Source organism: Trachypithecus francoisi, unplaced genomic scaffold (genome assembly GCF_009764315.1).
Source record: "Trachypithecus francoisi isolate TF-2019V2 unplaced genomic scaffold, Tfra_2.0 Lachesis_group4, whole genome shotgun sequence".
Taxonomy (NCBI): Eukaryota; Metazoa; Chordata; class Mammalia; order Primates; family Cercopithecidae; genus Trachypithecus; species Trachypithecus francoisi.
The window spans coordinates 109,080,700-109,141,295 of record NW_022681469.1 but is presented as its reverse complement, the minus strand read 5'-3'; the positions used below and the strand labels follow the sequence as shown (position 1 = coordinate 109,141,295).

Below are 60,596 nucleotides of genomic sequence, written 5' to 3'. Positions count from 1 at the left end.
AGCCAACTTGCCCAGCCAGAACTTAACATTTTTTATAAAAGGAACTACTAAATGATGAACAGTTTCTGGAGATGGATGGTGGCCATGTTTGTACAACAACGTGAATGTACTTAACGCCCCCGAACTGTACACTTAAAATGGTTAAATTGGCCTCGTGTGGTGGCCACCGTGCCCAGCCTAATCACCGAATCACACCTGTGATCCTAGCACTTTGGGAGGCTGAGGCAGGAGGATTGCTTGAGGCCAGGATTTTAAGACCAGCCTGATCAACATAGCAAGACCCTATCTCTGAAAAAAGATTTTTTTCAAGTTAGAAAAAAAATGGTTAAAATGGTAAATTCTACATGATGTATACTTTACCACAATAAAAAGTAAACTTTGGGCTGGGCACAGTGGCTCATGCGTGTAATCCCAACACTTTGAGAGGATGAGGTGGGAGGATCACTTGAGCCCAGGAGTTCAAGGCCAGCCTAGGCAACAGGGTAATACTCTCTCTCTACAAAAAAAACAAGGGAAATTAGCTGGGTGTGGTAGCACCAGCCCTTGGTCCCAGCTACTCAGGAGGCTGAGGTGGGAGGATCACTTGAGCCTGGGAGGTGAAGGCTGCAGTTGAACTGTGATTGCACCAGTGAACTCCAGTCTGGGTGACAGAGTGAGATGCTATCTCATAAAACAAACAAATAAATAATTCAAAATTTTAAAAATTAGGCTGGGCGTGGTGGCTCATGCCTGTAATCCCAGCACTTTGGGAAGCCGAGGTGGGCAGATCACCTAAGGTCAGGGGTTCGAAACCAGCCTGGCCAAAATGGTGAAACCGTCTCTACTAAAAATACAAAAATTAGCTGGTGCGGTGGCTCACGCCTGTAATCCCAGCACTTTGGGAGGCTGAGGCAGGTGGATCATTTGAGGCCAGCAGTTCAAGACCAGCCCAGTCAACATGGCAAAACCCCGTCTCTATTAAAAATACAAAAGTTGGCTGTGTACGGTGGCTCATGCCTGTAATCCCAGCACTTTGGGAGGCCGAGAAAGGCGGATCATGAGGTCAGGAGATCGAGACCATCCTGGCTAACACAGTGAAACACCATCTCCATTAAAAATACAATAAAAAAAAAAAAATAGCCGGGCGTGACGGCAGGCACCTGTAGTCCCAGCTACTCAGGAGGCTGAGGCAGGAGAATTGTTTGAACCTGGGAGGCAGAGCTTGCAGGGAGCCAAGATTGCACCACTGCACTCCAGCCTGGCAACAGAGTGAGATTCCATCTCAAAACAACAACAACAACAACAACAAAAACTAACCATACGTGGTGGTGGGCACCTGTGATCCCAGCTACTTGGGGGGCTAAAGCAGGAACTTGAACCTGGGAGGCGGAGGCTGCAGTGAGCTGAGATGGTGCCACTGCACTCCAGCCTGGACGACAGAGTGAGACTCCGTCTCAAAAATAAATACGGCCGGACGCAGTGACTCACGCCTATAATCCCAGCACTTTGGGAGGCCAAGGCGGGTAGATCACGAGGTCAGGAGATCAAGACCATCCTGGCTAACACGGCGAAATCCCGTCTCTATTTAAAAAAATACAAAAAAATTAGCTGGGCATGGCGGTGGGCACCTGCAGTCCCAGCTACTGGGGAGGCTGAGGCAGAAGAATGGCGTGAACCCGGGAGGCGGAGCTTGCAGTGAGCTGAGATCGTGCCACTGCACTCCAGCCTGGGCGACAGAGCGAGACTCTGTATCAAAATAAAAAAATACATAAATACAAATTAAAAAATTAAAAAGATAATAAAAGTGTGTGATTAGTAACAAAAACCTACTATGGAAAGAATGCAGTTGGGTTAGAGCAGCGACACCATGAGTAACGTAAAGCGTCCTGCGGAGACACCCACAGCTTCTCTGGAGGCTCCCAGTGCATCCCAGAACCCCAAGTACAGAATGTGGGCTGGGACAAGGGAAGCACCTTTCCCATCCCCGGGGGGAGTCTTTCTGCAAACATCCTGGGGACATGGGACATTGTCTCTACTGCTGCTATTTCTTGGCACCTGTTTCTGCAGCCAGGTTGCAGGCATCACTGTGTCTGGCCACCCCAGATGGCCGCGTGGGCCTCAGCAAGGAGGGGCCTCCCCGGTGGTCAGTGCGGGACCCAGAAGTGGGGGTGAGAGATGGTCCGGGAAGCTGCCCCCTCGCTCCACAGCAAGAGGCCACTGGGCGGCTGCCTAAATCCCCAGGCACGCGGTGGTAAGGATGACACCCAGAAGATGCACAGACCTCCCTGCCCTTGCTCCCGAGTCCCACCTGAGCCGAGAAAACACCTGAGCCGAGAAAACAGGCTTCCCAGAACCCTGGGCAGATGCCATAGGTGCCCTGGTTGGCCAGGCCTGAGACTCCTTTGCCTGCAGCGCTCAGAGGAAGGCGGGACTGGGGGCCCAGAAGCGTGGTAAGGGGCTTGCCGTCCCCTCCGAGGGACTCTGGTTGGGTCCCCACTCCAGCCTGTCCTCCACCTGCGACAGGAAGCAGAGGCAGCTCCCTCAGGGACGGGCTCCCACCTGAGGATCCCTCACAGGACTCCTTGGGCCAGTGGTGCCCTAACCCCATCCTGGGCCTGCTGTGGCCCCCTGGCAACCACCAGCTGGGGCTTTAGAAGGGGGCTGGCCCCACCCACAGAGGCTGTGATCAGTAGCCGCTTATCCCTATTTTTACATTGCTGGTTTGCTTGTTTTGTTTTGTTTTTCGAGACAGGGTCTCATCTTGTCACCCAAGCTAGAGTGCAGTGATGAAATCATGGCTCACTGCAGCCTCCACCTTCCAGGTTCAAGCCATCCTCCTGCCTCAGCCTCCTGAGTAACTGAGACTACAGGCACATACCACCACGACCGACTACTTTTTGTAATTTTTTGTAGAGATGGGGGTCTCACTATGTTGTCCAGGCTGGTCTGGAACTCCTGGGCTCAAGCGATCCTCCTGCTTTGATCTCCCAATGTGCTGGGATTACAGGCATGAGCCACTGTGCCCAGCGGGCCTTAATGTTTTTTATGTTTGTAGAGACGGGGAATGGGGGAAGGGAGGTTTCGCTACGTTGCCCAGACTGGTCCTGAACTCCTGGCCCACAGAGATCCTCCCGCCGGGCCTCCCAAAGCGCGGGGATTGCAGGTGCGGACGGGGCCAGCGGACCCCCGGGCGGGAGAGGAGGGCGTGCCCGCGGGGGAGGGAGGGGGTGTGGCCCCAGGGGGGCGGGGCGGCGTGACGCGCGCGCCGCGGATCCCGGAAGCGGTGTCAGATGCTGGTGAGCCGGGCGGGCGGGCGCGGTGGCGGCGGGCGGCGGGGGGGACTTGTTGTTCTTCGTGAAGTCGGAGCCTGAGCGCCAGGCGGCGGCGGCCGAGGGGAGCGCGAGAGTGAGCGCCGGCGCGAGGACAGCGCGTGCCCGCGAGGAGCCGCCGCGCGCCCGCGCCCCCCGCGCGACGCCAGGTGAGAGGCGGTGGAGCAGCGGGGACCGGGCCGCGGCGGGGACGGTGACCAGGACGCGGGGCCGGGACCTCTTGGCCGCTGAGTCACGGCCGCCCGGGGGCGCGGGCCAAGGGTGGCGGGGTTGGGTGCGCAGGGCCCGAGACCCCCATGCGGTCCCCGACGCGGCCCGCGCACCTGCCCAGGTGGGCCCCGCCGCGCAGGCCCAGGGGGCTTCCCGGGGACGCGAGGCTCTCTGCCCTGCACGTGCCGCCTGGGCCATGCTTGCTGAGCCGGGGGCCCCGGGGCGTGGACCCCAGACCTGGGGGCACGGGGGTGCACGCGGGTCGGCGGCGCGCATTGTGCCCCCGCCTTCACACCTGCGGGGGGCGGGGCGGGCGCCACGTGCGGGCGGCGCGGGGAGGGCACGGGCGCGTGGACTCCCCTTCCGCCCCAGCGTGGCTTCCGCGTGCGGCCCCGGCCTGCCCCCCTCGCTTCCTCCCAGTGACGGGCGGCACTGCGGCCCAATGGTGGGGCCCACGCGTGCCCATGGACGGGGTGGGGGTAACCGGGTCTCCCCACAGGCAGGATCCTGGGACTGGTGTTGCTCTCAGCCGCCCACCTGCCAGGGTTGCTGGAAGGAAGGCCGTGGGGAGGCAGAAGGGGAGCAGGTGACAGGGGCCCCAGGGCGCGTCCCTTTGCTCACATGTGGGGCAGGGGCTCAGGCCTCTTCCCGCTCCCACTGCGTGGGTTCTTCTGTGCCTCTGTCAAGTTCAGGAAACTGGGTTATGTGCCCGTGACTATGTGTCTGTGTGTGACTGTGTGTGTGACTGTGTGTGTGTGTGTGTGTGTGTCTCTGTCTATGTGTCTGTGTTTGTACAGCCTCAAGATCCTGGGGTGGTGGGACGAGGCACCGCGGAGAAACCCAGAAAGCCAGGACCCCGCCTGGCCTTGGTCCTTGACCTGGGTCCCCCTGGGGCACAGCAGTGGCCCTGTGCTGCATTCTCACCCTCACTCGTGTGTGTCCATGTTCGCGGAGCCTCCCGTGTCCCTCTCCCCGTGTCCCGCGTCCCTGAGCATGCTGTTTCTTGCTTCTTAAGCGGCTCTTGTAGCTGAGGCAAAAACCAGATCCACTCACCATTCATTCACCAGGTGACCCACAGGCAGCCAGCCACTCTCTGGCCAGGTGCCTGGCCTTGGGAAGATCCTGGGACTCAAAACCCGCCCCCACCGCCGGACACCGTGGGCTAGGGGGTATCTCTGTGGTTCGGCTCCAGCACTGCCCTTCCCACCCCTCTGATTCTCCAGGGTGGGCTGCCAGGTCTCTACTGGCACTGAGGTTTCACTGTCACAGTGTGTTGTTGTCAGGGGGTCTCCAACACGGAGTGGGGTGCCCTGTGCAGCTTCTCCAAGCCCAGTGTCTTCAGGGACGTGGAGTATTGAAAGAGCTGTAGGCGGGGTCCGGAGAACATAGGTGGGCTGTGCAGGTGTCTGGGACACACCTATACCCTATTTGGGCGTCCAGTGCCATTTATGAGAACATCTCCCCTTCTTAGGTAACCCAGTAGGAATGTCTGAGTTTGACCTTGGGAGAGGGAGTCTGCTTTTTAAAACTAGACCTCTCATTATTCCAAAATAAGACATTTACTAAAGCAGAAAAACAAACCAGGCTTCTCCTGCCTTTTATCCTTGAACTGAGCCAGGGCTTTGAGGAGCTGGTTCCCTGCAGCGTTGATTCCCCAGGTGCTGGTAAACCCGGGAGCCAGCGTTTACCAAGGGTTGGGGCTGTCGGGGCGCCAGCCTCTGTATGCACCCGGGAGGCCGCTGTTAAGTGAGACCGTCTTCTGGGCCACTCCGCTGTCTACAAGGTGTGCGCTTTCACCCACGGGGCTCTGCGATGGCTGCGTTTGTTTACAGTCTCCGGCAAAGCTGTTTGCCACCCAGACTGAGAAGAAGTTGTGCCTGTTCCTGTCCCAGCTGTTTCTGAGTCTAAAGGTTTCTGGAGTGGACTTTCTGGGTTTCGGGTCCAGTCCACACGGGAAATGGAAATCTAGCCAGCTGGGAGAAGGCTCCGTGTGGCTGCCTCTCAACAGTAAACAGTGACTCACCGCTCCGTCCCCACCCTCCCTGCTCTCCGTGAATGGAAGATGCCTTTCCCCGCTATTTATTTTTGCTTTTTATAAGTCACAGACTCGTCATGTTTCCGCTTTCCTACAGTTTCAGGAAACTGGGAGTGTCGTCTTAAAATCATAGAGTTTTAGAGCAGGTACAAATGAACCTGAGCAGTCACACGCCCCGCCCCGACCCGACCGGCCGCTGTGGATGAGGAAACCCAGGCCGTGACGTCTGCTGGCCTGTCCTGAGGGCTGGTGGGGTCTGGTGTAGAACCTGCCTGCTTCTGCGCACTGCGCGTCGGGCATCCTGGGGAAGGTATTGGGGTGGAGACTGCCCTCTCCCTGCCCTCCTGTGCGGGGCCGGTTCATCGTGTACAGCGGGGGGCTTGTGTGGGGTGTAGGGAAGACATGCTCCCTGCTTGCAAGGAGCTCACCACACCACAGGGAGGTCCCCTGTCCCCAGAAGGATCTAGAACCAGGCCTTGGTAGAGGGTGCTTGCCTACATGAGGAGGAGGGCAGTGGGGACTGTTTCTGGAAGAAGCAGGGCTTGAGGGGGACAGGGGGCCACCTGCTCTCTGCAGATGGGGGTGGTCAGAAACCTGAAACGGCATTGGGGTGAGGGGGTCGGGGTTTGGGAGGAACCCCAAGACTTTTGACTGCCTGTGGGTTTGCGTGGAGGGCACCAGGATCAGGGTGAGGGCATTCCATTTGGCAAAGCTGTGGTCCACACAGGAGAAGCTGGAGGCCAGAGCCTGGGCAGATGCTGTGGGTTCGGGCGGGAGATACTTAAGGGCTGGGATCAAGTCTGGTTGGAGCGTGGACGAGGAAAAGAGAGAGAGGTGGGGGCAACTCCGATGAGTGATGCGGTTGGGGGCTGGGGGGCATCTGGGCCCCCCAGAATGCCCCTGGTTGGACTTGGAGGCTGGGAGCAGATTAAAGCCCCAGGGTGGCCGGGGAGAACAGGATGCTGACGGGGAGCTGGAATCCAAGGACAGGAGGATGGCGTGGTGGGAGCCAGGGCAGGGACTGGAGGGGGTGTGGTGTGTTCTGCAGTTTGCTCTGCTGCTGCAGCTGCCTGAGTCACCTCTGGATGTAGCGGAATGACACAGCTTCCTCAGGCTGCAAATGCAAGGTGACCAGACGTCCTCCAAGGCAGGCTGACAGTCGTGGCTTGCTGGAGGGCAGCCAGCCAGGGCCAGGCTGCCGGCTGGTGCGGGCTGGGCTGGGGGGTGCCAAGTGGGGTGCCTTCCGCATTTCCCGTGTCCGGGACAGCCGGACAGTGGGGGCCCTCATCCTCAGTAGGAAGGGTGTCTGGCTGGTCTCTGGGACCAGCCGGGCTGCAATTAGTCGGTTGACACCTGTTTGACAGGTGCCCACTAGGTACCAGTGCCACAGTGGCCCCACCTACCCTTGTGGCCCACTGTGGAGGGTGCCTGGCTTGGGGTCTCTGGCAGAAAGGCTCCTGGGAGAGGCAGGTACACCCTGCGCGGCCTCTGGTTTTGTGGATTGCACCTGTCGTGGGAGTCACTGGTGAGGGAGGGCGGGAGGGCGCTTGCTGCTATGCTGCTGGATCTCTAAACCTGAGTCTCGCACAGAACTCCCGTCCTCCGTTCCTGGTCTTCCCCCCACCCCTCCTCCCTCTCCCGCATCCCACATCCTCGGAGACCCGTGGAGAATAGAAGTGGAAAGGCCACTCCGTCTCGGTCAGACTGGCTGGGTGGCCGAGGGGGTAGGGCGTGGAGTCTGCGTTGTCATTCACCCCTTGGGAAGGAACAAGTGACCCATCCAGGGCCCCCATGCTGGCCTCGGAGAGCAAGCAGTGGCCCTGATGCGTCCTCTCATCTGGGAAGAATCAGAGCCCTGAAGCTGAAATCCCTGTTTCTCCACGGGCATCCACAGCCGGGACTGTTCAGAGGGGTCATCCAGCCATCAGCTGTTCAACTCACTTTTGTACTCTCTCTCTCTCTTTTTTTTTTTTTTTTTTTTTTTTTGAGATGGAGTCTTGCTCTGTCTCCCGGGCTGGAGTGCAATGGCCGGATCTCAGCTCACTGCAAGCTCCGCCTCCCAGGTTCACGCCATTCTCCTGCCTCAGCCTCCCGAGTAGCTGGGACTACAGGCGCCCGCCACCTCGCCTGGCTAGTTTTTTGTATTTTTTTAGTAGAGACGGAGTTTCACCGTGTTAGCCAGGATGGTCTCGATCTCCTGACCTCGTGATCCACCCGTCTCGGCCTCCCAAAGTGCTGGGATTACAGGCTTGAGCCACCGCGCCCGGCCTTTTTTTTTTTTTTTTTTTTTAAGAGACAGGGTCTTGCTCTGTCACTCAGGCTGTGGAGTGCAGTGGTGTGATCACAGCTCACTTCGCGGCTCAAGCAATCTTCCCACCTCAGCCTCCCGAGTAGTGGGGACCATAGGCATGTGCCATCACACCTGGCTATTTAAAAATTATGGTTTTTTTTTTTTTTTTTTTAGAGGTGGGGTCTTGCTATGTTGTCCAGGCTGGTCTAAAGCTACTGGGCTCAAGCATTCGGCCTCCGAAGGTGTTGAGATTACAGGCAAGAGCCACCGTGCCCAGTCACAACTTTAGAGAAACTGTTCCCTCTTGGACCCCAAAGCAGGTCCTTCTCAGCTTGTGCCAGCATAGCAAGAGATGCCAGGGCTGCCAACCTCCCACTGAGCAGGGCCAGACCCATGGGTGACCAGTGAGTATTGGCTGGGACTTCAAAAGTTAAAAATGGCTGGGCATGGTGGCCATGCCTGTAATCCCAGCACTTTGGGAGACTGAGGCAGGAGGATCCCTTGAGTCCAGGAGCTCGAGACCAGCCTGGGCAACAGGGTGAGACCCCCGTCTCTACAAAAAAGTTTAAAAGGCCAGGTGCGGTGGCTCAAGCCTGTAATCCCAGCACTTTGGGAGGCCGAGACAGGCGGATCACGAGATCAGGAGATTGAGACCATCCTGGCTAACAAGGTGAAACCCCATCTCTACTAAAAAATACAAAAAAAAAAAAAAACTAGCCGGGCGAGGTGGTGGGCGCCTGTAGTCCCAGCTACTCGGGAGGCTGAGGCAGGAGAATGGCGTGAACCCAGGAGGCGGAGCTTGCAGTGAGCTGAGATCCAGACACTGCACTCCAGCCTGGGCGACAGAGCGAGACTCCGTCTCAACAAGAAAAAAAAAAAAAAGTTTAAAATTCTCTGGGTGTAGTGGTGCCCACCTGTAGTCCAGCTGCTCGGGAAGCTGAGGCAGGAGGGTCGCTTGAGCTTAGGAGGCCTACAGTCAGCCAGGATGGCACCACTGCACTCCAGCCTGGGTGACATAGTGGGACCTTGTCTCTAAAATGAAAATTAAAAGGGAAAACATGATCCTCCAGAAGCTGAGATCGCTGCCTGGGGCTCAGCTGCTCCCGAAAGCACAGTTCTGGGCGGCTGACCCCGGCCTGCCTGCCCTGCCACCGGGAGCCCCAGGCTCTGGATCCTCACCCTCTGCAAGGTGCCTCCCTGGGCGGAGCTGCCCTGCCCTGCACTTTATGGAGCCCAGGCCCTCGGTCTGGATCCTGGAAGGGGGCGCCCGGCGTCCCGGCTTCGTCACTTATCCCCAGCTGCAGCCACAGGAGTTGCCTCCATCTGAGGCTGCTGGTGGTTCCTTTTCCTTGAGAGGAAATGATTCCCCCGCTGAGCCTTGTTTAGTTGTGCGTCACGTTGAGGTGTCTGGCCTTGGGTTGGAAACGCTACCTCTTCCATCAGAAAACCGGTCACCTAACAGCTGTTCCAAGTTACAGGTGGTGCCAGAGAACTTTGCTGCCCGGCGCTACTCCAGGGACAGTGGGGCGTGAACGCTGCAGCCTTACCTAGGTCGGCAGTTGGGGCCTCACAGCGGAAACTCAGACCAGACCTGGCCACCCAGGCCCCCCGCTGTGGTGCGGAACACTGCACTTCTCTGGCGACTCCACCAAAACTTGGAGGAGCTCAGGGGCGCCAGGTGCTTGTGCGTGGCGATGCTGGCATTTTGTTAGCTAGTGGGTGTGAGACAGAATGTGAGGGCGTCGTTCCTGGGGGGCTGCTGGAGGGGAGCTTGGCTGCAGTGCTGACCAGGTGCTGATGCGGTAGCCCCTGCCTTGGGTCTGGGGTAGCGGGAAGCCGGCGTCACGGGCGTCTCTGGGACCCCAGGCACGCTCTCCCCCCGGATGACACCCTAAGGCTGCGTCTCTGGTCCTGGGGAGGGAGCCATTTCTAAGTGTGCTCTGGGGTGGCCCTCGAGGCCGTGTGAGGTCGGACAGTTCACAGAACCCCGTTTAGGGCAGTTGTCATTTTTAGATCAGTTGCTTTACAAACTTTTTTTGCACATACAAAACTCTTCTCTGAATCTCCTTCCAAAAGCAAGCTGTCATCCTTCTTGCCTCTGATGTTTAGAGCGACTTTAGGTTAATGCTGCTTGGATTTATTTTGTGCATGGTAGGGAGAGGTAGGTGCCAGCACCATCCCATCCCATGCTGGGTACCTGAGAGAAGCTTTGCCACTTGGCTGGGCTGCTGTTTCGCCTCTCGGGGGGCACATGGATGGTCCAGGCTTCCTTGGCAGAGCAGAGTCGTGACCTGCCCAAGGAAGTAGGGGGCACACTTGTGAGCGTGGGGGCCGCCCGGGACCCCAGCTTCCCCCAGGTCTCTGGTTCCTCGGAGGGCCCCAGTGCAGGTGTCCCTGGAAGGACTGGGGTTTTGAGATGGGCACAGGCGTGCTCCAGCAGCCCTGGCGACCTTGACCTTGTGGAATTAGTCAGCTGCCCTCCTGGGTCGCCCCCGGCTACCGTACGCCTCCATGACATCACAAGGCATCGCGGGAGGCATCTTTTTAGTGGAAAGATCCCCACGCTGAACTCTGCCCCTGGCACCCCGCACGTCACCGTGGCTCCGGCCAGACAGCCCTGTCCCCCGGACCTTCCTTTTCTGCCCAGCTGTGCTGCCATGGTGGGCAGTGGGCCTGGGGGCCGGGGAGCGGGTCCTTGCTGGGTGGGAGGCCCGGGTGTGTGGGAATGCGCGCGCGGCTCTGTAAACATCTGGTGACTCACCGCATAGCTATGTCGTGGCCGGCCTGTGCACTGACGTGCTCACGGTGGAGCTGGAAGCAGTGCCCGCGGCCCCTCCCTCTGACATGGAAAAGTTTCTCATGGTGCTTCCAGCCGCCGGCATTTGCAGGTCCCCACGGTGGCGGAGGCAGCTGGGCCCCGGCCTCTCCACTGTCACCCTTGCTCCAGGGCGGGGTGCAGAGGAGCCTGGAACCCACCTGGCCTTCCCCGGGACCGGCTGGTGCCATCCTGTGCCGTCTACATTAGCGCCCTGAGAGCAGCCGGCCTTGGCAGGGGCAGCGGACCCGGCAGCCTGGCGCAGGACCCTGTCTCACCTGTGCGGCCCTCTGGTTGTGGGGGTGGGTGGGTTGTGGGGGGGGTGCCCCCCTCGGAGGCAGGGCTGGAGGGTGGAGGGATTTGGGCCGAGGGCTCCCTGGCCCAGGGTGTGGGGAGGGTCCTGGGCCGGCAGGGAGGGCGGGATGGGGTCACCCGCCCCGTGGTGCCCATGTCCAGTGGAGGTGCTGACCAAGGACACCCCCACCGCCTTGGGCTGCTCTGATGTTCCTGCGGGAACCCGTGTCTGGTATTTGGGGCATGGGAGTGGGTTGCTGTGGACCGGTCCTGCGAGCTTCCTGGCGCCTTCCGCCCGCCCATCCCGGCCGCTGGGTACAAATGGGTTTGTTGACTGCCTGCCGGTCTCGTGATGTCTGCGCAGACTGACCTGAAGTCAGGATCGCGTTTGGGCTTCTCGGTTTCCATGACGACCGTGGGGGCTGGCTCGGTCCCAAGGTCGCCATGGCAACTATCGGAGGGCTCATGCCGGGGATGCTTTGGCTGGGTTTTTCATGAATGATTAGAATGTGTGACACAATGCAGACGTGAGGACGGCGGGGGCGGCGGCGGGGACGACTCCCGCCAGACGGTCGAACGCTCGGCAGGGCGGCGGCTCCCCCACCTCCCTGGTCTCTGACTGCGGCCCCCGGACCTGCCGCCCCTCAGGAACCCCACACCCCCTTGGGCTGCAGGGTCCTCACTCAGGGGCAGCTGAGTTGGAGGTGGTGATGTCACAGCTGCAGCGGCCCGGGCTGTGGTAGGTGTCCCGTGGCCTGTGGGGAGGGCGGGGTGGGAGGGCGGCTGGGGCTCCACCCAGGCCCACCATGGGGGAAGCTGGTGATGGCAGGGGCTCCCCAGAGGCCCCCTCTCGGGGATCCAGGCTGGGTCCAGAGCACTGGAGCCTTTGCAAGGGTAGGGTCGCTGTCCAGCGGGGCCCCACACTCCTCGGGGCCAACGCAGCTGCCTTGTGGGAGGGCGGTTTCGCTACCAATCGGTTTGGTCCTTGGGACGGAGCACCTTGTGCTGTGCAGGTGCAGACGTCTTCTCTGACCTCAGGGAGAGTCAGAACAGGAAGCAGCCGCTGCTGGTGCCTGCTGGTCACCCTATAGCGCCGGCAGCTGCAGCCCAGGTCTTCAGGGCAGCAGGGGGCTGCACCTGGCTGCCAGGCCCTGGGGTGGGGGTCCCAGCTGCTCTGTGGACTGTGCTAGAGTGTGAGGTGCAGCCAGACCTCCCCCTGGACCCTCGGGCAGAGGCAGAGCCCGGGCCAGGATGCCCCACCCCTTGGGAAGCCCCCCAGGACGGGCTGGGCCGGGACAGTGCCCCATCTTGTTTTCAGGGTGCTGTGACCATCCACCCCAGGCTGAGGAACGTCCCTGCATGGGAGGTGGCCGTCCCTTACGGCGCTGCTGGCCCTGACCTGCGCCGGCTTCTCTGCTTGCCCGTGTTTTCCAGCTACGAGTTCCAGGGAGCTCTGTCCTGGTGACTGTGCCCAGGTTATGACGACTAATCCCAAACCGAACAAGACATTAAAGGTAAGGCTGGCTCCAGGCTGGCCCCGTCTCAAGCACAGGTGTGGGAAAGGCGCCCCCAGCCCAATAGCCTCTGCTTTCCCAGGGCCGTCCTGAGCCTGTGATGGGGGCCTCCCTGTTGGCAGGAGGAGGGGGCTGCTGTGGCCGGGGCATGTTCACAGGAGAGATGGGGCCAGGATCAGGGACTGTGGTTCTAGGAGATGACTCCCAGGCTCAGGGTGTGGCAGGGTCTGTCTGCCTGGGCTGTGTGTCCGCCGGGCGCTACTGCATGAGCTCATCCCCTGACTCCAGGCGTGGGCAGAGTGGCCTCTGGTGAATGGGATGCTCCAGCTCCTAGGGCCTGGGCCCACCTGTGCCTGGCGCTTGCTGCCTCTGCCATGGGGCATGCCTGTGGGCCGGCTCAGTCCCAGCAGCAGGACCCATGTGCTCCAGGTCCTCGTGGGCTCTGAGGCTGTCGATAACCAGGAGTGACCGATGTCACTGCTGGCTTCTTCTGTTCAGAAAGGGTCCTGTGGGGCCACAGCCGTCACGTGGGCTGCCTGCGTGCATGGTGTCCTGCTGGTGTCCTGCGGTCCCTGGTGCGGACGGCAAAGGCCAGCCCTGAGAGAGCACGGGCATGCAGGGGCACTGCTGGGTCCCTGTCCACCCCCGTGCTGGTCCCAGGCAGATACCCCACGTTCTCCTGCTGCTGACCCTGTGCTGTGGCCCCCCAGGTCAAGAAGGAGGCGGGCGAGAACGCTCCGGTGCTCAGCGACGATGAGCTGGTGTCCATGTCGGTGCGGGAGCTGAACCAGCACCTGCGGGGTCTCACCAAGGAGGAGGTCACCCGCCTGAAGCAGCGTCGGCGCACGCTCAAGAACCGTGGCTACGCGGCCAGCTGCCGCATCAAGCGGGTGACGCAGAAGGAGGAGCTGGAGCGGCAGCGCGTGGAGCTGCAGCAGGAGGTGGAGAAGCTGGCGCGCGAGAACAGCAGCATGCGGCTGGAGCTGGACGCCCTGCGCTCCAAGTACGAGGCGCTGCAGACCTTCGCGCGCACCGTGGCCCGGGGACCCGTGGCACCCTCCAAGGTGGCCACCACCAGCGTCATCACCATCGTCAAGTCCGCTGAGCTCTCCTCCACCTCCGTGCCCTTCTCGGCCACATCCTAGTGCCGGCTGGGGGCGGGGAGCGGCGGGCAGGCAGGCGGGGGCGCGCCCCTCGTACCTGTCACTGGGACGCAGACTCTCGACATCTGAGTCCAAGTGCAGGCCCCTCGGGCGCAAGCAACTCACACCAGGATGAGACTGTGGTGCAGGGTGAAGAGTGGGCTCCCGTGGGCGCAGAGCTGCATGCCGGTCCACACACACACTCACGCCCGCCCCCTGCTCCCCGCAGGATGCGTCTGTGTGTGGGAATTGGCATCTTGCACCCGTGGGAGTCGGGACGTATAACGGAAAGGCCATCGGGAAGTTCCGCCATCCCCTGCGGGGGCTGCCAGAAGACACGGCCCCAGGAGTCAGGCCCCTGTGGTCAGGTCAGCGTGGGGCTTGTTTTCCACTCCAGCTGGGAGCAGCCTTCGACACCTGTCCCGTTGTGTCCTCCCAGCTGGTGCGGGAGCCCCTCGCTGCCCTGACGGACTCCGCAGACCCCGGGGAGGAGCATGGATGGTGCGTCGGCAGCTCCGTCCTTCCAGCTGTCCTGTTGCAGTTGCCCGTGACCCACGTCTGCCTTAGCAGGGGCTTGTGCAAGTGGGCAGGGTGTGGGAGGCCGCTTGCGTGGGGTGGTCTGTGTGCACGCGTGTGTGTGCAGGCCCGCCTGCCATCGCAGCACCAGGGCTGAGGGGGCAGGTGTTCACTGGGGGTGGGCCTGTGGGCATGCGTAGCTGAGAGAGTGGCTCATATGTCATGAGGTCTCCCCTGTGCTCTGCTGACCCGAGGAGGTCATGCAGCACAGCACAGAAGCCCCACCCACGGGAGCCGGCCCCTGAGACACCGACCCCGCAGGCTATCCTGGACCTCAGCGGACACGGACAGGAGCATCCCATCATTTGATGGTGAGCAGGACTCAGGCTGTGTCCTGGAGCTGCTTCTCGCCAGCTGTGGTCAGTGCAGGGGAAACGAGGAGGTCTTTTGGGGGCCTAGAGGGGAAGGGCCGCTGCAGTCTAGGGAGAGGGTTTGCAGCCTGGGGGACGTTGGTAGATGTGGATGTGGAGGTGGGAGGGAGAGGACGTTGCGTTGGGTGGCGGGAGGAGGCGGGAGCCGTGTGTGAGAGCTGGTGGAAAGGCTTGAGGGGCAGGACCAGGATGCAGCTGGCTTATACAAGAGCTCAGGAGTGAGGCTGGTACTCCGGAGGGCGTGGTGGGCGGGGAGGCGGCAGGCACCAGGCCAGGAGAGCCTCGTGGAGGTGGCTCTCACGTGCACACCCCCAGGAGCACAGCCACGGGCTGCAGGTGTGGCCTTGGCACTCAGTCCTCACCCGGAGCCTTCACCTGTTCCTCCTTTCCCGAGCACCAAGGCACTGGTGGGCTTGGCACTCCACCTTGGGCTTCCTTTTCCTGGAGTGCCACCTTGAGGGTCCCTGCTGTGACTGGGGTATCTGCAGCGGGGGTCACAGAGCACCTGCCTGGGGGAGTTGGCGGAATGTGAGCCGCTGGCCGGGGGCCGCCACCTAGGACATGCAAGGTGGTGCCTGGGGCCCCAGCTCCCTCTCGGCTGCCCCTGCCCACCCAGTAACACTCCCACTGGCTGCAGAGCCCAGGCCGATGCCAGCCACGCTGGGAGGGCGGAGGACAGACAGCCCCGGGGCGGCGACTTGGTTCTGTGTCTACTGTTAGAAGTGAGTGGGAAGCTGCAGGCCCGCCAGGACCACTGGGTCCCTGTGGAGCATAGGCCTGCGTGTTCCCAAACAGCCGTTGCCCCCGTGGCCGTGGTAGGTAATCCATATTGGATGTCATAAGGACCAGGGGGATATTTAAAGAGAGAAACAGAAACTATATAGAGATATAAAATTATATTCACAGTTTATCTACAGATTTTTCGTAACAATCTTTCTTTTCCAGTTTGATACTGTAAATCTATCAGAGCAGAGCTTGGGGGCACGGGCACAGGTGGGAGTTGGGAGCAAACCAGAGGCCCGGGCTGCCCACCGTCCCCCTCACCACGGACTGCACCAGGCCGCTGGGCCCCCACAGGACAGGCCACAGCGGGTGGCCGGTTCTGTCCCATCTTGGGGTTCTTGGTGTCCACGTCTTGTGGGCCGTGGGCGACCACCTGCCCTCGGCCTGTGGTGCTTTGCTGGAGAGGGGACTCCCCGGCCCCCAGGGTGGACGGAGCCGCTGTCACCGCCCAGAGCCGGGCCGGGGAAGCATGGTGCGTTCTGCTTTTCCTTTCGGATCGTTGAAATTTCATTGTCATGATTTAATATATGGATTTTTTTATTTAAAAAAAGACGAAGGCCTCTTTGCCGCGTGGGTTTGTTTTCTGTCTCCGTGCCTCCGGCTTCCCAAAGAGATCCAGGTCTTTGCGTTTCCAGGGCGTGGGGACCCCTGCCCCCCACGCCCCCACACCGCCTCACCCTGGCCTCTGTGCTACTTGGCAGTTCTATTTCAATATTTATTTTTGTGCTGCTTTTTATCATGATATAAATTATTGAGAACAGATCACATGTGGGCCCGTGTCTGGCCGCCGCCACCCTGCCCCGTCCCTGCGGCCACCACCTAATTTATTGCCGTGCGTCCTGCTGCTGTGACCGCTTTTGTACCTTTGCAATAAAGAATTTTCTGGTTTCAGACCCTTTCGTTGTGCAGTTGGTGCTTTCGGCTGGGGCTTTTTTGGGCCAAGAACCACACACCTCCCCCATCCCAGGGGACCCCGCCTGTCCCTCACCAGGGTCAGGATCTGGGCACCACGTGTAAGTGGCTTTCCTAGACTGCCGGCCCGTGACGGTGATGCTGGGACAGCCGCGGGGGAGGTGCTGGTCAGGTGGCCACGTCCCGGGCTCAGTCTCCGAGGGTCAGGCCGCAGTCCTGAGTGTCGCCATCTGCCCCACCCACAGCCCCCTGTTGACGCAGCCTCTCCCAGTGGAAGGAGCAGAGAGCACCATGGCTGTCAGCGTCCCCCTTTCCCGGGAGATCCCTCACCCAGCTTTGCTGGACTCTCAAGAGGAGCCTGCAGGAAGCCGTGAGCAAGACAGGGTCTGCCTGGGAGCAGAGAGTAAAGCGCCCCTGCACAGTGGCTGGAAGCCTGTGGACTCCTCCAAAAAGCCAAGGGCCTGCCCACATGCCGTCCCCATTCCGCCTGGCCTTCTGGGAGAGCAGCCCTGGCCCACCCGGCCCCATTTTTGGGACTGAGCTGACCGAGGTGTGAACGCCGTTCAGTGCTGGACCACGCAGGGTGAAATCCCAGCTGGATTTTTTCGAGATAGGATCTTGCTCTGTCACCCAGGCTGGAGTGCAAGGGCATGATCACAGCTCACTGCAGCCTCGACCTCCCAGGCTCAAGCAATCCTCCCATCTCAGCCTCCTGAGCAGCTGGGACCGCCGGCACGCACCACCACGCCCAGCTAATTTTTGTATTTTTTTTGGAGAGAGGGTGTTTTACCATGTTGCCCAGGCTGGTCTCGGACTCCTGGGCTCAAGCAATCCACTCACCTTGGCCTCCCCAAGTGCTGGAATTACAGGCATGAGCCACTACACATGATCATAATCCCACCTCTCAGCATCTGTATGGCCTGGGGCCAGTTCCCTCCTTCCCAGCCTTGCTTCCTGTGAGGTGGGCGTGGAGGTGACTGCAGCAGCTGGCGCGTGCTGCAGTGAGGGTTGAATCTGTTCTGGGGGTGCGGCAGCCTGAGCTTGTCACTAGCAATGGCAGGGATGGCACTTTCCCCAGCTAACTCAGACCTCCCCTGTGGCCCACCCTGCGGCTCTGGGCCCAGCCTGCTCCTCCTGGAGGAGCTGGTGGGTGTGAGTTGGGGGCACAGAGCCCCAGCCCCGTGTGGGGCTCCTGGAGGCCATGGACAGACAGGGAAGCTGTGAAAGGAGAGCCGCCCTGCCCAGCCTGCACCCGGGCCAGGCCAGGGCCACCAGGGCTTCCACCCTTTCTTGTGGATGCTGGGGATTTTCAGCTGGACCATCTCCCAGACGAAGACACTGAGGCAGGAGAGGTTAGAGAGGTTGGCGGGGGCACTGGGCCAAGACACGCAGCTCCTGCCTGCCTCAAGGCCCACTCCTCTGTCGGGGCCTGTCACCGGGAAACCCCTTTTTCTGCAGCGATGGTGACACTGGAACCACGCTGATCTCTGTCCTTCCCCGTCTCATGAGCCCACACTCCCTGTCGAGGCAGGTTGAGCCCCGGCCTGGACCGCCCCATGCTGCCTTCCGTTCACGCAAAGCGGGCTCAGCCCTCAGGGCTTTACTTCGAGTTGTGTTGGAAAGAAGCAGAGCAGCCTCACCCGCGGGCAGAGGCGTCTGTGAGGCTCAGGAGGCAGCGGGGAGAGAGGGCCTCTGTGGAGTCGGCTCCTGGTGTCCGAGTCCCTGCTCTGTGACCCCAGCCTCACCCACAGGCAGAGGCGTCTGTGAGGCTCAGGAGGCAGGGGGCAGAGAGGGCCTCCGTGGAGCCGGCTGCTGGTGTCCAAGTCCCTGCTCTGTGACCCCTGACAACTTGCTCCATCTCTCTGGGCTCGGTCGCCGTCCCAGCTGGTATGAGCGCTGATCGTGTCAGTTTCCTGGCACAGTCCTTGGCTGGTCTGAGTGGGAATTTGGCGGAAACTGACTTCTCCCCTGTCCTAAAGCGCAGGCCTGACGGGCTGCTGACATAGGAACTCAGCCCCCAACACCTCAGCCTCTGCTGCCCGGAGCCCACATGGTGTCTGGGTCTCCAGAAGGGGAGCCCTGGACCACGCACCCTCCCAACACAGATTTCAGCAACTCGATCTCTAATGAGGTGGCCTTCCCCAGGGCAAGGGCAGAGCAAGCCTACCGTCTGGCCAGTGCCCCCAGCCTCCAGAAACTGCCCCTCGGCAATAGGTCCCCGGGGAGCACCGCGCCCCCACCTGCTGACAGGGGGCTGCCTGGTGGGTCTCTCCCTGTGGGGGTCCAATAAGGCAGGTGGGCGTCTTTGCAGCCATGCAGGGAGGAGCTCGGCCTATCAGGCAGCCCGGCTGGGCCCTGCAGACCCACTGACCTTGGATCCCCATGTCCCCAGCCCAGGAAGCAAGAGGCTGGGAGGGAGCCGGCCCTCTGTTACCTGGACCCCACTGGTCCATGCCCACCTTGCTGAGTCTCTCAGAGACTACAGGTCCTGCTGTTCCCGGTGGCCGTGGCCATGGGTGGGGGCAGCACAGGTGGGAGCCGCGGTCCCCGGGTGGTGCCCACTGGGCCTTCCTGTCTGCTCTCCATGTCCAGTGCCTGAGCCCCCCAGGCCTTGCCCACTTCTGCTGCCCCTGCCCCAGCCCCCACCCAACCTGTGCTGCGGGCCCCAGACACACAGAACTGACTGCCACCTGCAAGCCAGGTCACTGCACTGTCCCCTGAGGGGCCCTGGGCCTGGGGGGTGCCCTGCAGTGACACCCCTCGCCCTGGACCAGCTGTGTGTCCTTCCAGAAGCCCCCTTAGTTCCTGGGCGGCTGTTGTTCTCGCCGCCGGGATTTCCAAGGCCTCTCGGTCACCTCCAGCTTCCTGAGGGCAGGACACGTGTCTGAACTTGGCTCCTCAAACCCAGGGCCCCACCTGGCACGTGGAGGAAGAAGAGAAGGGGAGGAGGCAGGTGCCCAGGCGGGAGCCCCCTCTGTGCCCCCCGGGAGTGCCCCCCCAGGTACTCAGGGCCCTGCTCTCACGGCCTTGTCCCCTCGCCATGAGTGGGGCTGGCACAAGGCCCGTTCTGGAGGAAACAGAGGCTCCCAGGAGAAAGGTGGCGGCTGTGATCTCACAGCCCAGGCTCTGCCCTGCACTGCCCTGGGCCATGGGTCTGCCCACCCCAGACAGGTGGGACCCCTTTCCCGCATGCAGACTCGGTGACCCCCACCGCGTCCCGCTCCTCAGGCTCAGGCCCTGTGGGAACAGAAGCCAAGACGCAGTAGAAAATCCAAGGTGTTTAGGCCGGGCGCGGTGGCTCACGCCTGTAATCCCAGCACTTCGGGAGGCCGAGGCAGGCGGATCACGAGGTCAGGAGATCGAGACCATCCTGGCTAACACGGTGAAACCCCGTCTCTACTAAAAAATACAAAAACCTAGCCGGACGAGGTGGCGGGTGCCTGTAATCCCAGCTACTCGGGAGGCTGAGGCAGGAGAATGGCGTGAACCCGGGAGGCGGAGCTTGCCATGAGCCGAGATCGCGCCACTGCACTCCAGCCTGGGCCACAGAGCAAGACTCTGTCTCAAAAAAAAAAAAAAGAAAGAAAGAAAATCCAAGGTGTTTAAATATAAATAAGAGCAATTTTCACAGCCCCGCGGTGCTGGCCAGCCTCAAAGGCACCCGGTGGTTCCACGACCCATCCCAGGCACACGCTCCCCTGGGTGGGCGCCTGGCCAGGGCTCCCCTGTGGCTGGCGTGTGGAGACACGTGGGCCCTTCTCCACGTGCCCACGATGGCCACAGTAGGCTCCGAGGAGGCCCAGCCCCGGCCAGCCTGTGTGGACCTCACCAGTCTGCGGCACCCGGAGCTGCTGCCTGTGTCAGAGCCCGGCTGCCCATCACCCTGGCGCCCCTCCCTCCCAGCTGCCCAGCCTGGGATCCGTGCGCTGTCTGTCTCCTGAGTCAGGGAGTCTGGCCCACTCATAGCTCCTGTGGGGCCCGTGCAGCCAAGGCCCGGCAGCCACACTCACTCCCCGCCCCACAGTGGCCCCTGGGGCTGATGGCCAGGTGATCCCGGGGTCCCCAGGCTCTTCCGATTGGTTCAGGTGCCCTCTCCTTGGGTGGTGGGCCCACCTGGGTGCCTGGCAGGGCCATCAGGTGCCCTGACCCCCGGGCTGGAGAGAGGATGGGAAATGGGCTCCGAGGGCCTCGCAGGAGGGCTCTCAGGAGAGGCCCCCACCTTTGGCAGGGTTGATGGGTGGGGGGCCCTGTTCTTCCCCAGAGGCCTGGGCAACCTGGGTCCCTAAAGCACCGGTGGCCCAGACCCCTCTACAGGTCCTCCGAGGGGATGAGCATCCGCTTCTCCAGGCTCCGGCTCTTCCTGCCCCCGCCAGAGCTGCCGCCGGGGTGGGTGCCAGGCCTGGGCGCCTCCTGCGTGGCCTGCTGCGTGTAGTGCTGGTAGGCGGGGGAGAAGTTGTGGATGGCGTCCTGCACGATGTCCTGGGGGCTCACTGTCTCCCTGAGGCCACTGGAGATGCTCTGCATGGGTGCCGGGGGTGCTGGGGGAGGGCAGCGTATGAGCCCCACCATCCCCCACTGTGCTCCAGCCCCCACCGGACAAGCCCCCTCAGCCCCGCCTCCCAGGATGCCCAGGGCTGTGGCTCCTGCATGTCCAGGTCTGGCCTCGGCCAGCGGAGGGTGGCCCCAGACCCCTGGACCCCAGCCCAGCTTGCTCCACCCAGCACCAGGCCTGTTCCCGGCCAGACCCCTGCCAAGGACCACGTCCCCTAGAGTTTCCAAGGGGCTCCAAGCAGTGGAGTATACCTTTGGCTGGCCTGGGGTGGGCACCCTGGTATCTCTACAATGACTGATGAGAAGCCAGGCAGGCCACAGCCTGTCCCCACCCTAATGGGGGGCATGCCTGGCAGGGGACACCCATCCCCCATCACCATCGGGGTCCGGGCCCACCTGGACCCCACACAGCCCAGGTCCCTGTCTGGAGTCGGATGCCCTTTGGCCGTCTCCCTGCCCAGCGAGCTGGCATTCCTGGGCCTCGAGAGTGGCACAGACACAGACCCGGTGCCCAGGGCAGGGCTGTGCGCCCTGGCTGGAAGGCAGAGCGTACCTGGCGAGTTCTCCTTCTTCTCTGCGTACACCTGGCAGGGGAAGGCATAGCGCAGGGCCACGGAGGCGAACAGCATCTCCACGCAGATGATAAAGTTCTGGTAGCCAGCGGCCAGTGTACCGGCCCCCAGCCTGTTCCCACTGCTGGTCTCCACCTCTGGGATGACCCCGCACCGCTCCAGGACGGCCAGCAGCAGCCCTGCGGATGCCACGGCTGCTCAGCCCCAGCCTCGGATGGGGTCTGCAGAGCAGGAAGAGGCCCTGGACCCCGCAGCGGCTCCTCTGACAGGCGCCGTGACCCCGTCCGTGTGGTCTCGTCCCACCCTGGGAGACTGAGGTTCAGGGGTGCAGGGTGCCTCCAAAGTCGGGGGTCTCAGCACAACAGGTGCTCAGGAGCTCTCCCGGGCCTGCCCTGCCACTCCAGCCCCGAATCTTGGGCCCGTCCCCAGCTCCTCCCTGTCTGGTGGCCATCCTCCTCTGCCAAGGTGGGCTGTGAGTTCCCTGGCCTGGCCTGGGGCCCAGCAGGGACCGGGACTCAGGAAATGCCGGTGTGGCCTCTGTGCGACCTCTCTCCACTGACCGTGGGCCCAGACCTGCTGGCAGGACCTCCCCACTCCCCCTGTGCCCACAGGCTCTACCCTGGCTTCCAGCTGACCTGTGCTGCCACTGGGGAAACTGAAGCTCGGAGGAGCTGGGGAAGGGGGCGTGAGGTGACCCCAGGCTCTCTGGACTGCAGTCCCCGCCTTGGCAGCATCCCTGCCCCACCTGCCCCACACACCTTGCCAGAATGACAGGAAGATGACGGCTTTGATGGTGAGGAACTTGAGGACAGGTTGGAAGGGCCGCAGGAGCTCCCTGGTGGTGAAGTAGAAGAGGAACAGGGCGTAGAGGGCGAGGCTGACAGAGGCATTGTAGATGAGGGTCACATAGAGGTAGCCACTGCGGACACTGGGACAGACGGGAGCTGTGGTCAGGGCAGCCCCACGACCCCGCCACCCTCCCCACCCTAGAGCCGCCGCCGCCGCACCCTCGGCCTGGCTCCCACCCTGAGCTTGGGAGCATGGGCCCTGCAGGGATCCTGCCCCGATCTGATCCTCACTTCAGGGCCTGCAGGAGAGCGTAGGGAGCTGGGGGTGGCTGGGGGGCCTATGCAGGGGTAGGGCAGGGACACGCACCCATTCTCCCTACCAGCCCTGCTCCTCCTTGTCCCAGGATCCCATCCTCTGTGCAGGCAGCATCCAGGCTGCCTCTGCCAGAACGCTGCCTCCCAACCCTGTCCACCTGGCCACTGCCTGAAGGTCCTCTCTGTGGTGGACACACAGGTGTTGTTCCCGTGTGAGTGTGTGCACATATGTGTGTGTGCACAGATGTGTGCACATGGTTGGGGTGCATTGTGGTGTGTGTGCACACATTGCGTGCATGTGAGTGTATGTGTGTGTGGTTGTGTGTGCATGTGTGAACATGCGATGCACCTGTGTGATGCGTGTGCACAGGTGAAAGCACATGTGTCCGTGTGTGAGCATGTGTGTGGTGGTGGTGAGCATGCGTGTGGATCTTGGCAGGTGTCCTTCCTGTGCTGGGTGGCTGGCTATCTGCTCAGACAACAGGTCGGGGTGGACCTTGGCCCCGTTGGCCCAGGTGTCTTTAATACCAAGAGTGCTCAAGGCTGGGCGGGGGCTGGGGCCATCACTGCCTGGCCAGAAGCCCTGAGGTCCTCAGCACAGACGCTGGCACAGACGCCAGACTCACCCTGGCCATGTCCTGTTAGGGGAGGTCCAGGCCCCCAGCCTTGGCAGGCACTGAGGTCTTTGTGGAGAGGAAGTGGGTACCTGTCTTAGGCGGGGTCCCTAGCACAGCTGGACGCCAACCCCGCCTCGTTGGGCCCCATTGCCGGGCCCCGGCCCAGTGCCCACCTCATGCCAGGCACCCCCGAAGCTCCCGCCTTACTTGAGCCCAGCTGGACACCAAGCCCGCCTCGCTGGGCCCCACTCCCATGCCCCGGGAGACCCAGTGCCCACCTCATGCCAGGTGTCCCCGCAGCTCCCGCCTTACTTGAAGTCCCCGTCGTGGTATCTGCCAAATGCCTGGAGGATGATGGTGGTGACGGCCATGACAGGCTTCACCAGGCAGAACTGCAGCGTGGCCTGGGGGCGACGGCACCCAGTGGGCCTGGGGCCAGGTCCCCCAGGGGCCCAGGAATGGGGGTTGGGGCAGCCAGCAGTGAGCAGCCCCCCGACACTGGGCGGGGTGGCGCTGGGCTGGCCAGGTGGGAGGAGGGCGGGCAGGGCTGGGCGGACCCCCTCACCTGCTTGCAGAAGCGCAGGAACCCGATGGAGTAGGTCATGCCCCGGAGGCAGCAGGTGCCGTAGAAGCAGCTGGACCTGCAGGGACATCCCTGAGCCGGTGCAGGAGAATGCAGCCCCAGTGCCGCCCGGGCTCCCAGTCCCAGGTGTGTGGGGTGTGCGGGCTCTGGGGTGAGAGGCTTACTTGATGGGCTTTCCACGAATCTCAGCCATGATGGCACCCTCGCCTCCCAGGTACTGGAAACACAGGCTCAGGAAGCTGTAAATGACAAAGGCTGCAGGGAGCGCAGAGGGGGACCGGCCGTGAGTCCTGAGCTGCACCGGGACCCCGTGGCGCCCATCTCACCAGGACAGGAGGAGGCTCGGGAGGGGCTGGGTCTGGCAGGTCACACAGCAAGAGGCTCCTGATGGGCCCCCTCCCCAGCGGGGCAGCCTGAGAGGGTCAGGGTGCTCCTTCAGGGCCCTGCTTTCACCCCAGGCCAGGGCAGGTCCACCGAGCCCCTCGCACGGAGGCTGTGGGGTCATGTGTTCCAGGCCTGCCAGCGCCACTAACCCCGACTATCCTGGCAGCCCCTCCGACAGGGCCCGGGAGAGTGGGGTGCCCTGGGGGCTGGCCACGGAAGTGTGTCCGTGAGTGCAGGTCCCGAGGAGAATCTCCCTCCGCTCCCCCGACGGATGCCAGCCGGCGCCCACCTTCATAGCAGTCCCGCACGGAGTCAAAGTAGACGTAGTACTGGTGGTCTCCCAGGAGGAGGAGGCTAAGCCAGGAGTCGAAGGCATAGATGGGCACGATGAGGAGCAGGCGGATGATATAACGCTGTTCCTGTGGCACCGTGTAGGAGCGAAGGTGCAGGTAGATCTGGGCGCAGGAAGGTTCGGGTGAGAGCCGGGCCTGCCCGGTACCCCTGCACCAGTCCAGGTGAGCCGGGAAGGAGGTGGGGGTGGGCACAGGAGGGTTCGGGTGAGAGCCGGGCCTGCCCAGTACCCCTGCACCAGCCCAGGTGAGCCGGGAAGGAGGTGGGGATGGGCGCCGGCCACCAGGCACCTTCTATGTTTGCATTTTCTAGTTTTCTACAATGGGCATCCTTATTACAATTAGATAAAATAAATTATTTGCCTATTGTAATCAGATGCATACTTTTATACTTATTTACTATAAAAGTACATATAAGTATGAATGTATAAGTATACGTTAAATAAATATTTCTGATTACAACTAAAAATAATACACGTTTTAAGAATTTACTTTTTATGGCTAGGCATGGTGACTCACACCTGTAATCCCAGCAGTTTGGGAGGCCAAGGTGGGTGGATCATTTGAGGTCAGGAGTTCAAGACCAGCCGGGCCAACATGGTGAAATATAGTCTCTACTAAATATACAAAAATTAGCCAGGTGTGGCGTGTGCCTGTAATCCCAGCTACTCGAGAGGCTGAGGCAGGAGAATCGCTTGAGCCTGGGAGGTAGAGGTTTTGGTGAACCAAGATTGCGCCACTGCACTGCAGTCTGGGCAACAGAGCGAGACCCTGTCTCAAAAAAAAAAAAAAATTATTTTTTTGAGAAACATGGTCTCGCTCTGTTGCCCAGGCTGGAGTGCAGTGGCACAATCATGGCTCACTGCAGCCTTGAACTCCCGGGCTCTAGTGATCCTCCTACCTCAGCCTGCTGAGTAGCTGGGACTACAGGTGTGCACCACCTTGCCTGGCTAATTTTTGTATTTTTCGTACAGACAGGGTCTCACTGTGTTGTCCAGGCTGGTCTCAAAGTCGTAGGCTCAAGCGATCCTCCTGCCTCTGTCTCCCAAAGTGCTAGGACTACAGACGTGAGCCACTGCACCTGGCCTAAAATTTATTTTTTAAATTGGCAAATCACACTTGTATGCATTTACAGTGTGCAGTGCGATGTCTGATATGTGTGTTTGTGGGGAATGGCTGAGTCAAACCCATTAACATCTCCATTATCTCCCATACTTAGCATTTCTTTGCAGGGAGGACATGTAAAATGTACTCTTTTAGCAATTTTCAAGCATAGAATACATTGTTATTTATAACAGTCACCATGTTGTACAATAGATCTTTTTTTTTTCTTCTGAATAACTTCCTTGGGCATGACTGAGGGTCCTGTTTGTTCCTAGCCTGGGAAAGGGAACGCTCACTCATTCCTTCATACAGCAGGCGTTTCTGGAGCCCAGGTAAGTGTCCAACCCGGGGGACGGGGAGGGGACATGTCCTGGTCCTGGGCTGGGCAGACTCTCAGAAGGCAGGTTGGCTTTTGCTGTGGAGGCATCCAAAAGACGTGCACCCTTTGACTCCTAAGAATTTGTCCCTCCCTGGGGGCCGGGCATGGTGGCCCACGCCTGTAATCTTAGCACTTTGGGAGGCCGAGGCGGGCGGAGTGCCTGAGCTCAGGAGTTCGAGACCAGCCTGGCCAACAGGGCAAACCACGTCTCTACTAAAAAATACAAAAATTAGCCAGGTGTGGTGGTGGGCGCCTGTAGTCCCAGCTACTTGGGAGGCTGAGGCAGGAGAATGGTGTGAACCTGGGAGGCGGAGCTTGCAGTGAGCTGAGATCTAGTCACTGCACTCCAGCCTGGGTGACAGAGCGAGACTCCGTCTCAAAAAAAAAAAAAAAAAAGGAAAGCCTGGGAAAAAATATGGGTGATTATAATGTTTGCCTTTAAATCTTTCTAGATTTTCCCTGTTTTTATTTATTTATTTATTTTTCATTATTATTATTATTATTTTTTTTTTTTTTTTTTTTTTTGAGATGGAGTCTCGCTCTGCCGCCCAGGCTGGAGTGCAGTGGCCGGATCTCAGCTCACTGCAAGCTCCGCCTCCCGGGTTCACGCCATTCTCCTGCCTCAGCCTCCCGAGTAGCTGGGACTACAGGCGCCCGCCACGTCGCCCGGCTAGTTTTTTTTGTATTTTTAGTAGAGACGGGGTTTCACCATGTTAGCCAGGATGGTCTCGATCTCCTGACCTCGTGATCCGCCCGTCTCGGCCTCCCAAAGTGCTGGGATTACAGGCTTGAGCCACCGCGCCCGGCCTATTATTATTATTTTTTATTGAGACAGAGTCTCGCTCTGTTGCTCAGGCTGCAGTGCAGTGGCGCGATCTCAGCTCACTGCAACCTCTGCCTCCTGGGTTCAAGCGATTGTCCTGCCTCAGCCTCCCAAGTAACTGGGATTACAGGCATGCACCACCATGCCTGGCTAATTTTTGTATTTTTAGTAGAGACGGGGTTTCCCCATGTTGGCCAGGCTGGTCTCGAACTCCTGACCTCAGGTGACCTACCCGCCTTGGCCTCCCACAATGCTGGGGTTACAGGCGTAAGCCACCATGCCCGACCGATTTTCCATGTTTTCTGTGAGGACACAACAAAGGGTCCTCCTGTCTAAAGACCCTTTCAGACAGGGTCAGCCGAGCCTGGGAGCTGGGCGCATGGGGGCCCATGTGGAAGGCTTTCTGGAGGAGATGCATGAGTGGCGGCGGGCAAACAGAAGCGACGTGCACTTGGCTGCTTGGGGTGCAGCTCAGGGAGTTGGGGGAGGTTGGCGGCAGAAACGGACTCTTATCAGTCACACACTCCCCGCCGGTGCCTGGGAGGAACGGCATGACCACCATCAGGAGACCTCTCCCGGGGCTGGCGATGCCTGGCTGGGTGACCTTGACAAGCCACTGTCCTCTCCGGCCCTGGTCCTCCCATGTATAAAGCGAGGGGGATCCAGCCACTCTGTGTCCTGCCTGGGACTCCTCACTCAAGGGTGGCTCTGGAGGTGGTCTCAGGGGTGGGACAGGGCCTGAACTCCAGCCCAAGGGGTTTCCATGAGCCCTGTCTTGACCGCGAGGCCCCATGAAGCTGAAGCCACACTGTAGCTGCACACACACAGCCGGTTCCCAGGATTACAGCGCAAAGACGGCCTCCTCCAGGAAGCCCTCTCTGATGGCCTTACAGGAAGGGCCTGCCTCGGCACCACCTCTGCGGCTCTGCACCCTCCAGGCCCACACTCGTACACGTCTACCTTGGGTTCTGGTTATGTGGTCACAGCTCACTGCAGCCTTGAACTGGGCTCAAGCGATCCTCCCACCTCAGCCTCCCTAGTAGCTGGGACTACCGGTGCAGGCCCCTATGCCCAGCTAATAAGCAGCTAATCAGCTGTCATGGAGATGCTGCCTCGGAGGCCTGTGGCCATCAGTGTCCCTGCCTGCCAGTCTCCTGATAGCCCCCTGCCCTGGCTCACCTACAGATCCATTCCCTACACCAGTGCCCCGAGCACCCGGGGAGCAGCTCTGCTCTCAGCCCAGCCCTCCACAGCCTTCCTGGGCTCCCAGCACCCCCTGAAAGCTGCCTCCCCACACTGAGGTCAAGGGCTCTGGACAAACCCCTGCAGCTGTGTGACCCTCGCTGGCCTGTACACGCCTTCCCACCCCACCCCTGCACACACTGCCCTGGCCTCTCTGTGTATCCGAGGCTCTCAGGTGGGTCCCGTCCCTGACCCTCTGCCCTCTCTGCCCACCCCCTACCCTCGGGCACCTCTTCCTCCTTGCCCCTGCCTGGCCCTTCCTTGCCACAGCGCCTGGCCGCTTCTCTACCTGGGGGCTGTTCTATTCCCACCTGGGGACTGCTGCAGGTCGGGGGCTGTGTGTGGCTTAGGGCTTGAGGAAGTTGCTTCTCACCCATCTCCCACACAGGAGTTCCAGTGCCTCCAGCCAAGCTGTGACCTTTGCTCCCCAGCTCCCTACAGAGCAAAGTCCAACACCCTGCCAACCCCCCACCAGCCTTCTCCAGGATGCCACACCTCTGGAGGGAGAAGGTCCCTTCCCCTTTTCAACTATGTGAGCTTGGGAAAGACCTCTGGTCTTTCTGAGACTCAGTCTTCTTGTCTGTGAAATGGGACCACACTGCTGACCTCAGGAAGCCGGGTGAGGAGCCTGTGAAATAGCCGGGGATGCCTGGTGGGTGCTCTGCCCTCAGCCTGGCAGAGACCTCCCCATTTTCAGGCCCAGCTCCCACACGCCACGTCCTGGGGAAGCTCATCCCTTCCTCCGTGCCCTGGCCAATCCCATTTCTTTTTTTTTTTGAGACGGAGTCTTGCTCTGTCACCCAGGCTGGAGTGCAGTGGCCGGATCTCAGCTCACTGCAAGCTCCTCCTCTCGGGTTTATGCCATTCTCCTGCCTCAGCCTCCGGAGTAGTTGGGACTACAGGCGCCCGCCACCTCGCCCGGCTAGTTTTTTTTTTTTTTTTGTATTTTTTATTAGAGACGGGGTTTCACCGTGTTAGCCAGGATGGTCTCGATCTCCTGACCTCGTGATCCGCCCGTCTCGGCCTCCCAAAGTGCTGGGATTACAGGCTTGAGCCACCGCGCCCGGCCAGCCAATCCCATTTCTGACAGCATCTGTAGCAGCAGCACCCAGCGGGGCCGGGCTGAGCCACGGCCATGTCCCATGGAGACCCGGGTCCTGAAGAAGGCTTGGGGGCGGGAGGGCTTACCTGGTGGCAGGTGAGCACCAGGGCAGTCCACACGAAGATCCCCGAGACGCCTCGGGCCAGCGCGGAGGTGAGGAAGAGCCAGGGCGCCCCCTGGGAGCCGTTCCCCAGGTGGTCCATCTGCGGCCCGGCTGGCACGGCCGGCGGGGGGCTGGGCTGCGGCCAGGTCGCTGACACCAGGGGGACACCGGCTGTCTCCAGGATCCCTGAGACATTACTCATCTGCAGAGGGAGGAAGGACACACGCCGGGAGGAGTGGGGGCAAAGGTGCTGGCTCCCGGCAGCAGGAAGCAGCCGGGGAGGGAGGAGACAGTGAGAGGCTGAGCCACCCACCAGGCCGCGCCCCCCACAGGGACACCAGCGCCAGGCCCGGCTCCCTCCCTGCTCCGAGCTCAGCCACCCAGGCTCTCCCCATCAGCCACCTGTGACCTGAGGGCCCCACCTCGATTCCCCCTTGTAAAACCAGCTTCCACCTCCAAGTCTCAGGTTTGCAGGGAGCCTGCTGCTTAGGAGACAAAGACTGTCTTCCAGTGGGGTGGAAGAGGGGAACCCCTGCCGCCCTGCCTGCCCGGGAGGTCTGGGGAGCAGGCGCAGACCAGCACTGCCTGCCCCGGCAGAAGGTATACAACCACCCGCATGGGAGGAGCGGCCCTCACTGGCTCCCCGGGACCTGCCCGCCTGGGAGCCTGGCTGTGCTGGGGTTCTGGGCAGCCCCAGGCGCCTGTTCTTCCGTCTCCTACAAACCTGCTGGGGCCCTGAGTTCACCCTCTCCCACACTCACAGCCCAGTCCAGGCTCCTCCTCTCCCTCTGGTCTGCGGTCACAGTGCCCGGCTCTACCTTTGCTGGCAGGAAGCACCTGGCCCAGTCTGGGGAGGCCCGGCCTCCAGGGAAGCCTAGCTGGTCATTCTCATGGCCACGTGGCCCCCACTGGTGGCCCCACTGTGGGTGGGGCAAGGCCGGGATCTGAAGGGCTGTGCCAGGCTGGGGCGGGGCGGCCAGTGCCTCATGTCCCCAGTGGCCCGCCTGGGCCCCAGGCTGCAGGCCTGTCCCCTCCTGTCCCCTCCCACGGCTGACACTCTATCCTCCTGTCTGTTTGCTGGGTGGCAGCTGGCTCCCAGGAACCTGCTGACCGCCTGGCGCCCTCACCTGCCTGTGCCAGACGGCCAGGCAGTTGCCACCCGGTGGGGACAGGTGGGAGAGGTCTGCGGCAGGCCAAGGAGGGCCAGGCTGCAGGAGGAGGAGTGGAGAGCTAATGGTACAGGGTTTCTCTTGGAGGGTGATGGGGTCCCAAAATGAGGTAGAGGCGGCAGCGCACAGCACTGCGGATGGACTTACTGACACCAAATTGTTCACTTAAACCTGGGTAAATTGATGCTATGTGAACTTCATCTGAATTAAAAAAATAAATCCATGCCCCAAGAGGTGTGTTGAAAACATTCAAGTTTTCTGGACTGGGCGCGGTACCTCACGCCTGTCATCCGAACACTTTGGCAGGCCAAGGAGGGCGGATCACTTGAGGTCAGGAGTTCGAGACCAGCCTGGCCAACATGGTGAAACCCTGTCTCTACCAAATATACAAAAATTAGCCAGGTGTGGTGGCACGCACCTGTAGTTCCAGCTACTCAAGAGTCTGAGGCAGGAGAATCGCTTGAACTCAGGAGGCGGAGGCTGCAGTCAGCTGAGCTCATACCACTGCACTCCAGCCCGGGGACAGAGGGAGACTCTGTCTCAAAAAAAAGAAAGGAAATATTTCTAGTCTTTGTGTGTCAAGGCAGGATGCGAGGAGTGACAGCACAGTCCCCGGACCCTTCGGGGTCTGGCAAGGGGTTGGGGGTCCTGAGGGTCCCTGTCACCCCCATGCAGAGGCCCCTGTGGAAAAAAACCTCACCCACCCCCGCTCCTGGGAGAGGGATGTGGGCCCTCAGTCCACCTCTTGTTCTGTTCTGGTTACGCTTGGGCTCATGCCACCAGGGCCACCATTACCAAGTCCTGCTCCGTGCCCGCAACAGATCCACATGCTCCTTGTCCTTCGTGTCTCCTACCCTCCCACAGTACTGGACAACAGGGCTCAAGGGGTTGAGCCTGGAATGACTGGAGCCACTGTTCTCCTTTTATTTTTAATTTATTTCTTTTTTGAGACAGAGTCTCACTTGGTCGCCAGGCTGGAGTGCAGTGGCATGATCTCCGCTCACTGCAACCTCCGCCTCCCAGGTTCAAGTGATTCTCCTGCCTCAGCTTCCCGAGTAGCTGGGATTACAGGCGCCTGCCACCATACCTTGCTAATTTTTGTATTTTTAGTAGAGATGGGATTTTGCCATGTTGGCCAGGCTGGGCTTGAACTCCTGACCTCAGGTGATCTGCCCACCTCAGCCTCCCACAGTGCTGGGATTTTAGGCATGAGCCACCATGTCCGGCCTGTTCCCTTTAGAGATGGGAACGAGGGGCGCATCAACGTGTCCAGCATCCTCGAGGGGTCCGTGAAGCGCCCAGGCTGAGGCCCATCCGTCCCTGGAACACCCTGCCTGCTCTCCCCAACCCCTCCACTGACACTGTCCCTCCAGGGAGCCTTTCAGGTGGGGAGCAAGCTCAGGAAGTCGTGCCCAGCTCTCAGGCCCGCCGTGCCTGACCTCCCCATCAGTGCCCACCTGGGCCCGGGCCCAGGCCCAGAGCCACAGCGTGCACACCCTGGCTGGGCCTCCCAGAGCCTGCCTGCTCCCCAGGCCGGGACCTTCTGAACCAACCAACCCTGCTGTCCTGCAGCCTCAGGTGTCACCTCTGGAGAGACCATCCCCACTGTCCCATCACCCTCCTCACTACGTGTGCAACTTCCCGTCCACCTGTCTTGTGTTTGCTGCTGGTCCTCCCTCTGTGGGAGTTCCAGAACCTAGAGCCGTGCCCTGTCCATGCTCGGGGCACGGGGGTTGCGGTGGGGGGCTGTCCGGCTGAGGCGGTGGCCCTGTGGGCTAAGGTCTCCCCTTAGCCAGGCAGGGGTGCTGGAAGGCAGTCCCCAACTTCCGTCCAGCTGCGTTCCCACTGCAGCCACAGGTACACCCCCCGGCCTCCCACCCGCCCTGCAGAGCCCCAGGCGGACGCCTCAGCGCGTGCGGATGTCGCCCTCTGGCTGTAAGTGTTGGGATCACCGTCACGGACAACTATGAAGTCAGGATGGCTGGGGGCTTTGAAGGGTGAAGACTTTGGTGCCTGGGCGTGCGCAGAGCTGGAGGGACCGGGAAGTACTTTATCCAACTCGCTCATGCTACAGGTGGGGAAACTGAGGCCCTAGCCCCTGCTTGATTTGCTTCCAGCCCCAGGCCCCTCCCCAGGCTGATGGTGAGAATGGCTGTGCAGACAGCAGGAAACACTGTGGTTAGATGTCAGCAGGACCTCTCTGGCTGCAGCCACCAGAGCCAGGCTTCTGGGAGGGCTGGCTTTGGGGAGGCTCAGGGCTTGGGCCTGGGACACAGATCGAGGGACCTCCAAAGCTCTGCCTTCCGCCAGAGGCAGATCCTCTGTGGGAAAAGGTGGGGTTTTCTCACAAGGTCAGCTGGGCACCGGGCAGGGAGGCCTGCGGGTCTCCTTGGCCCACAGCTGTGCTGGCAGGGAGTGTGGGTGCAGGGTCTTTGGTGTCAGCCTGAGCTGGTTCATGGCTCCTGAGGGTCCCTGACCCTTAGAAGCCCCTTCAGTCGAGGCTGCCCCCTGCCCTGATGGTGGGGAGCAGGTCCAGCGTGGTTTCCTGGTCGTTCTCACAGCCGCCCTACCCTGGCATGTCATTGTTTAGCTGCTGCCTCTAGGAAGGCGTCCTGAGAGCCCAGACTCTGGCCCCGAAGCCAGGTGCTCTTGCACACTCAAGGAAATGACTTTGCCTTGGCTGTATCCCTTCTCCCCAGCACTGGGCCTCGCAGGCCTTTTATAAACCTGAAGCTCTGAAAAGAGAGGAGGCCTCTGCCATCTCCACCCACCCTTCCTTCTCCAGCTTTCTGACCACCTCACTCAGAGACATCCTCGGCCCTTGGCCCTTTGTCTTGCCTATGGCCTTGGCCAACTTGGCAGGCGCCTTTGCATCTCTGGGCCTCTGTTTTCTCATCTGTAAAGTGGGTTTACTGATCAAATCCTGGCCAAAGCAGGATTTGATCACCGCTGGCCTGCCTGCCCATCTTCTGGGTCACACTCCCCACCCCGCCTGCCTGTCCCCGCCCCTGCTGTCACTACCCTGGTCCTGGCCCTGGCCCCAACTTTGCTGTCCCCACCCGTGCTGTCCCCACCCCGGCTCTGTCTCCATCACCTGCTCCCTGTCTTCTGGGCCACAGTCCCCACCCGGCTGGCCTCTGTCCCCGTCCCTGCTGTCCCCACCCCGGCTCTGTCTCCATCACCTGCTCCCTGTCTTCTGGGCCACAGTCCCCACCCGGCTGGCCTCTGTCCCCGTCCCTGCTGTCCCCACCCCGGGTCTGTCTCCATCACCTGCTCCCTGTCTTCTGGGCCACAGTCCCCACCCGGCTGGCCTCTGTCCCCGTCCCTGCTGTCCCCACCCTGGCTCTGTCTCCATCACATCTGCCTCTTTTGTCCCCACATCCAGGCAGACCCAGGCACTACCAGGGTTTCTACCAAATCACTGCCCAAGGTGCCTGATCACTCAGCAAAGCAAACACTCAGGGTTCCTGGGTGTGAACTGCAGCCCCGCCGTTCCCCTGTGTGCACCCCTCAGCCTCCATGTCCCCACCTGGAAAATGGGAGCAGTAATGCCTGCCCTGCGAGGCTGCCGAGTGCACACAGTGAGACCCACAATGCGGGCACACTGTGCTGAACTGTGTGGCTTCCCTCTCTCCCCTACCCAGTGACCATCTGCCTGGACATGTGAGTCCTCCCATTCCTGAGCCCCTGGGATGGGTCCTGCCCTCACCCCCCTGGCTCTCAGCAGGTTCTGGCCCTGCCACTGTCTACGGGTGGCTCCAGGGTCTCCCCAGCAGGTTCCAAGGCTCTCTGAGCCCTGCACTGCAGCCCCCACCTCCCTCCCCTGCCCCCGCCCAGGCCTGGCCCATTCTGGGCACACTGAGGGACAGCCTGGGTGAGAAAGGGTCCCACGGAGCAGCCAGTCCCCTTCCTCCTCCCCAGGGAGGACACCGGCCCCAAGTCCCACAGGGAGTTTGCGGGGGGCCTGGCTGGAGCCTCTCTGCACCCCACGAATGCTGGTGGATCGGTTGGTTCTGACCCCCTTCCACTCCCTGTGGTTCTGAAATGCCACTGAAGTAACTCCTTGAAGAGAGTCACACAGCCCCGAAGGGGGACAAGTGGGGATGGGACCCCGAATCTGAGGCCTGGCGTCTCCCTTACCCTCACCTGTCTCCATCAGGGCCAGCCCTCCTGTGAGGGGCCTGCCTCGTGGGTATCTGGAGCCAGCACAGAGGCTGGATCACCATTCCCAAGCCTCATGGCAGCCCCCCAGGCAGGGACTTGCCGCAGCCCCCAGCAGGTAGAGGGCAGAGCCAGACCACGGCCTTGACCCTCAGCCTGCAGCTGATATGTGCCTGGGTCTGGAGGTGAAGGGTCAGGCCTGGCCAAGGCCTTCACATCCCCAAAGCAGAACCCGCACTCCCGTCCCACGGCCAGGTGGGCAGACCCCATGGCACTGCCCGGAGAACATGGTTCCCCAAGAGGAAGCGGGTCTTGGCTGAGGGCCCCTCACTCCTCCCGCCCTGGTTGGTCACCGCTGGCTTTAATGAAGGGGGGGACGCCCTGCGGGGAGGTGCCCTGTGGAGAGGTGCCCTGTGAGGAGGTGCCCTGCGGGGAGGTGCCCTGTGGGGAGGTGCCCTGTGAGGAGGTGCCCTGTGGGGAGGTGCCCTGTGAGGAGGTGCCCTGTGGAGAGGTGCCCTGCGGGAAGGTGCGGACCCCCTTCCCCTCCCTGTGGGGGTTGCAGGGCCTTTATGGAGAGCGGGCGGGGCTTCTGCTGCTGACTCTGTTCGGGTTTGAACACAGGTCCCTGCAGTGGTACAGGGCCTGGGACCGCCCCCCGCACACTTCGCCTTGCCCTGGGGTCTGGGGAGGGCTGGTCTCCACATGGTCCTCCCAGCCTCCAGCACAGGACCTCATGCCAGCGTGCGGCCTGTGTCTCGCCGGGGAGGCTCGTGGTGAAGGAAAGAAGGCGAGAAGAGCCGGACGTGCCAGCTCGGGCATCGTGGACCAAGGGTGCTGGTCTGGGGACGTCAGGGGCAGGGCCTGGTCCCCAGGGAGGGGCAGTCGGGAGGTTGACCACTCTGCCACCTGCTCACGGGGCTCTCTGGCTGATCAGGCCTCACCTGGCACTGGTGTCATGGCCTCTGCGCCCAGTCATAGGAGGCGGCAGGGCCGGCTGGGCCTGATTTTCCTGGTGGGGGCTGGACACTGACCAAGCCCATCGCAGGACAGACCTGTCTGCCCAGATCCAGGCGACAGGGCCCTCTGACCATTGTTCACTGTGTCCAGGTGTCTGGAGCTGTGGGGAGGCCGAGAAGCCGCCCAGCCAGTCCCACACCCTGGCCCTGGCACAGCCACCTCCTGCCCTCATGAGAAACCCGGTTGAGGTCCTAGGCACTGCTCCCCAGTTCTGGGCCGGCTGCTCTGCTGGTACCCACCCCCTTAACCCCTGCCTGCCCATCTCTTTGCAGACGCAGACAAGTACGGAGCACCCCCTGCCTGCCTCCTTCACTGTTGGGTGGAACTCGGGGCGCCTGGGAGCTGCCTCCTCAGGGCTGCTCAGTGTCCCAGGCTGAGCTGCACACCAGGGGGAAGAGGCGACCGGTGGGCACACATCTCCGACACCCGGCTTCCCAGGCCTGCCCCACCCAGTCCCATGGCCCTCCCCTGGGGTCCCTGGCCAGCAGTCCACCGACGCAGCAGCCCTGGGTGTGAGTGGGAGGTGACAGGGATGGGGCTCCACGTCCTCCCAGCTCTGCTTCTGGGATTCCCCCGGCTCCTGTCCCCAGGCATGGCCTCCTGGGAGCCAAGTGGGGCAGGCAGGCAGCGTGGCCTCCTGGTGATCCACACGCCCCCTCCTCACTGGGGCCGGGGAGCAGCCCCTACAGCCAGGAGGAGCAGGGGCCTGGCACTGGCTGTGTACGGCGTCTGTGACCTCAGGCAGAGCCTGTGCCGGCCTGTGCCTGTCTCCACCGGCACGAGCTATGCGGCAGGTCAGGGTGGCCGGGCCAGGGCCTCAGGTTGGCCTCCCTGTCATCTGCCCTCCCAGGGACACAGGCTGCTGCATGGGAGAGCCAGCCTGGCCAGGCCCTGGGACTCGGAGCTCCACTCTCAGCTGGCCTGGTGACCCGGCAGGCAGGTGCAGCATGGGGGGCCCTTCCCTCAGCTTCTGACTCTCAGCAATTCTGCTTTGCCTGAGCCCATCAGCCTCAGACCCCGGGGCGAGATCGTCCCAAGGATCTGCTCTCTTCCTCCCATAGGTCTCCTGTCCTGTCTTCTGGGGCCCAGCCCCTGCCTCCCTGCTCCTGTCTCTGGTCCCTCTGTTGCCCCCATCCCCAGAGTCACCCAGGGCCTGCCTGTACTTGCCTTCACCTGAGGGAGCTGCCAGCCCTGGGTGTGTACGGGTTGGGGGCACCCTTTCATCTGGAGCCAGGGTGGGGGTGCTGGTCTGGCCCGGACTTGCCAGGCTGGCCAGAGACCCTGTTTGGCTGGTGTCCAGGTGCTGTCCTGGGGCCCAGCCTCTGGGGTGGAGGTGGGGCATTGGGGAACTGTGATTCTCAGAATTTCAATACATTTTTCTTTTTTTTCCAGGAGCCCCCACCCCATTAAGTGCAGGGGCTCAGCCTGGACACCACACCCCTCTGGTGTGCACCACACACACACACACTCTCGCACTCCCACACCCACGCAGCTCACCTCCCTGCTGGCGCTCAGCCTGTCAGGCAGGTTGGCTGAAGGTCTCTAGGCCTAAGAGGGGCAGCCAAGGCAGGGTGGGCCTGAAGCTCGGCCTCTTGGCCTCTGCTGCCCCCTCCTCACAGCGGCGGGCTGCCTGGGTCTCTGAGAGATGATTACTCCCGAGCACTGGCCTCTCCCCAGACCCAGGAACTCCTCCCGGCCCCACCCCCACCCCACCCAGCCGGCCCTACCTGCCCGGCTACAGCTGGCACAGACCACACCCTCCACCTTCCCCCTGCCTGGATTCTGGGACCCATGCCTGTCCACGTGCCACCCCTGCCTTCTGCCGTCTCAGCGGGTGTGAGCCTGGACCGATCTCCTTGTCTGGTGGATTTCAGACGTGGGACCACGCGTGGGCTGGGGTCCCAATGCTCCTTCACGACGGACACAGCCCCTGCCTCCCCCTCCCTTCTTTGGGCCATCACCCCTGAAAAGTCCCATTCGGGAGCCTGAGGGTGTTGGGACATGGCTTGTCACCAAGCTCTGCCCCTGCCCACGCACGCCCGCTACCTGCGTGACTGGGACGCGAGATGCACGCTCCCATGAGCCTGGAAGCTCGGGTCTCTCACCCAGGTGGGGCAGGACGAGCCCCCATTTGATGGGGGAAGCTGAGTCAGGAGCTGCAGGCCCCTGGCTAGTGGGTGGGGCAGGGCTGGAGCTGCGGTTTGTTCTGCCTTCCTGGGCTGAACCTTGGATGGGGGGAGTCATGCATGGCCCTGGGCCTCGATCTTCCCACCTGCAAAGTGGCCTCCACGATGGTTCCCCTTCTGAGTGGTCGGGGTGAGGTCGGACGGGCAGAGCAGGTGCGTGTCCCAAGTCCTGTCTGCAAGTTCCAAGGAATTCTGCTTAGGAACAGCGCGGCTGGCTTCCTTTTTCTTGCAGGCCCTTCTCTCCCTCCCCCGCCTTTCCTTCCAGACCCCAGGCTTCCTCCAGTAACCCCTCCCGTCCTGTGTCCTAAATCCTGCCCAGCCAGGGGCAGCTGACCTCTTCCCTCCTCAGCCTGGCACCCACCTTGCCAGCGAGCAACTCCCAGCCCAGCTTCACATCTTCAGGTGCCAGGGCTTGCGGCTCCATGCAGCCTACTTCGGGGTGTTCTGGGGCCCAGGAGAGCAGTCCTCATCAGAACATCCCCAGGTGTGTGCTTCTTTCTTGCTTTTTTTTTTGGAGACAGGGTCTCGCTGTGTCACCCAGGCTGGAGTGCAGTGGTGTGATCTGGGTTCACTGCAACCTCCCGGGCTCAGGTCATCCTCCCACCTCGGCTTCCCTAAGTGTTGGGATGACAGGCATGGACCTTGCGCCCGGCCTTATTTCTGAAAATGATTCCGAATCCCCAGAGCTCCGGCGCCTCTGGTCTTCTCAGTTGTTTTGGAATTTACGCACCCTCTTGCTGCCTGAGCCGCCCTTCGCCACACACCAGATGGGTTTTGTTGTTTTTCTCGCTGTGATGCCAAACTATAAAACCAGCGTGGCAGGGTGCCTCTCTGTCATTTTCACATCATGCCGGTGTCTCTGGTTCATTCCCATCGGTCAGGCCCTCATTCCAGTCACTTACCGGGGTTCCTGTTCCAATTCCATTCCCAGGCGCTCAACAAGATAGCCGAGGCCGGCTCACTCCGCTGGTCCCCGTGTGCCACTGTCTCCCTCCGCGGGTCATTTGTCATCCATCCACGTGGGCCCAGGGCTCTGTCAACCCCCTGGAGAAGCCGCTTGAAACGACAGCCAAGAACAGGGCCCACACTGGCTCTTCTTGACCTCCAAGGCCCCCACGTCCGCTTAGGAAAAGGGTGGTGGGGAGATTCCTTCGCAGCTGAACAGACAACAGCGCTGGACGTCACACTGTGTGGGTGCAAGAGCATTGCTTTAAAGAGTGAACAGTGTCCACTGTCTTGGCCGCAGACGCTGCCACGGGCCCTGCGTTCATTACTCACAGCGTGCCGTGAGTTTCTGGGAGCTGCGATTACAGCTGGATCTCTGGGTGAATGCCACAGGTAGCTTGTCCTCCTAAAGCAGACGGCCCTGGCTGCGACCACGGCCGGCTCCACACAGCTCCTCGCTGGAGCAGGGGCCGCTCCTGAGTCATGAGGTTGGGAGCAGGCCCAGAAAGCAGAGGGCCAGGGCCCTTCCACAGCTGCTGCCATCTGACTTACAGCAGAGGAGCTAGCCGGATGGCGGAGGTGCTTAGCCTCGGTCTGCGTTGTTACCGGCTGCCAGGTGGCTGTGAAGGACCTCGGGAGGGCACGGGGGGGCCACTCTCAATGACACGCCCGTTTCACACCGCCTTTCAAGGCAGGTGGCTGCGGGGCCCTGCACATGACATGGTGCAGAACTGTGTGGACATCCCAGGAGCCTCCAGGCAACCTGCCCGCCCCACTAAGCCTTCGTTTGTCCATAGCCTACCTTTATTTTTTTTAATGAAATTAATTTTTTCCTTTTTTTTTTTTTTTGCGATGGAGTCTCGCTCTGTTGCCCAGGCTGGAGTGCAGTGGCCGGATCTCAGCTCACTGCAAGCTCCGCCTCTGGGGTTTATGCCATTCTCCTGCCTCAGCCTCCTGAGTAGCTGGGACTACAGGCACCCGCCACCTCACCCGGCTCGTTTTTTTTATTTTTTAGTAGAGATGGGATTTCACTGTGTTAGCCAGGATGGTCTCAAACTCCTGGGCTCAAGCAATCTGCCTGCCTCAGACTTCCAAAGTGCTGGGATTACAGGCTCCCGCCTCCACACCTGGCTTTTTGTATTTTTAGTAGAGATGGGGTTTCGTCATGTTGGCCAAGCTGGTCTTGAACTCCTGACCTCAGGTAATCTGCCTGTCTCAGCCTCCCAAAGTGTTTGGGATTACAGGCGTGAGCCACCGCGTCCAGTCTCCATGGCCTACCTTTGAAGGGCAGTCGTGAGGGCCCATTTAGACAGGACAGGCCTCCCAGGCTTGGCTCTCAGGAGCCAACGCTCTCCCGAAAACAGAGTGCCGCACCAGACCTGCAGCCATGGAGGCAAAGCCGACCTTGGCCTTGGCAAGAACCATTTCCCTGGCGCAGTGGCTCATGCCTGTAATCCCAGCACTTTGGGAGGCCGAGGCAGGCAGGTCACCTGAGGTCAGGAGTTCGAGACCAACCTGAACAACATGATGAAACCCCATGTCTACTAAAAATACGAAAATTAGCTGGGTGTGGTGGAGTAAGCCTGTAATCCCAGCTACTCAGGAAGCCGAGGCAGAAGACTCACTTGAGCCTAGGAGGCAGAGGTTGTAGTGAGCCGAGATCACGTCACGGCACTCCAGCCTGGGCGACAGAGAGAGACTCCACCTCAAAAAAAGGAAGCCATGAAGGAGAACCACGGGGACTCCTGATTGGGGGACAGGGGCTCCAGGGCACCCTGCAGGGCGATTCTAGCTGCCCTACTCTCCGGGGTGCGGCCTGCTTCTGTGTATGGAAAACATGGGGGGCCACTCACAGGGTGAGGATTGAAAGGGCAGCCCCGCTGGGAAGGGCAGTCCCCTGGCCAGTGAGCAGGGTCCACCGTTATCACTAAGGGACAGGTCAGGAAGCACAAGCCACTGAGCTGCATCCGGACTCACAGTGGAGCCCCGTCCACACCGTGTCCCCACTGGTCAAATGAGCAAAGCTGTGGCTCTTCAACAAAACTGTCTGGTGTTCACTGGTAGAGACAGGCGTGTATTTAGACAGGCATGTATGTGTTTAGATGGGGGTCTTGCTCTGTTGTCCAGGCTGGGCTCAAACTCCCAGGCTCAAGTCATCCTCCCCGTCTCAGCCTCCCGAGTAGCTGGGATTCCCGGCATGAGCCACCACACCCAGCAAAAACATCTGACTTTTAGACAAGCGTGAGTAATTATGGCTAATACCGAATGGCTAATACCGAATGGCCAGGCTTCTGCCCGGGTACCTGCTCTAAGATATTAATCTGCTGACGTCACGCCCCGGCCCCTGGTTCAAGGCTGACCCTTGGCGAGCCGCCCCTGACAGATCCCCTTCCTCTGGCGGAGATCCTGCAGCTGTCCCGTGCTACCCGCTGGGGCCTCGCTCCTGTGCGGACGGTCCTTCCCTTTTCCTTCCATTGACTCCTTCATGGCCCTTCAAATTGTGGGCTCAGATCCCCCAAGAGGAAGACACCAAATGGGATTCAACGGAGGACTTCATGATGGGCTGGCAGACCTTGATGCCCGCCTGCCCAAGGGAGGTTGGGTGGAAGCCCTGGGCCGGGACTCCTATCTGCCAGGGATGGGTTTGCCTCAGTATCCCCTGGTGTCCCCGCTGCACACAGACACTGGTGGGGGCAGCAGGCCCCTGCAAGGGGCCCTCAGGCATCAGCGCTTCCTCCAGGAAGTCTGGCAGGCCCCCACGTGGGACTCCCCTGCTCTCTTCTTCTCATGCTAAGGTTGCCTGACAGCCGACTGGGCTGTGAACCCGTGGGGCAGGGACAACGGCTGTGGGTGGCCCAGCAGGCACTGGGTGCTCAGCAGGTCCTCAGTTTGCTGAAGGAGTGAGCCCTGGAAGAGCCAGTTTCCTTCTGTCCCATCTTTAGCAAACTCACCTTCCAAACTCCTGAGAAATCAGACCAGCATCTGAAACGGCCCCTCCCATCACCTGTCCTTGAGGGTTTCTGGTATTGAGAAAACTGGCCAGGTGCGGTGGCTCATGCCTGGAATCCCAGCACTTTGGGAAGCTGAGGTGGGAGGATCGCTTGAGTTCAGGAGTTCAAGACCTGCCTGGGCAACATAGTGAGACTCCATCTCTACTAAAAATACAAAAATTAGGCGCTCCAGGCCCGAGGCAAGCACCTATAGCCCTGGCTACTCAGGTGGCTTGGCTGAGCACAGCAGGATCGCTTGAACCTGGGAGTCAAGGCTGCAGTGAGCCGAGATTGCACCACTGTGCTCCAGCCTGGGCGACAGAGTGAGACCCTATCTCAAGAAAATAAAGAAAAAGAAAATCGCAGGACTTCAGAAGCCATTAGAAATGACTAGGGGTGGCCAGGCGCAGTGGCTGAAGCCTGTAATCCCAGCACTTTGGGAGACCGAGGCGGGCAGATCACGAGGTCAGGAGATCAAGACCATCCTGGCTAACCCAGTGAAACTCCGTCTCTACTAAAAAATACAAAAAACTAGCCAGGTGACATGGCGGGCACCTGTAGTCCCAGCTACTCAGGAGGCTGAGTCAGAAGAATGGCGTGAACCCGGGAGGCGGAGCTTGCAGTGAGCTGAGATCTGGCCACTGCACTCCAGCCTGGGCGACAGAGCGAGACTCTGTCTCAAAAAAAAAAAAAAAAAAAAAAAAAAGAATGACTAGGGGTTAGGCTGGGTGCACTGGCTCACACCTATCACACCTATAATCCCAGCACTTTGGGAGACCGAGGTGGGCGGATCATTTGAGGCCAGGAGTTTAAGACCAGCCTGAACAATATGGTGAAACCCCGTCTCTACTAAAAAATACAAAAAATTAGCCAAACGTGGTGGTGCACGCCTGTAGTCCCAGCCACTCAGGAGGCTGAGTCTCTTTTGAACCTGGGAGGCAGAGGTTGCAGTGGGTTGAGATTGCACCACTGCACTCCAGCCTGGGTAACAGAACGAGACTGTCCCAAAAAAAGAGAAAAAAAAAAAAAGAAGAAAAAGGAAAGAAATAAGCAGGATGCAGGCCTGTGATCCCAGCACTTCGGGAGCCTGAGGTGGCAGGATCACCTGAGGCCAGGAGTTCTGAGATAAGCCTGGGCAACACAGTGAGACCAGTCTGTATTTAAAAAAAAAAGGGAATATTTCTTTCTAATTCCACAAACAGCCTATGCCCCTAAGGTGTTTCTTTACAGGTACCTAAGGCAGTAAAGCCCCAGTTCCCTGGAAGGGCCCACTGGGTGCTCACTCCACTCCAGAGCCTTCCTGGTTTCTGTTCTGGGATCCTGTCACCCAACCCAACTCTCCAGTTGCCGCTGTTTCTTGCAAGACTGTCAGAGTCACGCGGGTCAAAGCTCCGACTTCCAGCTTCAGAAATTCCAACTCGGGCATGATCAGTGAAGCTTCCCTCGCAGCGGCTGGAGGGAGAGCCAGGTGGGGCCCAGGCTGCCACTTGTCAGAGGTGTAAATGCCACCCTGAGGCCAACGTCGGCCAACACTGCTCCCCGCAAGACTAAGTCCTGCGCCCTCAGCACAGAAGGACCCCCACCTACCCCTACACGGAGGTCATGTTCAGCCACACCCCAGCTGCCTACCAGTGAACCCTGGCCACCCACCCCTCCGTGCCCTGCCCTGCCCTGCCATGCTCCTCCCTCCTAACCTCTGCACACACTGCTCCCTTGACAGAAGCGTCCCCCCTTCCTTGCTATTCAGGATTCAGAGGCCAGCGTCTGTCCCCAGCTGCAGCACAGTAACGGGCACACACAGTAAGATAGTAAGAGATGTCCGCTGATGGCCACCAGCTTCCCAGCAGGCTCAGAGAAGTCACGGGAGGAGGAGCTGCGTGACAGCGTGCACAGGCCCAAGTCTGGGATCCACCTAGTCCCTGGGAACTACGTCTCTCTGCATTTCTGCCCAACAAGGCCCCCTTCCACATGAAGCCCGTGAAACTGAACTCATGCTGTGCAACTGCGATGCCTCGCGACTGTTAGGGAAGATGGTGAAGTATTTGGGGATACACATTCGCTTTTAATAGAAAAGAAATTTCCTCCTACAATTGATCCTGTACACGGGGGGCCATGAGCCACGCCTGCTGACTCATTCCTCCAATTCTCAAACACAAGCATGTTTCAGGTCCCAGTGAGATCCATTCACCACTCCTCTGGCACCCGTTCCACCCTCCCCGTCATGCACAGATGATCTTAGTAACCAGAGTAAGAGTCTGCCTGAGACACGAATATTTTTTCCTGGCTCCAAGGGCTAGTGCCAGACAAAGTTCCTCCCTCCACCGGGGAGGGAGGCGAGACTTGAGTCCCTGAGTGGGTGTCTGGGTCCTCACGTGTCCTGCTGAGCAGCGCGGGGCAGCTGCCTCCAGGTCACCACACCTGGCACACCCGGATCACCTCCCTCAGCGCCTTCAGCCCCTCCATGCTTTTGTCCTTCACGGCCACGGCGAGGAGGACTGCTCTGTTTCCAGCTTCTTGAGACACAAATGCTACCAGGTTCTTTGCAAAGACATGGATGAGAGGCTGGTGAAAGGAAGGAGAAGAAACCATTTTAACTGCAAGAAACTTGGTTTTTTCCTCAATGCTTTCACGAAGTATCCTTTAGGAACCCAGGCGGGCTTCCCACACCACCATTCACCACCACCTAAGTCCATGCAACCGTGACTCAGCGTTCAGGCAGCACTCACAACACTCCAGTCACCAGCACACTGCTAAAGACGCATCACTCCATTCATTTTCCCAGCGCCTTCCGCAGCCCCGCCTCTTCTGGCTGTCTCTCATCCAAAAGAACCCAGGAAAGACAAGCCTGCAGAGGTGAGTGCTGTCGAATCTCACATGTGACCTCTGCAGAGGAGAGCACAGCCAGCAGCCGGCTCACGTAATGTACCATGGGAGGGGAGGCGGCTCAAATGACAAAATTGCTACTTCTGCTTGTCTGCTGGATAAAACGCCTGCGGGCTGGACAAAGCATCCACCAGGGCAAGCAGGGTGCCTTGAGACCCACAAATGCCCGGAAAATGCTATCGCTGTAGGGGGATTTGTCCCCCAGATGTCCCATGTCCTTACCGACAAATTACAGCCACTGAAGAGGTTTATCTTCCTCCCTGGGAGTCCCTTCCTGACCACTTTATTATTATTATTATTATTAGAGACAGAGTCTTGCTCTCTCACCCAGGCTGGAGTGCGGTGGTACAATCATAGCTCACTGCAGCCTCAACCTCCAGGGCTCAAGTGATCCTCCCACCTCAGCCTCCCAAGTAGCTGGGACCACAGGCACACACCATCAGGCCCAACTAATTTTTTCTTTTCTTTCTTTTTTTTTTTTTTTGAGGCAGTGTCTCTATCTGTTACCCAGGCTGGAGAGCTGTGGCGCGATCTTGGCTCACTGCAATCTCCGCCTCTCAGGTTCAGGCGATTCTTGCGCCTTAGCCTCCTGAGTAGCTGAGATTACAGACATGCACCACCACACCCAGCTAGTTTTTATATTTTTAGTAGAAATGGGGTTTCGCCATGTTGGCCAGGTTGGTCTGGAACTCCTGATCTCATGTGATCTGCTCACCTGAGACTCCCAAAGTGCTAGGATTACAGGTGTGAGCCACTGCACCCAGCCTCTCTCTCTATATGTATTTTTTGTAGGCCCTTGTGTTTTTATGAAGACGTGTGTGTGTTGTTGTGTTGCCCAGGCTGGTCTCAAACTCCTGGCCTCAAGCGATCTGCCTGCCCAGGCCTCGGAAAATGCTGGGGTTAGAGGTGTGAGCCACAGTTCCCGGCCAATCCACTTTACCTCATCCTGCCCCAGAAGGACTTTCGTGGTGAGCACAGGCTTGCTGATGTCACTGGCCACGCTGCTGGGCTCCAGGGAGACCAAGGTACCCATCTTCCCGAACTGGGTCACCACCACCAGGATGTGACTGCTGAAGGCCGTGCACACCACCTGGGTGGGGACCCCGCACACCACCTCCGTCTTCTGTTTTGATATCACCAACGGCGTGTCTTCCATGGCGGGGCACTGGCAGCTTTAATTTAGGTTAAAAAGAAAGGGGAAAAAAAAGAGTCAATCAAACAGTACAGCCTTGGGGTTCCCAAAAAAGTAGCACCAGGCACTGAAACAGAAACGCAAGGAGGTCCATTCAAAAGGAGGGGCCAGGCGCGGTGGCTCATGCCTGTCATCCCAGCACTTCGGGAGGCCGACACAGGAGGATCACTTGAGGCCAAGAGTGCGAGACCAGCCTGGCCAACACCGCGAGATCCCCATCTCTACCAAAAAAAAAAATTAAAAATCAGCCGGGCGCGCCTGTGGTCCCAGTTACTCAGGATACTAAGGCGGGAGGATCGCTTCAGCCCGGGAGGTCGAGGCTGCAGTAAGCCGTGATCACACCACTGCACTCCAGCCCGGGCGGCCGAGCGAGACCCCGTCCCTGAAAACTAAAACATAAGCAGGAGCGGGGCCGCCCGTATAGACCGCGCCTGGGGCTTTCTGGGTTAGGGGATCGACTTGCACGTTCACACTGCCAGGCCGGGCAGTGGCTTCCCGCCCCTCGGCCTCGCCGCTGCCCCGGCCCTGCAGCCGCGGGCCCGAGTCCCCTACGACACGCGGTACCGAGGCCGGCCGGGCTACGGGGGACGCAATCGCCCGGTGCGGGGACAGCCGGTACCCGCGCTCACCAAGCCGGCGCCGCGCCCGGAAGTGGCTCTGCGTGCGCCACGCGGGTCCGCCCTGTCCGCAGGTTCCGTCCACCTTCCGGAAGTTAGGGCAGCGGCGCTTCTGGTCCCCGAGACTTGGGGCTCCCGGGCTTCTGGGCGCTTCGGGTTCCGCGCTGCGGGGAGGGGTTGGGGGCGCCTTAGAGCCGGACGCCGTTTTTTCAGGAAAGAGCGCTGCGACCGTCCCCGTCCCAGGCCTCAGCCCCTCAGCTGCAGACCCTCGGGATTCTGGATGGTGGGAGCTCTGTCCCCCCTGTCTGTGTCCAGGACCCCCCTAAGCGCAGCGCCTAGGAACCCCCTGGCGCTGCGAGCCTGGCCCTGCTCGCCCACGGGCTTTGGGCTGGAGTCATCATCGTCACCACAGCGAACGCTTATTTGGCACCGAGTGTGCGCCAGGCATCGTTCTAAGCGCTTTATACCCATAACTCATTTCATCTCAGCCACTCGGTTCAGTAGAAGCGTTTCATCCGCGTTTTACAGACGTGTGCAGGTGCAGAGAGCTTGGCCAGGCTCAGGCAGCTGGCGGGCTGGGGTGGGCTTCGAACCCCATGCCTTGGTCGCTCCGTGACACGAAGCCCCGGCAAAGGCCAAGAAGGGGGCCAGCTCCATCCTGAAGCAGGATGAGTTCTGGTTCCTCCCAGGGACCCCCTCACTCCCTACTGCCCAGCCTCAGTTTCTCCAGGCTGGAAGGTTTTTAGTTTTGTTTGAGATGGAGTCTCGCTGTGTCACCCAGGCTGGAGTGCGGTGGCTCAGTCTGGGTTCACTGCACCTCCGCCTCCTGGGTTCAAGCAATTCTCCTGCCTCAGCCTCCTGTGTAGCTGGGATTACAGGCGTGCGCCACCAGGCCTGGCTAATTTTTTTTTATCTTTATTTTTAGTAGAGATGGGGTTTCACCATGTTGGTCAGGTTGGTCTTGAACTCCTGACCTCAGGTGATCCGCCCTCCTCGGCCTCCCAAAGTGCTGGGATTACAGGTGTGAGCCACCACATCGGGCTGCTGGAAGTTTTGTTGGCAGGATCGGGCATCTTTAGCAGAGGCTGAAAGTGATTGGCGCCTCCAGAGCCTTCCTCGGCGGGGGTTAACACCCCTTCAGAACCCCAGCGTCAGAGGCCTTTCTGTCGTTTCCTGACAGCCATGTCAAGGCCGTATTTTCTGTCTGTATTACCCGAAAGGGGTCCTGATCCAAACCCCGAGAGAGAATTCAGGGTGAGTCCATAAAGTGAAAGCAAGTTTATTAGAAAAGTAAAGGAATTGAGGCAGGAAAATAGGGTCTGGAGGCAGGGAACACTTCAGCTGTGACAGGAAATGTCCCCTCCATAGGGTGTACACCGAGTAAATGATTTTGTAACTTTACTCCATCCTCTTCATTTACATAGGGCGTACACCAAGTAACCAGTAGAAACCCCTAGAGGGTATTTAAACCCCCACAAGTTCTGTAACAGGGCGCTTGAGCCCCCATACTTGGGCCGCCCCCACACTATGGAGTGTGCTTTCGTTTTCAAAAAATCTCTGCTTTTGGCCGGGCGTGGTGGCTCAAGCCTATAATCCCAGCACTTTGGGAGGCCGAGACGGGTGGATCACGAGGTCAGGAGATCAAGACCATCCTGGCTGACACGGTGAAACCCCGTCTCTACTAAAAAAATACAAAAAACTAGCCGGTCGAGGTGGCGGGCGCCTGTAGTCCCAGCTACTTGGGAGGCTGAGGCAGGAGAATGGCGTAAATCCGGGAGGCGGAGCTTGCAGTGAGCTGAGATCCGGCCACTGCACTCCAGCCTAGGTGACTCCAGAGCGAGACTCCGTCTCAGAAAAACAAAAACAAAAAACCTCTGCTTTTGTTGCTTCATTCTTTTCTTGCTTTGTGTATTTTTTTATTTTTTTATTTTATTGAGACGGAGCCTCGGGAGTCTCGCTCTGTCATCCAGGCTGCAGTGCAGTGGTGCCATCTTGGCTCACTGCAACCTCTGCCTCCCGGGTTCAAGCAATTCTCCTGCCTCAGCCTCCTGAGTAGCTGAGATAACAGATGTGCGTCACCATGCCCGGCTAACTTTTGTATTTTTAGTAGAGAAGGGGTTTCGCCATGTTGGCCAGGCTGGTCTTGAACTCCTGACCTCAGGTGATTCACCCGCCTCAGCCTCCCAAAGTGCTGGGATTACAGGTGTGAGTCACCGCGCCTGGTCGCTTTGTGCATTTTGTTCAATTCTTTGTTCAAGATGCCAAGAACCTGGACACCCTCCAATGGTAATGGAATAAAGAATGGCTACTCCATAGGCAGGGCAGCCCCAGGGGCTGTGGGTTGCCCATTTTTGTGGTTATTTCTTGATGATATGCTAAACAAGGTGTGGATTATTCGTGTCTCCCCCCACCTTCTTTGTTTTTTTTTTGAGAGAGAGTCTTGCTCTGTTGCCCAGGTTGGAGTGCAGTGGCCGGATCTCCGGCCGTGCCTCCCCTTTTTAAACCCTTTATGGTAATGTCCTGGTGTTGCTATGGCATTTGTAAACTGTCATGGCGCTGGTGGGAGTGTAGCAGCCAGGGCGACCAGAGGTCACGCTCATGGCCATGTTGGTTTTGGTGGGTTTTGGCCGGCTTTTTTTTTTTTTTTTGAGACGGAGTCTCGCTCTGTCGCCTGGGCTGGAGTGCAGTGGCCGGATCTCAGCTCACTGCAAGCTCCGCCTCCCGGGTTCACGCCATTCTCCTGCCTCAGCCTCCCGAGTAGCTGGGACTACAGGCGCCTGCCACCTCGCCCGGCTAGTTTTTTAAATTTTTTTTTAGTAGAGACAGGGTTTCACCGGGTTAGCCAGGATGGTCTCGATCTCCTGACCTCGTGATCCGCCCGTCTCGGCCTCCCAAAGTGCTGGGATTACAGGCTTGAGCCACCGCACCGGTTGGCCGGCTTCTTTACTGCAAACTGTTTTATCAGCAAGGTCTTTATGACCTGTAGCCTGTGCCGACCTCCTATCTCATCCTATGACATAGAATGCCTTAACTGTCTGGGAATGCAGCCCAGCAGATCTCGGCCTCATTTTACCCAGCCCCTACTCAAGACAGAGTTGCTCTGGTTCAAACACCTCTGGCATTTACACCACTGAAGCCCCTAGGAGGATTTTTTTTTTTTTTTTTTTTTGAGACGGAGTCTTGCTCTGTCGCCCAGGCTGGAGTGCAGTGGCCGGATCTCAGCTCACTGCAAGCTCCGCCTCCCGGGTTCATGCCATTCTCCTGCCTCAGCCTCCCGAGAAACTGGGACTACAGGCGCCCACCACCTCGCCCGGCTAGTTTTTTGTATTTTTTTTTTTTTTTAGTAGAGACAGGGTTTCACCATGTTAGCCAGGATGGTCTCGATCTCCTGACCTCGTGATCCACCCGTCTCGGCCTCCCAAAGTGCTGGGATTACAGGCTTGAGCCACCGCGCCCGGCCGCTAGGAGGATCTTGACTCCCTCTTCTCATCGTTGGATGACTTCGTATCCAATCCAAGTCAAGTCAAATGAAGCACGCTCCTTTCCATGATGATTTCTGGAGGCCTAAAATAAAAGGCATGCATACAGAAAATGATCAAAATAGGCATAAATCAAGGGGAAATTCATTTTTGAGCATTCTTGCAGCCAGTACACAAAAGGAGAGATGATGAGTTTCATGGTTCTAATACTCAAAAAACAGGAAGCATATCAACTTCCCAGGAAAGTCTAAGTTTCTGTCGGCTCTAAATTTAAACACACATCCACCCACACATACCCCACAAGCAAATTGCCAGTGAATTGCTTTGCCATCTGAAATCTTCAAAAGGTTCACTCGCCTTTATTCACCTGTTTCTTCATTCTCCCTCTCTGTAGGCAAATAGATACAAGAAATCTGATCCTGCCCCCTGAAAGAAAACCCTCTGAAATAAACTTACCACCTTTATAAAAGGGATGTTGAAGAACAACATGGATGCTGGGTTTGTTGTTGTTGTTGTTGTTTGAGACGGAGCCTCACTCTTGTCGTCCAGGCTGGAGTGCAGTGGCGTGATCTCAGCTCACTGCAACTTCCGCCTCCCGGGTTTAAGCGATTCTCCTGCCTCAGCCTCATGAGTAGCTAGGATTATAGGCACCTGCCACCACTCCCAGCTAATTTTTGTATTTTTAATAGAGACGGGGTTTCGCCATGTGGGCCAGGCTGGTCTTGATCTCCTGACCTCAGGTGATCTGCCCGCCTCAGCCTCCCAAAGTGCTGAGATTATAGATGTGAGCCACTGCACCCAGCCTGGATGTTGTTTTTGATGACACTGTTAAGCACATATGTGAGGGACTGGTTGGTTGGTTTGGGTCTAGATCCAAGATAAAGATAGTAGGAAAGAAATGAGAGGTGGAAGGTTGTCCTAGGTCCAGGGACTTTCTGGCAGCCTGAATGGATGCCTGGGCAGAATTTACATATCTAGAAGAATGGAAGAAGACCTCATTGCATGCCATTGACTGTTCTCCAGTACCCAAGGGTAACTGAACTGGAAAGAAAGCCTCCCTCAAATGCATTCACGTAAAACGGGAATGTCACAGTGATGGTGCCAATCGTGGGGCAAAGAGTTGGAGGAGTTATTTTGAAAAAGGAAAAAAAAGCAAAGTATCTTAAATTTGTCTTATATTCGATAACTTGTAGGTGATAAATGCCATGGTGTGTTCATTCGTAGCAAAGAACACATTCAGCAAAGAATGAGTCAAGTGCCAATTTGGTAGGATTGTAATTTTTCCGACAAATTGTATGATCGCTAGACACGTTATCCTTCCCATTGTGTGTGATGCCCCCAGCTCCAGGATGAAGAGGATTGGATTTACAAAAACGGGCAAGGACACCATCAATTTCCCCAAGAGTCTCTCTCTCTCTCTCTCTCCTTTTTTTTTTTTTTCTTTTGAGACAGAATTTTGCTGTGTCTCCAGGCTGGAGTGCAGTGGCGTGATCTTGGCTCACTGCAACCTCCACTCACTGGGTTCAAGCTATTCTCCTGCCTCAGCCTCCCCAGTAGCTGGGATTACAGGTGCGCGCCACCACCCTCGGCTAATGTTTGTATTTTTAATAGAGATGGAGTCTCTCTATGTTGGTCAGGCTGGTCTCGAACTCCTGACCTCAGGTGATCCGCCCACCTCGGCCTCCCAAAGTGCTGGAATTACAGGTGTGAGCCACCGTGCCTGGTCTAGATTCCTGAAACTTTACACCTCTTGGAAGATAGACAGTTTGGCTTTGCAACTGATGTGCTTTGTACTTCCACAACTTCACGACATGCTCTCCCATCCTCTCAACAGGAAAGATTCTGGAGCTTTGCTGGGAGGGGGTGTGAGTGGAGACCAGTGAAGTAACAGTTTTTGTGTTACGATGATTTCTGTTTTCCTCTGCAGCCCTGTAATGGCAGGAATTCAGACAATCTGATCTTCAGACCGGGAGGACTCCCAGGTATGGCAAATCTTAGACTTTGGGCATCAGAATCAACTTCCTTGGCTGTTAATTTTGAGCAACTTGCCTCAGTTTCTCAGCTTAAAAATGAAGATGAAAAATGAGGGTGCCTGTCTCTTGGGATTTAGAGGGGCAGCCCACGCACCGCAGTTCACTGGAACATCATACGTTCATTATTTTATCTTTTTTTTTTTTTTTTGAGATAGAGTTTCGCTGTTGTTGCCCAGGCTGGAGTATAGTGGTGCTATTTCTGGCTCATTACAATCTCCACTTCCTGGGTTCAAGCGATTCTCCTCCCTCAGCCTCCCGAGTAGCTGGGACTAGAGGCATGTGCCACCGTGCCCGGCTAATTTTGTGTTTTTTGTAGAGATGGGGTTTCTCCATGTTGGTCAGGCTGGTCTTGAACTCCTGACCTCAGGTGATCCACCTGCCTCAGCCTCCCAAAGTGCTGGGATTACAGGCGTGAGCCACTGCACCTGGCCTATTTTATCTATTACTTTATTTATTTTGGAGACAGGGTCTCACTCTGTCACCCAGGCTGGAGTGCAGCGGCATGATCATGGCTCACTGCAGCTTCAGCCTCCCGGGCTCAAGCAATCCCCCTGCTTCCGCCTCCTGAGTAGCTGAGACTATAGGCACATACCACCACGCCCAGCTAATTTTTGTTTTTAGTAGATATGCAGTTTTGCCATATTACCCAGGCTTGGAATATCATAAATTTAGCTGTTATGTTTATGATTAACCAGCTGTTCTCCCGATCCTTATAAACAGATCTTGCTGCTCTCTGCCTGATGAGGAGCAGCTTGGGTGCAAATGGACCATATGGCTGGGACGTCGTAGGCCCGGCAGGGCTGGAGTGGTGGCCACCAGGCCCTGCACAGGGCCCCCAGGGGCTGCCTGAATGAACATTTTTTTTTTTTTTTTTTTTTTTTTGAGACAGAGTCTTGCTCTGTCGCCCAGGCTGGAGTGCAGTGATGAGATCTCAGCTCACAGCAACCTCCACCCTCCCGGGTTCAAGCGATTCTTCTGCCTCAGCCTTCTGAGTAGCTGGGACTACAGGCATGCACCACCACCAGCTAATTTTTGTATTTTTAGTAGAGATGGGGTTTCTCCATGTTGGTCAGACTGGTCTCGAACTCCTGACTTCAGGTGATCCACCTGCCTCAGCCTCCCAAAGTGCTGGGATTCCAGGCATGAGCCACTGTGTCTGGCCGTGGCCGTCTTGTCAACACAACACCCCCTCGAAGTGTTTGTGTGGCACAGTTATAGGTAGAATCATGTTACTATAGACATGATCATTATTATCACTTCTCTCAGCCAGCCTTTTAAGAGGAGCTGGTTAGCAGACAGTTGGAGATAACATTTGTGACACAGACATTAGACACAGATATTTTATTCTGTTTAGGCTATAGAGGTTTTGGAATGAACGAGGGAAGAGTAGGTGACAGAAACCCACGTCCAGTTGTCTTCTGCTCCTGCAGGGGGACTGATGGGCTCATACAAGTGGAAGAAGCCTGGGCTGAAAGGATTTCTCTGTCTGGCTTTTTTTTTTTTTTTTTTTTTTGAGATGGAGTCTTGCTCTGTCGCCCAGGCTGGAGTGCAGTGGCGTGATCTCAGCTCACTGCAACCTCCGCCTCCCGGGTTCAAGTGATTCTCCTGCCTCAGCCTCCCCAGTAGCTGGGACTACAGGTGCCCACCACCACGCCCGGCTAGTTTTTGTATTTTTAGTAGAGACAAGGTTTCACCATGTTGTCTAGACCAGTCTCAAACTCCTGAACTCAAGTGACCCGCCCACCTCGGCCTCCCAAAGTGCTGGGATTACAGGCATGAGGCACCACACTCAGCCTCTTTCTGGCTCTTTACTCTGTAATTGTGCTGGCCTCATTCTCAGATGGGCTGTCCCTGGGATATAGTGAAATTGTCTCCCCTGGCCTAGTTACCTCTCCATAGCTTCTCTTGCTCAATAATTCCAGAAGTCCTCGGATTGAATCTCCTTAGACCAGTCTGGGTCACATGCTTGTCCCTGAACCAATTACTATTTAAAAACTAAATTAATGTAGGGCTAGGCACAGCGTCTCATGCCTGTAATCCCAGTGCTTTGGGAGGCCAAGGTGTGTCTGGAATTGGTTCCTTCCGGTGGGTTCTTGGTCTCGCTGACTTCAAGAATGAAGCCAAGGACCCTCGCGTTGAGTGTTACAGTTCTTAATGATAGTGTGTCCAGAGTTTGTTCCTTCTGATGTTCAGATGTGCCTGGAGTTTCTTCCTTCCAGTGGGTTCGTGGTCTTGCTGACTTCAGGAGTGAAAACGCAGACCTTCACAGTGAGTGTTACAGCTCTCAGAGGTGGCCCATCGGGAGTGGCTGGTTCCTCCTGGTGGGTTCGTGGTCTCGCTGGCTTCAGACCTTCGTGGTGAGTGTTATAGCCCATAAAGGTATCATGGACCCAAAGAGTGAGTAGCAGCAAGAGTTATTGCAAAGAACAAACAAACAAAACTTCCACAGCATGGAAGGCGACCCCAGCGGGTTGCGGCTACTGGCGCAGGTGGCCTGCTTTTATCCCTTATTTGGCCCCACTCACATCCTGCTGATTGGTCCATTTTACAGAGCGCTGATTGGTCCACTTTACAGAGTACTGATTGTTCAGTTTTAAAGAGTGCTGATTGGTGCGTTTACAATCCGTTAGCTAGACACAGAGTGCTGATTGGTGCATTTACAAACCTTTAGCTAGACACAGAAGTTCTCCAAGTCCCCACCCCACCCAGAAGTGCAGCCGGCTTGCCCTTTCAAAGGCAGGAGATTCGCTTGAACACAGGAGTTTTGGGCCAGCCTGGGCATCGCAGGGAGTTCCCATCTCTACAAAAAATTTAGAAATTGGGCATGGTGGTGTGTGTGTGTGGCCCCAGCTACTTGGGAAGCTGATGTGGGAGGATTGCTTGAGGCCAGGAGGTCAAGTCTGCAATGAGCTGAGATTGTGCCACTGCACTCCAGCCTGGGCGACAGAGAGACACCCTGTCTCAAAAAAATAAAATAAAATAAAAGATAATAAATGAATGAATGTAAAAGGAACTTCCCATGCATTTGGGAGTTTAAAAAAATACTTCAATTACATAATATAATGGGGGGTTCTAAATATTTGAATATTCTTCCCTCCCCCATCTCCCAGAAACCGTGATTCGAAATCTTTTTTTTTTTGAGACAGAGTCTCGCTCTGTCGCCCAGGTTGGAGATCAGTGGCACAATCTTTGCTCACTGCAAGCTCAACCTCCTGGGTTCATGCCATTCTCCTGCCTCAGCCTCCCAAGTAGCTGGGACTACAGGCGCCCGCCACCACGCCCAGCTAATTTTTTTGTATTTTTAGTAGAGACGGGGTTTCACCGTGTTAGCCAGGATGGTCTCGATCTCCTGACCTCGTGATCCTCCCACCTCGGCCTCCCAAAGTGCTGGGATTACAGGCATAAGTCACCACGCCCAGCCAATTCTTTCTTTTTTTTTTTCTTTCTTTCCTTTTTTTTTTTTTTTTTTTGAGACGTAGTCTCTGTCGCCCAGGCTGGAGTGCAGTAGTGCGATCTCAGCTCACTGCAACCTTGGCCTCCTGGGTTCAAGCGATTCTCCTGCCTCAGCCTCCCAAGTAGCTGAGACTACAGGCAACTGCCACCATGCCTGGCTAATTTTTGTATTTTTGTAGAGACGGGGTTTCACCATGTTGGCCAGGCTGGTCTTGAACTCCTGACCTCAAGCGATCCACCTTCCTCGGCCTCCCAAGTGCTGGGATGGCAGGCGTGAGCCACGGCACCTGGCCATGATTCTACTTCTTGACCCTGTGGATTTGTCTGTTCCGGAAATTGTCTATAAGTGGAACCATACACTGTGTGGCCGTCTGTGTCTGGCTCCCTTCACTGAGCGTAATGTCGAGGTTTGTTCCTGCTGTGGCCTGTGTCAAGTACTTTATTCCTTTTGGAGAAACTGATTCCTGCTTGCTGAATAGTTGGGAGGAGTTGATGACATCCCTTTCCAGAAGGCTTCAGCGTAGGACATGGCATGTTAGAGGTGCTCAGTGAAGCTTCCCTCCCTTCATGGGTCACGGGGAGCCACTGATCATAACAGATGCAAAGACAGCCACTGTGATCGATGGTTCTGAGCCCTCCGCACTCCCAGGCTTTTACAAGAAGCGGAAAGACTAGACATAGCCTGAAGCCAACCTACACTTCCCCAATTCCCTTTGACGGGCCTGGCAAATGTCAAAACAGCCTCAATGCCACAGTTCTGGCTACCGAGGTGGGCTGTGATGGTGTAGAGGCTGGACACTGCCGGGCGTGGTGTTTCACACTGAATCCCAGTGCTTCCGGAAGCCGAGGCGAGAGGATCACTTGAGTCCAGGAGTTCGAGACCAGCCTGGGCAACACAGCAAGAACCCCGTCTCTACCAAACATAAAAATAAAATCGGTGGGCATGGTAGTGGGCATCTGTGGTCCCAGCTATTTGGGAGGCTGAGGTAGGAGGACCTCTTGAGCCCAGGAGGTCAAGGCTGCAGTCAGCCGTGATTGCACCATTGTGCTCCAGCCTGGGTGACGCAGCTAGACTCTATCTCAAACAAACAAACAAAAACAAAGAAGCTGGATATTGACTCGGAGAAGCAGACACACAATGCCCCTGCAGAGGAGGTGAGGTCAGGGCTGGGAGGGGTGACTGTGGGCAGGCTTCACTGCTGGGCTATAGATCTTTTTCTTTTTCTTTTCTCCCTTCCTTCCTTTCCTTCCCTTCCTTTCCTTCCCTTCCCCTTCCCCTTCCCCTTCCCCTTCCCCTTCCCCTTCCCCTTCCCCTTCCTTCCTTCCTTCCTTCCTCCCCCCCCTTCCTTCCTCCCTTCCTTCCTCCCTCCCTCCCTCCCTCCTTCCCCTCCCTTCCCCTCCTCTCCCCTCCCCTTCCCTTCCTTCATGGAATTTCACTCTTGTTGCCCAGGCTGGAGTGCAATGGTGCAATCTCGTCCCACCACAACCTCTGCCTCCCGGGTTCAAGTGATTTCCTGCCTCAGCCTCCCAAGTAGCTGGGATTACACGCACCCACCACCATGCCTGGCTAATTTCTGTATTTTTATTAGAGACGGGGTTTCACCACGCTGGCCAGTCTGGTCTTGAACTCCTGACCTCGTGATCCGCCCGCCTCGGCCTCCCAAAGTGCTGGGATTATAGGCGTGAGCCACCGCGCCCGGCCTCTTTTTCTTTTCTTTTCTTTTTTTTTGAGGCAGGGTCTTGTTCTGTCGCCCAGGCTGGAGTACAGTGACATAATCATAGCTCACTGCAGCCTCAGCCTCCCAGGCTCAAGCGACCCTCCCACCTCAGCCCCCTGGGTAGCAGAGACTACAGGGGCATGCCACCACACCCAGCTCATTTACAAAATATTTTTGTAGAGATAAGATCTCGCTATGTCACCCAGGCTGCCCTCAAACTCCCGGGCTCAAGCAATCCCCCTACCTCAGCTTCCCGAGGTGCTGGGATTACAGGCATGGGCCACTGTGGCCGGCCAAGATCTTCCTCCATGCTGGCAGACCTGCAGCTCAGGCCTGGAAGACTCTATGCCCCAGGGACTCCGGCTTTTTCGCTGGCCTCATCACTGCCTTTGCTGTGTCCCCAGCTGGGTTTGACAATCTTGTGGGCCTTGTTGTGTGCCTGTAGAGTTGCCGATGGCAGTGACCTGCACACTATGGTTGCAAAGACACTTGCATAAATAGCAGCACAGAAATAGAAATGATTCCAGTGAGAGCATTCCATGAGACAGAGATGACCTTTAGTACCCAGTTATCTGGAAAGACATAATGAACCACTTATTTTTTTTCTAAACTTTGATAGTCCAAGTTGAGGGTGGGGCGAGGCACGATTTAAGAAGCATCTGCTGCTACGGTTTTTGGAAAAGAAAAGATTAAAAGCAACCAATTGAAAATTACAGATATTTTATCACAAGACCAAAACCCAGGGTCGTCTGTGTACAATTCAAATTTTTCCCAAAGGAAATTAATGAATCCTATTAAAAAAAGAAAAACCAAATCCAGTTTATAAGGATCCAGGGAGAGACTCATCTAGAAAGGAAATAAAACCTCTCCTCAGGGAGTATTTAAAGATGGCTTGGAGCCAGGCGCAGTGGCTCTTACCTATAATCCCAGCACCTTGGGAGGCCGAGGTGGGAGGATTGCTTAAGCCCAGGAGTTTGAGACCAGTCTGGGCAACATAGGAAGATTCCATCTCTACAAAAAAATTGAAAAATTAGCCGAGTGTGGTGGCGTACCACTGAGTATAGTTCCAACTACTCAGAAGGCTGAGGCAAGAGGATCACTTGAGCCCAGGAGGTCAAGGCTGCAGTGTGCTGTGATGGTGCCACTGCACTCCAGCCTGGGTAACAGGTAAGACCCTGTTTCTAAAAAAAAATTAAAACAGAGACCAGTGGTGTTTCTTGCTGGGCATAGTCTCAGCTCCGCCAGGGCTTTGAGTGCTGTGTGGCCCAGGGATGCCCCGAACTTTGGAGGTTTTTTGTTTTGTTTTGTTTTTTTGAGATAGAGTCTTGCTCTGTCGCCAGGCTGGAGTGCAGTGGTGTGATCTCGGCTCACTGCAACCTCCACCTCCCGGGTTCAAGCGATTCTCCTGCCTCAGCCTCCTGAGTAGTTGGGATGACAGGTGCCCGCCACTGCGCCTGGCTAATTTTTGTATTTTTAGTAGAGATGGAGTTTCGCCTTGTTGGCCAGGATGGTCTCGACCTCCTGACCTCAGGTGATCCACCTGCCTTGTCCTCCCGAGGTGCTGGGATGACAGGCGTGAGCCACGGAGCCCAGTCGAGCTTTGGAGTTGTATATGAACTGAAGTATTTTGTTTACCACCACACAGTAAACACAAAGTAAACCCACTGTTGCTGGGCAGCCTTCCGTCGTGGCACAGAATTGAGAGTTGAGTGCATCGCTTTGTTTTCCGCCAAACTCAGCCAACCTCCAGTCTTAGAATCTTTTCGTTCCTAGCGTGAGGCTTTCTGTCTTTGTGGCAAATATTGAAGCCTGCCACCTCACCTCTTGCACTATTTGTTTAGTTCTTTAAGAAATGAAACCTTAATCCATGTACAATTTCTAAAAGCCTTTATTTCAATATTTTAAGAAGTTATTTCCCCTGGCAAAGCAGCCGCCCCGTTGCCCGGTGTGGAGCTCGACGACAAAGCTCATTAGCCTGAGTGGAAGCTCATTCATTATTGCTGCATTTTTGCTCTTCCAGGAGATAACAGAGAGCCAGCGTGCTGCGTGTCACGGTCCCTGGATGCACGTTTGTGGAACTGGATTGAATTAAACAAGACATGCAAAGCAAGTGGTTCGAGAAGTGGTGTGGGGGTGTAGGGATGGGAACTGACTCAGGAGGCAGGACACAGCCCAAGCCCTGCCTCGGCCCCACCTCTAACTTGCTGATGACCTTGGATGATTCCGTTCCCATCCTGGGCCTCTGTTTGCTCATCTGCAAAATGGGCACATTGGCAATGTGGCCTCCAGGTCTGTACTTCTGTGATTGCCGTGTTTCCTTGGGGGTTCCTATCTGCTCCTAAGACTCTCAAACTGGGGTGGGGATGGGGGACCAAGGAGAAAGGGGTGGCCCAGTGGTCCTGCCTGTGGAAGGTAGAGACAGACCTGGAGCTGATTTTTTATAAGGAGAGAGGGAGTGTGGTGGGGTGGGAAGGTGGGAAGAGCCTCACTGCCCGAAGGTCCTGTCTGTGTCTGTGGGTGAATCTAGAGGCCTGACTGCATGGCGGGCTGGACCAGGCAGACTGGACACAGCACGAGCACTGGTGAACACCGGAACTTTCCAAGGCCTTCCGTGGCAGGTGGGGAGAGCCCTGCTCCAGAGGAACTGAGCCCTGGGCCTGTGGGGCTTTGCATCAGAGATTTCTGCTTTTGGGAGGCTGCATTTAGACTGTGAAAGGCTTTTGCAAACCCAAACGGCTGTCATTCTGTAAGTGAAGGTACAACTCATAGCCACAGGGGATACTGCTAAATGCTACAAAAAAACAATGCAGGCTGGGCGCGGTGGCTCAAGCCTGTAATCCCAGCACTTTGGGAAGCTGAGGCGGGCGAATCACGAGGTCAGGAGATCGAGACCATCCTGGCTAACCCGGTGAAACCCCATCTCTACCAAAAAGTACAAAAAACTAGCTGGGTGAGGTGGCGGGCACCTGTAGTCCCAGCTGCTTGGGAGGCTGAGGCAGGAGAATGGTGTGAACCCAGCAGGCAGAGCTTGCAGTGAGCTGAGATTCGGCCACTGCACTGCAGCCTGGGTGACAGAGCAAGACTCCGTCTCAAAACAAAACAACAACAACAACAACAACAACAACAACAACAACGCAAATTCGAACTAAAGACAAGGCTGGGCGTGGTGGCCCTCGCCTGCAGACCTAGCTACTTGGGAGGCTGAGTTGGGAAGATCACTTGAGGCCAGGAGTTTGAGGCCACCCTGGGCAACATAGCAAGACCCTGTCTCTACAAAAAAATGAATTAATAAGCTGGGCATGGTGGCTTAAAATAAATAAAATAAAAGGGTGGCTACTCCACAGGCAGAGCTGCCCTAGGTGCTGCTGACTGGGTACTTCTAGGGTTATTTCTTGATCAGATGCTTTACCAAGGCTGGATTATTCATGAGTTTTCTGAGAATTCCCAGCACTGAGGCTTCTCCCCTTTTTAGACCATGTAGGGTAACTTTTCGGACGTTGCCGTGGCATTTGTAAACTGTCAGGGCACTGGTGGCAGTGTCTTTTCACATGTTAATGGATTATAATCAGCGTATAATGAGCAGTGAGGAT

General features: G+C 58.2%; 3 protein-coding genes, 1 long non-coding RNA gene and 2 pseudogenes across 11 annotated transcripts; 3 read left to right on the top strand and 3 right to left on the bottom strand.

Moving 5' to 3' along the window:
- Positions 1-3,252: 3,252 nt before the first annotated feature.
- MAFK (MAF bZIP transcription factor K) lies at positions 3,253-16,231 on the top strand. Of its 4 annotated transcripts, none has more exons than XM_033194655.1 (3): positions 3,253-3,457; positions 12,387-12,466; positions 13,177-16,231. In XM_033194655.1, exons 2-3 carry the CDS (start codon positions 12,431-12,433, stop codon positions 13,609-13,611), a joined length of 471 nt encoding a protein of 156 aa, XP_033050546.1. In that variant the 5' UTR covers positions 3,253-3,457; positions 12,387-12,430; the 3' UTR covers positions 13,612-16,231. The 4 variants fall into 4 exon arrangements, with proteins under 4 accessions (XP_033050546.1, XP_033050544.1, XP_033050545.1 ...); XM_033194653.1 differs by having other exon boundaries at positions 12,271-12,466; XM_033194654.1 differs by lacking the exon at positions 3,253-3,457 and adding an exon at positions 11,038-11,691.
- On the bottom strand, positions 6,629-7,346 carry LOC117072196 (annotated as a pseudogene).
- On the top strand, positions 13,839-16,231 carry LOC117072195 (annotated as a pseudogene). The gene is made up of 2 exons (XR_004432725.1): positions 13,839-13,976; positions 14,176-16,231. The product of XR_004432725.1 is annotated as an uncharacterized LOC117072195 (transcript).
- Positions 16,232-19,836: 3,605 nt separating this feature from the next.
- Positions 19,837-37,232, bottom strand: TMEM184A (transmembrane protein 184A). Of its 3 annotated transcripts, none has more exons than XM_033194648.1 (9): positions 37,008-37,232; positions 29,147-29,365; positions 24,350-24,561; positions 23,841-23,931; positions 23,659-23,734; positions 23,406-23,497; positions 22,132-22,301; positions 21,355-21,552; positions 19,837-20,788 (listed from the first exon to the last, which is right to left on the bottom strand). In XM_033194648.1, exons 2-9 carry the CDS (start codon positions 29,356-29,358, stop codon positions 20,559-20,561), a joined length of 1,281 nt encoding a protein of 426 aa, XP_033050539.1. In that variant the 5' UTR covers positions 29,359-29,365; positions 37,008-37,232; the 3' UTR covers positions 19,837-20,558. The 3 variants fall into 3 exon arrangements, with proteins under 3 accessions (XP_033050539.1, XP_033050540.1, XP_033050541.1); XM_033194649.1 differs by having other exon boundaries at positions 24,350-24,515; positions 37,008-37,222; XM_033194650.1 differs by lacking the exon at positions 37,008-37,232 and adding an exon at positions 29,982-30,296 and having other exon boundaries at positions 24,350-24,515.
- LOC117073590 lies at positions 35,296-38,187 on the top strand. Its single transcript, XR_004433282.1, has 4 exons — positions 35,296-35,324; positions 35,783-35,792; positions 36,361-36,450; positions 38,099-38,187. It is a non-coding gene; the product is annotated as an uncharacterized LOC117073590 (long non-coding RNA).
- Positions 38,188-43,672: 5,485 nt separating this feature from the next.
- On the bottom strand, positions 43,673-46,403 carry PSMG3 (proteasome assembly chaperone 3). 2 transcript variants are annotated; one of them, XM_033194646.1, is made up of 3 exons: positions 46,336-46,403; positions 45,455-45,686; positions 43,673-44,193 (listed from the first exon to the last, which is right to left on the bottom strand). In XM_033194646.1, the coding sequence occupies exons 2-3, from the start codon at positions 45,668-45,670 to the stop codon at positions 44,041-44,043; spliced, it is 369 nt and encodes a 122-aa protein (XP_033050537.1). In that variant the 5' UTR covers positions 45,671-45,686; positions 46,336-46,403; the 3' UTR covers positions 43,673-44,040. The 2 variants fall into 2 exon arrangements, with proteins under 2 accessions (XP_033050537.1, XP_033050538.1); XM_033194647.1 differs by having other exon boundaries at positions 46,326-46,341.
- Positions 46,404-60,596: the final 14,193 nt, after the last annotated feature.

What these genes read in the sequence shown, in the direction of transcription:
- TMEM184A (XM_033194648.1), bottom strand. Translation starts at nt 29,358, where the DNA reads ATGTCTCAGGGATCCTGGAGACAGCCGGTGTCCCCCTGGTGTCAGCGA. An exon ending in CGTGCGGGACTGCTATGAAG is followed by an intron (nt 23,932 to 24,349) that starts GTGGGCGCCGGC and finishes CGCTCCCTGCAG; the next exon opens with CCTTTGTCATTTACAGCTTC. An exon ending in CTTCCTGTCATTCTGGCAAG is followed by an intron (nt 21,553 to 22,131) that starts GTGTGTGGGGCA and finishes TGGCATCCGCAG; the next exon opens with GGCTGCTGCTGGCCGTCCTG.
- PSMG3 (XM_033194646.1), bottom strand. Translation starts at nt 45,670, where the DNA reads ATGGAAGACACGCCGTTGGTGATATCAAAACAGAAGACGGAGGTGGTG. An exon ending in TCCTTCTGGGGCAGGATGAG is followed by an intron (nt 44,194 to 45,454) that starts GTAAAGTGGATT and finishes TCCTTTCACCAG; the next exon opens with CCTCTCATCCATGTCTTTGC.
- MAFK (XM_033194655.1), top strand. Translation starts at nt 12,431, where the DNA reads ATGACGACTAATCCCAAACCGAACAAGACATTAAAG. An exon ending in AACCGAACAAGACATTAAAG is followed by an intron (nt 12,467 to 13,176) that starts GTAAGGCTGGCT and finishes GTGGCCCCCCAG; the next exon opens with GTCAAGAAGGAGGCGGGCGA.